This window comes from Peromyscus maniculatus, chromosome 1 (assembly GCF_049852395.1).
Source record: "Peromyscus maniculatus bairdii isolate BWxNUB_F1_BW_parent chromosome 1, HU_Pman_BW_mat_3.1, whole genome shotgun sequence".
Classification (NCBI taxonomy): Eukaryota; Metazoa; Chordata; class Mammalia; order Rodentia; family Cricetidae; genus Peromyscus; species Peromyscus maniculatus.
Window position 1 is genome coordinate 118,668,886 of NC_134852.1, and position 60,954 is coordinate 118,729,839.

A 60,954-nucleotide genomic window follows, 5' to 3' on the forward strand; every position below is an offset into this window, starting at 1 on the left:
CCAGTTTATCAACTCATGTCCAGAAAGTCCAGAAAGCACATCTACACAAGCCTTGTGTTAAACCAATTCACTCTTTCTCTTGTACTGGATTTTTTCACAAGGACTTCAAACACACTGCAGTCTCTCCAATTCAAAAAGACCTCCTTCCATTCAATGCAGCCTATGCATAAATTTAGTCTAACACAAAGGACTCTATTTTTAACATTTCCATTACTTAAAAGTACACACAAAAAAGTAAGAAAGAAACCTGTATGCTTACAGTGTACCTACAGCTTTTATAATAACCTCTTTCTTATACTAATAGCTTTTATGTATATTCCCTATGTTGTGGGAACTAACAGGGAAACTTTCCTTCTAACTTCTAGTTTACACTTTATGGTAAGTAGCATAGAGAACATGCATTTGTGGATCATTTCTAGGCAAATTGTGAACCTAATGGCCAGTCTCTTTCTACCAGTAGTCAGTTTCTTTATTTTGCTATAAATAGGACTAATGACCTCTTAAAGAGAGAAAGAAAAAAACAGTCACCATTCTGCATTTAGGTCTATCCATCTTGTTTTCATTGTAAAAAAAAATCACATAATGAACAATATTGTTGTATTTTTCAAAATACTTTTCTAGAGCCAGCATCCCTTCCCAGATTTTGCCCTATAATTCTGTCCCCTAGAATTCAGATCACCACTCTGAGCCTGGTTTATAAATGTCAGGTGTCTTGCTTGACTGGTTTCATGCAGGCTTCTTAAATATTACTCGCTCAAAACTGGATCCCAATTCCCTACAAATAGTCTTTCCTGCTAGTGTTTCATATCTCAATAATTAGAGCCTCTCTACCTGTGCTCCAACCTAAAATATAGAGTGGTCCCTGACACTGTTTTCTCTTCTATCTGTCCCCATTATACAATCTGTAACCAAGTCCAGTCAATTTGATTTCTTAAATATGCACAGAAACATTCTCATTTCTGTTTCCTCGGCCACTGTCTTAGCCTGAGCCAACATCACTCTTGCCCGGGTGGCAAACATTGCTCTTCCCTGTCTATTCCCACCTCTTCATTCTTCCTATCAGTTACTCAGCAGCCAGAACGATATTCCAAAAGTGCAAATATAGTCATGTCTCTCCTTAGCATGAAGTCTTCCACTATCCAACTACAGCTACTAGGTGAAATGCAGACGTCTCGCTGTGCCTGAGACTTCATATGTTCTCTTCTGCTCAGGACTCCATCCCACTCGTTCCTACGCCCTCTACAGATCTTCCTTTTCTGGAATGGTTCACATCAAGACCTTTTGTAGGACGAATCTTAAGTGGTCTTATTAATAAAATCAAACCTGAGCCAGGTATTGGGTTAAAACTGGAAGATCAGAGAGGCAGAACAAGCCACAGCTACCTCACCTTGCCAGTTCCTCAGCTGATTCTGTTTCCTCAGACTGGAAGCCTCTGAGTCCTCATCCAAATGGATCTCAGCTGAACTACTGCTCCAAAGCCTGAAGCTTAACCAGCTAAAAGCTTCTAGTTTCTGGTCTTCATGCCTTATATATCTTTCTGCCTTCTACCATCACTCCCTGGAATTAAAGGCTCACTTCTTGGGATTAAAGGTATGTGTCACCATGTCTGGCTGTTTCCAATGTGGCAGTGAACTCACAGAGATCCAGAGGATTTCTGCCTCTGGAATGGAATGCTAGGATTAAAGGTGTGTGCTACCACTGCCTAACCTCTATGTTTAATATTTTGGCTGTTCTGTCTCTGACCCCAGATAAGTTTATTAGGGTGCACAATATTTTGGGGAACACAATACCACCACGACCTTTAAATGCTCTGTCCCTTCCTCTTGGATTGTTCTGCTGTCTATATATGCTAGTCATCTTTCTAGCTTTTCCATCAGCCTTTAAGGCCCTATGCAAAGGTTTAAAATCTCACTTTCTCAATGAATCTTTCCCTTTTCTTGTTAGTCTCTCTTCTGTCCTCCCTATGCCTTCCCAGGAGCAGAGTAGACAAGACCTTCTTGTTACTGCATCATGGTATTCTCTGTTTCCTTTATAACAGTTATCATAGTTGTGAAAATGTTTAAACACATGTTTAATTTGCCTAAAACAAGTTTCTCTCATTAGACTATCTTTCTTTTCTTGCTGTTCCCATGCCTAGCAAAATGCCTGTCCACAGGCATTATTTTACAAACACTAAAATCTTCCCTTCACAGGACAGCCCCATTGTGCTTAATTTGTTAAACCCAGTGAGTTAATTAACAGTGACTACAACTCAACAGATGTCTAGAGATGTAACATTTAGCAGGATAACTTTGTGGATGTTATTTATGGAACACCAACAAAAATGCTTCAGGCCTCTACTACTGGGTTAATAAGCTGTAATGGCATAAAAGTGAGATAAGATCAGTGGCAAAACCAGCTCACAGTGTATGAGGGATCCTCCCCGAGAATGGCACTGATAAGATGGGAACCTTGTCACCATTCTAGAGCAGGAAGGAAGCCACATTTTTAAGAGGCATTCCATTATGTCAGAATAGTCAGAACAGAAAGAATGACAGATACATTCAAAGAAACTTTTTGGAGGGGAGTCTTTGTTCTCCTACCCGATCAACCTAGCCTCTAGGCTTTGGGCCCAGGGACACAACCCCATACCCCCACACACCACCCATTGCAGTCCCAGTTTCAGGTCAGCAAGCAGGTCTCCTGCAGGCAGGCTGGACTACCACCATCCCCACTCCACCCCCCAAACCCACCCACCCTCTGAGATCGCACTGCTCCCTGAGACACCACCGATTGGACTAAGAGGACCAAGAGTGTCAATTGGACCAAGAAAGGCCCCCTCAGACACAAACACCACTTGCACTGAGTGGAGGAAGAGATGGGTAGATGCCAGTGCAAAAATAAAGTCAGCAACATAGAGACCAATATGGCACCACTAGAACCTAGTGGTTCTTCATCAGCAAGACCTGAACATACCAATGCAGAAGAAGCAGAAGAATTTGACCTTAAAAATGACTTTAAGAAGATGATAGAGGCCTTCAAAGAGGAAATGAAACTTTCTCTTACAGAAATAGAGGAAAAGACAAACAAAAAATTGGAAGGAATCAATAAATCCCTTAAAGAAAGCCAAGAAAAAGCAATTAAACAGGTTAAAGAAACAGTTCAAGATTTGAAAACTGAAATAGAGACAATAAAGAAGACACAAACTGAGGGAATGCTGGAAATGGAAAATCTGAGTAAAAGAACAGGAACTACAGATACAAGCATAACCAACAGAATCCAAGAGATGGAAGAGAGAATCTCTGGCATTGAAGATATGATAGAGGAAATAGAATCGTCAGTCAAAGAAAACATTAAAGCCAACAAAGTTATAACACAAAACGTCCAAGAAACTTGGGACACCATGTAAAGACCAAATCTAAGAATAATGGGGATAGAAGAAGGAGAATACCAGTTCAAAGGCACAGAAAATATATTCCACAAAATTATAGAAGAAAACTTTCCCAACCTAAAGAATAAATGACTATGAAGATACAAGAAACTTGCAAACACTAAGTAGACTAGATGAAAAAAATATATTCACCATATATTCAAATCACTAAATATATAGAATAAAGAAAAATATTAAGAGCTGCAAAGGAAAAAGGCCAAGTAATATACAAAGGCAGGCTTGTCAGAATAATACCTGACTTCTCAATGGAGACTCTGAAAGCCAAAAGGTCCTGGACAGACATTATGCAGACGCTAAGAAACCATGGATGCCAACCTAGATTATTATACCCAGCAAAACTCTCAATTATCATAGACAGAGTAAACAAAATATTCCAAGATAAAACCATACTTAAATAATATGTATCCACAAATCCAGCCCTACAGAAAGTACTAGAAGGAAAAATCCAACCTGAGGAAGCTAGATGCACCCACAAAAACACAGGTCATAGATAATCCCACACCAACAAATACCAAAGAAGGGAAACACACAACACTACCACCAGAAATTAACAGAAACTAACAATCACTCATCATTAATATCCCTTAATACCAATGAACTCAATTCGCCTATAAAAAAGACACAGGCTAAGAGAGTGAATACAAAAACAGAATCTTTCCTTCTGCCACATACAAGAAACACACCTCAACTTCAAAGACAGACACTACCTCAGAGTAAAAGGCTGGGAAAAGACTTTTCAGTCGAATGGACTCAAGAAGCAGGCTGGTGTAGTTATCCTAATATCTAACAAAATGGACTTCAAACTAAAATCAATTGAAAGAGATCAGGAAGGACATTAAATATTCATCACAGGAAAAATCCACCAAGATGAAGTCTCAATTCTGAAAATGTATGTCCCAAATACAAGGGCACCTACATTTATAAAAGAAACATTACTAAAACTGAAACTGCACATCAAACCCTACATGCTAGTAGTGGGAGACTTCAACACCCCACTCTCACCAATGGACAGGTCTGCCAGACAGAAAATTAACAGAGAAATAAGGGATCTAACAGATGTTATAACTCAAATGCACTTAATAGATATCTACAAAACATTCCACCCTAACACAAAAGAATACATATTCTTCTCAGCACCCCATGGAACCATCTCTGAAATTGATCTCACCAAACAAATCTCAACAAATACATAAAAGTTGAAATAACTTCCTGTATTCTATCAGACCACCATGGCTTAAAGCTAGATTTCAACAACAACAAAAATTACAGAAAACCTACAATCTCATGGAAACTTGCCACACCAACTCCAGTGTCGTCCGTGTGACATGAACAATTATGTCAATAATAGCGGACGGGAGATACGTGTCCCACGGGACTAAGCTCCCTGGAGGTCCCTGGCAGAGTACCTGTGTTATTCCTCCTTCTCGAAGGAGACGTGTTTCACAGATCATGAGCTCTCTGGGCTATGGGTTCTGTATAACTGCTTTTCTGATAATGTTCTAATTAATCTATAAAACACAGCAAAAATTAATGAATGCTTGGGTTGTGAACTGTGGAGGAAAGGGGAAGCTGGACATGGACCTTATTTAGATATAGCAGAATGAACTATTCCTTAAAGACCTCAAGCCTCAAGTCACTAGATAATAGAAAGTATAATAGTTCAGGCACTTCTAGGGAATGAACACTCACCCACTAGGAATCCCAACTAAAGAGATTTATGGCAGAAAACATTATCTCATAGGAGGCAGATGGTGGGCCCCTCTGTTGAGGAAGTTCAGCATGGAAAACTTAAGGACTACAACAAAAACCCTTCCCCTTACAGGTGTAAAAGTACAAGTGTCCATATTCCAACAGGTAAAAAGGTTTTATATTAGAAGAGATATATGGTAAAGAACTAAAGAAAGACTTAGGGAGGATCTGCAGCATCCAAATTGGCTAAATGGGTCATGAGAACCAAAAAAGTAAAAATAAATAATAAACTAGCGAGCGGCTGAGATAAAGATGAAGGACACAGCTGCAAGAAGCCTACACAAGTCTAGGAACTGTACTAAGTTTAAAAAACACAGACTGCTCTTTGGGTCATAAAGTTCTTGTGAGTGAAAGGATATGTCTAGCGCCGATTAATAACTGTGTGCTTGATGTTTTTTAAAGATGATGTAATTGAATTATTGCCAAGCTCTTGTTCCTTATATGACTTGATAGTTTTCTTTTCTGTATATAAACTACTGATTTGCAGAAGTAAAGTGGCAGCAGATTCAAACCACTTTTGAGTGTGTTTGTTGTCTGTCTGTCAGTCGCCGAATCCTTGCCTTCCTGACTACCCAAGCCCTGATTCTCCTATGGTCATGGTACTCCCGGTGGGCCAGTCCGTGGCAGATGGCGCCCGAACAGGGACTTGGGACAGGTAATTCTTTCTCTCTTCTTTTTCTTTCTTTTAAGGTTTAGGATCGGCTCTTGCCAGGAAGCTGCAGTTCCGCCGATAAAGGATGATCGGTTAAGGGCAAGTAATCTTAAGGTAGCATGGGGCAACATGAGTCAAAACAGGAAAGGTTGTTTATTATATTAAGGCTTGCATGGATGCCTCACCAGCATTTGTCCAAGGTATGGCATATGCTGTAGTTATGAAAGGACAGAGATTTAGCGCCTATGTAAAGAAAACATATGGGGACAGCAATAATCTATCCCCAAAACCCACCTGTTTCAAGTGTGGACAAGCAGGCCACATGCAAAATGCATGTAGAGTAAGGCAACAAGGACCATAAAAGTACGGCTCCTGGATTATGTTCACGGTGTCAAAAAGGAAGACACTTGAGGAATGTATGCAAATCTAAGTTCCACAAAGATGGAACTTCTTTAACAGGAGAAAAAGGGTTTTAAGAGCTCCCTTGATAAAAAGTAGATGAAGAACTAGAATGGGATAAAAAGATAATAATTATAAATAAGTCATGGGCCATAAAGAGTTTAAGAAAAAAGACTCTTTATAGATATAAAACAGAACTTTATAAAAGCTATGGGCCATAATGAGTCTAAATAAAAAAGATTCATTAGAGATATAATAAAACAGATTTAAAAAAAACAAACTACAAAATATCATAATAAAGATTGACTTCCACCTTATGCCATCTGCTCTGTTTCTTAGGAATAATAACAACAACAACAAAAATAATAATAATAATAATAATAATAATAATAATAATAATAACAATAAATAGGGAGAGACTTAAACATTATAATTTATGACTCTTAGGCATATCTGGTACTGCCTGTGAAACAGTTTTATCTGGAGACCCTCTTTTAAGATGGTTCCCTGTTAAATTCTAAAAGGTGATTCCCTCACCCATCCTTACCTTAATCCTAATACTGGGGGTAATTCTACCTTCTCATTTCTCCAGCTGTTTTCTCCCTTTTCTGCTCTGAGCATATGTCTCACCTCTTCCTCTGGGTAAGTGTCACTATGGAGCTCCCTGTTTTATTTACTTCTACTAGAAAAATCACACCGGTGTGTCAGGAAGCCTCCTTTAGCCCTACCTGGGCCCCCATCACATGGAGAGGGACGCCTCTCCTCTGTGATTTGGGATATTTCTATCTGACAAGTCTTTCAGTCTGTTTGGAGACATCCTGGATTGAAACTCTTGTTACCAGGACATTTACCCTCTCAGCTCCCTCCTCTAACTTCCTTACCTCTCCCTAAAAACTGCCTGCATTCTCCAATTCTCATTTAACTCTGAGAATCATTCCCCTTGACTGTTTAGAATAAACTTTTTTCTCCTATTACCCGTGAAACAGCTATTTTGATTCCCTTATTGTATCTGTTTTCATTCATAGTACGCTATAAAAGAGTTAATAAAATTTTCAATATCCCTATATATAATACTTACAATTCAAAGGTTTTATTTCAATGCTAAAATAACTTCAATTCAAAATAATTACTTTAAAGCTAAATCTAATAGAGTTAAATCAAAGTTCCAAAAGATAACTAACTTATACTATAAACTGTTAAGAAAAAATTCACTAAAATTGTGAATTATTGAAGATAATTAAAAATACAAATGACTAATCATCCAGCTACTACAAGTTACTAGTTTAAACTACAAACTGTTACAAATAACTTTTACTCAAATTATGAGCTATTAAAGATAATTATAAGGATATAAATTAATGCTTGATTATCATATAAATGATCAACTTCTCTAATGTACTCAAAACTAAATTTATAAACATACTAAATATGATAAATAACTTAAAAAATTCCTGACTCAGCCCCCTGGCATTTAAAATGTTTAAGTTTCCCACTATACATAAAACTATACTATGCCTCTTACTTACCACCAGGGCTTTGTTCAAATTACACTTTTGGGTCATTTAGATTACATTTTAAATTTCCAGGTCTAAAAATAATTTGTCTTGTTATCAAATTCCAAATAGAAGATAGCTTACCAAACAAGTTTCAAAGTAACTTTTTATTATTCCTTTGTTTAAAGGAACCCACTGTACAATAACTACTTTAATAATCAACCATCTATGTTTCTTGCTAAATAATTAAACAGAAAGATATAAAAATTAAGCTTAAACTATAAGGATAAAAATACCTTAAGACATAAAAAAGGTGTTTTTTTATAATATAAATACACAAGTTCATATAAGGACTGAGATATAAAAGCTTAAGTTATAACATAGGTCAGGAAAAATAAATGATACAAGGTATACAGGCCATTGAGCAGTTAGTACAAGAACAATTAAAAAAAGGACATATTAAAGAGAGCAATAGTCCTTGGAATACTCCCATCTTCGTAATAAAAAAAAAAGTCAGAAAAATGGAGATTAATACAAGATCTTAGAGCTGTCAATGCTACAATGGTAGACACAGGGGCCCTGCAGCCAGGGTTACCTTCTCCTGTGGCAGTGCCCAAAGGATGACATATTATAATTACTGATCTTCAAGATTGTTTTTTTTTTTTTTACAATTAAACTACATCCAGGTAATTGTAAAAGAATTGCCTTTAGCATTCAATTAGTAAATTTAAAGAGACCCTATCGAAGATTTCAATAGTGGGTCTTGCCACAAGGAATGAAGAACAGTCCTTCTTTATGCCAGAAATTTATAGATCAGGCTCTTTTGAAGGCTAGGGATCAATTTTCAGATGCTTACATCATTCATTATATGGATAATATCCTATTGGCTCATCATACTATGTCAGTACTGGAGAAATTGTTACAGTGTGCTATAGAACAACTGACCTATTTTGGATTAGTTATTGCCCCTGATAAAATTCAGAGAGATAAGCCATTAAGTTATTTAGGAAAATGGATACATAATGATTATATATGTTCTCAAAAAATAAATCTCAGGTTGGATAAGTTACAGACATTGAATGATTTTCAAAAATTGTTAGGAAATATCAACTGGATTAGACCCTGTTTGAAAATTACTACAGGAGAATTAAGTCCATTGTATTCTTTATTACAAGGAGATGCTGACCCAAGATCTCCTCATGTCCTTACTTTTGAGGCTTTATGAGCCTTAAAATTGGTAAAAAGACAGTTAGATAGAACAAAGTTAAAACAATTTACATATGAAAAGGAATGGTCTTTTATTATTTTCAGGACACCCTATACTCCTATGGGGTGTTTATGGCAAGAAGGAATTTTAGAGTGGATACATCTTCCTCATGTACAGTCAAAAATGTTGGCCTCCTATCCTTATCTCTGCTTCCTGTTAATTATTAAAGCTAAACAAAGAGCTAAAGAATTATTTGATAAGGAGATGGATGATATTATTATCGCTTATAATAAGCTACAATTTGAAAGTCTCTTAAAGAAAGATAAAAACTTGGATATAGCCTTACAAGGATTTACAGGACAAATTAAATATCTTTATCTAAGCATCCCCTTATAGAATTTTTTAAGGAAGCTAAAGTTATTTTTCCTACAAAAACCTCCTCTCAGCCTTTGGAAGCTGCTGTCTGTATTTTTACAGATGGTTCCTCTAATGGAAGGTCTATGGTTTACATCTTTAACAGATCTCCGTTACTTAAGGAACTCAGATATCTGCACAGCCGTCAGAAATAAAAGCTGTCTTGCTTGTGTTTAGATCTGTTTCAGAAAAATTTAACCTTTATACAGACTCAAAATATGTGGGTAAACTTTTTCCAGCTATTGAGACTGCTCTATTATCAGGACATTCTCATATCTTGTCATTATTGCAGGGACTGCAAAATTTAATCAGGCAACAAAAAGAGAGGTTTTACATAAGACATATTAGGGGACATACTGCCCTGTCAGGACCTCTGAGTGAGGGCAATCATTTAACAGATGCATTAACCAAGGGATGCATTATAAATATAACTAAAACTAAGGAGAGTCATAAACTACATCACCAGAATGCTTTGGTTTTAAAAAGAATGTTTAATTACTAGAGAACAAGCTCGACAAATTGTTAAGAATTGTGGGAATTGCCCTCAAGTATATCATCCATTAAAGTGGGGGTCAATCCTCATGGGTTGAAGCCTCTGTCTTTATGGCAGATGGATGTCACCCACATTCCTGAATTTGAAAAATTGGCTTATGTTCACGTCACAGTGGATACTTATTCTCATATGTTGTTTGCATCAGCAAGAACAGGTGAGGCAGTAAAAGATGTCATTCAACACATGATACAAAGTTTTTCAGTTATGGGACTCCCCCACAGGTTAAAAACTGACAATGCCTCTGCTTATGTCTCTAAAGCTTTTAATCAATTTTTATAAAAATGGAATATCTTGCATACTACAGGAATCCCCTATAACCTACAAGGGCAAGCAGTAATTGAACATTCACATCAAATATTAAAGAATCAAATAACTCGTTTAAAGGCAGCTAATGTGTATTTCTTTCCACATCATTTGTTATCTCATTCTCTCTTCGTTATCAATCATTTAAATGTTAATAAACAGGGAGATTCCCCAGCTATGATTCATTGGGGAGGACCGAAAAATACGGCCCTCCCGAAAATAATGTAGAAAAGACCTGTTAACCCGGCACCTGGAAAGGTACGGATATATTAATTTCCTCTGGGAGAGGATATGCATGTGTTTTTCCTCAGGATGCCAACTCTCCAGTCTGGATCCAAGATCGGCTTGTCCAACTGGCTCCTCTTGAAAAGGCAACAGAAAAAGGAAAAACAAGAACGGAGAAAGACGGAAGCGAAACTACAACACCTTTCGCTGACTCCTCGGAGCCTACCAACTTGGACACAATTGAAGAATCTGACTCAACAGGCCACGGAACTTATGACCACACAAAATAAGCCACAGACCCCTAAATTTATTTTTCTTGCTCTTTTATCTATCCTTGCAGCTCAGGCGCACTCCGTCAATGGAGACAGTTTTTGGTCTTATACCCCTCATTTATTTAGATTGGCTGCCAGTGCTAATGTTTCTTCAGAAAAGGCCTAATGAAACAGTTTCTATTCCTTATGCTGTTCGCTCATGTGTAAGCTATCCCTTTGCTATATTACTTGGTCATCCTATGCATGTAGATATTACTGTTGTAGGTGGTTCTTATAGGATTTTTTGTCATACATGTCGCTTGACTAATTGCATTGATTCAACTTTAGATAAGGAATTATCAGTTATGATTTTGGTTAAGAGACCACCTTATGTTATGTTGCCTGTTGATCTGATGGAGGAGGATTGGTATGAAAATTCTGCTTTACAGATATTAAAAAGATTACATACACTTATTAGACCTAAGAGATTTGTTGCTGCATTAATTTTAGGCATATCTGCCTTAATAGCTATTATTACCACCTTTGCTGTAGCTACCACAGCCTTAGTGCAAAAAATCCATACTGCTCATTTTGTTAATAAATTGAATAAGAATGTTATTATGACTTTGTCAGAACAGTCCCTTATAGATAAAAAATTAGAAACAAAGATTAATGTATTAAAAAAAATGGTACTGGCTCTTGGACAGGATTTGACTAATATTCAAAATAGATTAAAGACTAGGTGTCATGCTACATATTAATATATTTATGTCACTCCCCTGCCTTATAACGCTAGTCAAAGTTGGAAAAAGGTAAAGAGTCATCTACAAGGAGACTAAAAAGATTCAGATACCACTCATAACATGAAAGCTTTACAAAAAGATATCACGACTATAAGTAAAGCTCATTTGGAGAGTGGCTCTTTGGATGCCTTAGCTCATGATCTTGAGTCAGATGTCCGCTCTCTTAAATCCTCTAGATTGGACACAATACTTTACATTCATTGGGGTATTGATTCTTATTTTCTTTTGGTTGTGTTATTATTTCCTTGTCTTTTTAAAATTATCCTACGTTCCCTACACACAGTGAGGCATGATCTGCTAGAGCTGCGTCTTAAAAACAAAAAAACCGGGAAATGCCACACCAACTCCAGTGTCGTCCGTGTGACATGAACAATTATGTCAATAATAGCGGACGGGAGATACGTGTCCCACGGGACTAAGCTCCCTGGAGGTCCCTGACAGAGTGCCTGTGTTATTCCTCCTCTGGAGGTCCCTGACAGAGTGCCTGTGTTATTCCTCCTTCTCGAAGGAGACGTGTTTCACAGATCATGAGCTCTCTGGGCAATGGGTTCTGTATAACTGCTTTTCAGATAATGTTCTAATTAATCTATAAAACACAGCAAAAATTAATGAATGCTTGGGTTGTGAACTGTGGAGGAAAGGGGAAGCTGGACATGGACCTTATTTAGATATAGCAGAATAAACTATTCCTTAAAGACCTCAAGCCTCAAGTCACTAGATAATAGAAAGTATAATAGTTCAGGCACTTCTAGGGAATGAACACTCACCCACTAGGAATCCCAACTAAAGAGATTTATGGCAGAAAACATTATCTCATAGGAGGCAGATAGTGGGCCCCTCTGTTGAGGAAGTTCAGCATGGAAAACTTAAAGACTACAACAAAAACCCTTCCCCTTACAGGTGTAAAAGTACAAGTGTCCATATTCCAACAGGTAAAAAGGTTTTATATTAGAAGAGATATATGGTAAAGAACTAAAGAAAGACTTAGGGAGGATCTGCAGCATCCAAATTGGCTAAATGGGTCATGAGAACCAAAAAAATAAAAATAAATAATAAACTAGCGAGCGGCTGAGATAAAGATGAAGGACACAGCTACAAGAAGCCTACACAAATCTAGGAACTGTACTAAGTTTAAAAAACACAGACTGCTCTTTGGGTCATAAAGTTCTTGTGAGTGAAAGGATATGTCTAGCGCCGATTAATAACTGTGTGCTTGATGTTTTTTAAAGATGATGTAATTGAATTATTGCCAAGCTCTTGTTCCTTGTATGACTTGATAGTTTTCTTTTCTGTATATAAACTACTGATTTACAGAAGTAAAGTGGCAGCAGATTCAAACCACTTTTGAGTGTGTTTGTTGTCTGTCTGTCAGTCGCCGAATCCTTGCCTTCCTGACTACCCAAGCCCTGATTCTCCTATGGTCATGGTACTCCCGGTGGGCCAGTCCATGACAGAAACTGAATACTACTAAACTAAATCACCAATAGATCAAGGAAGAAATAAAGAAAAAAATTAAAAACTTTCTAGAATTCAGTGAGAATGAATGTACAACATACCCAAACTTATGGGACACCATGAAAGCAGTGCTAAGAGGAAAATTCATAGCACTAAATGCCCACATAAAGAAGTTGGAGAAATTTCACACTAGCAACTTAACAGCACACCTAAAAACTCTAGAAGAAAAAGAAGCAAACTCACCCAGGAGGAACAGATGCCAGGAAATAATCAAACTGAGGGCTGAAATCAATAAAATAGAAACAAAGAGAACAATACAAAGAATCACAAAAAGTTGGATCTTTGAGAAAATCAACAAAATAAACAATCCCTTAGTCAAACTAACCAAAAGGCAGAGAGAGAGTAAATCCATATCTATCTCCATGCACAAAACTGAAGTCCAAATAGATCAAAGACCTCAACACAAATCCAGTTACACTGAACTTGATAGAAGAGAAAGTAGGAAGTAGTCTTGAACACATCGGCACATGGGACCACTTCCTAAATATAACACCAGTAGCACAGACATTGAGATAAACAATTAATAAATGGGACCTCCTGAAACTGAGAAGCTTCTGTAAGGCAAAGGACATGGTCAATAAGACAAAACGGCAGCCTACAGAATGGGAAAAGACCTCCACCAACCCCACATCTGACAGAGGGCTGATCTCCAAAACATATAAAGAACTTGAGAAACTAAACTTCAAAATAACTGAACAATCCAATTAAAAAACGGGCTACAGAGCTAAACAGAGAATTTTCAACAGAGAAATCTCAAATAGCCGAAAGACATTTAAGAATTGCTCAACATCCTTAACCATCAGGGAAATATAAATTAAAACAACACTGAGATACCATCTTACAGCTGTCAGAATGGCTATGATCAAAAACACTGATAATAGCTTTTGTTGGAGAGGATGTGGAGCAAAGGGAACACTCCTCCACTCTTGGTGGGAGTACAAACTTGTACAGCCATTTTGGAAATCAGTGTGGTGGTTTCTCAAAAAATTGGGAGTCAATCTACCTCAGGACCCAGCAATACCACTCTTGGGCATATATCCAGGGAACACTCAATTATACCACAAGAACACATGCTCAACTATGTTCATAGCAGCATTGTTCATGATAGCCAGAACCAGGAAACAACCTAGATGCCCTTCAACCAAAAAAATGGATAAAGAAAATGTGGTACATGTACACAATGGAATACTCCTCATACATAAAAAAACAATGACATCGCGAAATTTGCAAGCAAATAGATGGAACTAGAAAATATCATCCTGAATGAGGTAATCCAGACTCAGAAGGATAAACATGGCATGTACTCACTCATAAGTAGATGAAAGGCAAAAGGTAACCAGACTGCAACCCACAGTTCCAGAGAGGCTAGCTAACAAGGAAAACCCCAAGAGGGACACATGGATCACCCTGTGAGAAGGGGAAATAAATGAGATCTCCATGAGTAAACTGGGGGTGAAAGGAGCAATGGAGAGTAGGGGATGGGGCATGAGAACATAAGGGAACAGAATGGTCGAACTGGAACGGGGACAGAATGGTAGAGCAATGCAAGAGATACCATGATAGAGGGAGACACCATGGGGAGAAACCAGGTGCTAGGCAAGTTCTCAGAAAACCACAGGATGATCCCACTTTAGACTACTAGCTACAGTGGACAGGGTGCCTGAACTAGCCTACCACAGTAATCAGATTAATGAATACCCTAACTGTCAGTCATCATAGAGACTTCACTCAATAACTGATGGAAGCAGATGCAGAGATCCACAGCCAAGCACCAGGCCAAGCTCCAGAAGTCCAGTTGAAAAGAGAGAAGAGGAATTCTGTCAGCAAGGGGCATCAAGATCATGATGGGGAAACATAAAGAGACAACCAAACCAAACTAGTGGGAACTCATGATTTGTGGACCAATAGCTGTGGAGCCTCCATGGGACTGGACAAGGCTCTCTGCACAGGTAAGGCAGTTATGTAGCTTGTTCTGCTTAAGGGTCCCCCTGGCAGTGGGATTAGGATCCAACCCTAGGGCATGAGGGGGCTTTTTGGAGCCCAGTGCCTATGGTGGGACACCTTACACAGCCTTAGTCCTGGGGTGGGGGGCTTGGACCTGCCTCAACTGAGTGTATCAGGCTCTGCTGACTCCCCACAGGAGGCCTTGCCTTGGAGGAGGTGGGATGGAAGTTGGGACGAGGGGAAAGGCAGGGGGTCTGTGATTGGTATGTAAAATGAATAAAAAAAATTCTAATAATAAAGAAAAAAAGAAACTTTTCACCTAACAGAAAAAGATCAAAATTTCAAATTGTAAGAGCTTGTATTCTCAGGGAACTCTCTAGAAATTAAAACATAGGCAGATCATACTTTCAATATATATATTTACAGGTACAAAATAGCAGGTATTCAGTTGACTTTAAGTAATAGGTTTTCAATAAGTCTTCTTTAACAAACATTATATATCATGAGGAATAGAACTAAATACCTCTAAAAATATCTGCACTCTGGTTTCCATGGGCTAATGAATTGCAGACTGGATGACTTAAACAAAAGAAGTTTTTGCTTTCTTTTTATTGGGGCTAGAAATTCAAACGTTGTTCATTTTGGGAAAGGTATGCAGCCATGGTTCAAGAATAAAAGAAAACAGAAATAAATAAATAATCATATTTGTATCCCACAGTGGGGGTTGGGGACCTACACATTCTTTGACCACTACAGGGATATATTTTCTTTATAAGAAAAATTTCACCAGGTTCCAAAAACAAAAGTCAGAGGGTCAGAGACTTTTGCTGTGAGAGTGTCTCCTCATAATATCAGAAGCCACACTCATAACCCCAATGGCCTGATAATACAGCGATCGGGACATTTAGATGCCTTTATTCAAAATACTAGTTACATTCAAAATGAATAGAGTGGTATGTGACAATTAAAGGGGACAACAATGACTCTAGAATTGGGCTTTTTCTTAAATCCCTGTAGTCATAGTCACAAGAAATTAAAAAACATAAAACCAGGAGAACTCGGCCCACAGGATCAGCTAAGCAGGGCCCACAAGGGCTCACAGAGACTGAAACAGCAACCGTGGAGCCTTCATGGGTCTGTACCAGGCCCTTTGCATACATGCTTAGCTTAGGAGTTTTGCTGGACTCTATCAATGGGAGTGGGGTTATCTCTGACTCTTTTGCCTGCTCATAGGATCTATTTCCTCCTACTGAGTTGCCTCATTCAGCCTTGATATGGGGGTACATGCCTAGTCTTATTGCATTTGTTATGCCAAGTTCAATTGATACTACTGGGAGACCTGCTCCTTTCTAAAGGGAAACAGAGGAGCAGTGAATCTGGGGATGAGGGTGGGAGGAGGGGAGGGAGGGGAGGCTACAGTTGGGATATAATGTATAAAAGAAGAATAAATAAATAAAAATTTAAAAGAGAAAATCATGACACCAAATAGTTTACTGATTTAAATGTTTCTGGTGTTCTCTTGTATAGAATCCTGGTCATCACTAAAGGTTGGAGAAGGAAAATAGATGTGCTCGTCAGAAGGTGACTCTTGACATCATGGGACTAGAATGGAGTCTACTAGTCTTTGTCTGATGTTCAGAGAGGCAGAAGAAATTGACCAGAGAAGATGAGGGAGCCAAGTAGACACATAAACATAGCAAACTGAAGATGTATATTATGTATGGTGCAGATCTGTAAAAATTAACAAACAGCAGACAGAGTTGAATTGTTCTTATGGACCATAGTCCATTGGCTTTGTCTATTCTAATGAATATATATATATATGATGCAAAATTATTCCCAAAATAGGTTAAAATACACACACACACACACACACACACACACACACACACACACACACACACACACTATTGGACCAAATATTCAAATTAGCTTCTAATCAGAAGAAAAAGAAACATCTACTCCATTCTAAATGTTGTGTCCAGAGTTCCCCAAGGACTACCAAGAGACCAAATATGATGCAAAAGCAAATAGTTTTTTTATTGTTTCAAGTTAACTCAAGCCTTCCCATCTGTCTGACACAGCAGCAGAGCAGAAGAGACCCCAAGTAGCAATGGGGCAGGGTTTTTATAGGGGGTAAAGCAAGGCAGGGGGGTGTCTTAGGGTCTAGAGACTACATAGGAATAGGCTCAGGATTGGTTTATGCAAGTGGCAATCATGTTAGTAACTTTTAATTGGCTAGGGTTAATTGGAGGTTTGTCAGGGCCGACATAATCCATTTTGGGACAGGCCTGGACAAGTCCCAGGCTTTGTCCTTGAGCTGCTGTGGAGGCTGGCTGGCCTAGTGCATACTGACTGTGGAGGCTGGCTCAGTGGCCCAGGCTTGGTGTATTCTATCTCCTGTCCCTGCTGAGAGGGGCATCAGTGATTGTCTTTTGTTCATGGTTCCTCCTCAGAAACTGCCTACCCAGTCTCAGGAAACTGAAATTGAGGCCTGATCTCTTAGAGAAAATTAGGCAGCCTGTTACTGTGTCTGTATGGCTCTTTTACTAAATATATGAACATGACCAGATTGCATATGTATGAGTATTTTGCCTGCATGGCTGTCTGTGCACATGTGTGTGGCCACAGAGGCCAAAAGAGGGTGGCAGATCCCCTAGAACTGTATTTACAGATGGTTGTGAGCTGCCATGTGGGTGCTGAGAATTGAAGGCAGGTTCTCTGGAAGAACAAGTTTTCTTAACCACTAAGATATCTCCTTAGCCTCTTTGCACATTTTTGTTGTTACTTTAGCAATATATACATAAATATATTGGCATGCATTATTAGCCTGTGATTATGTAGTACATGATATTTCCTATTGTGCATATATTGTTAATGACCATAACAAGACAATTAGCATCTTTGCTACCTTAAACATTTGTTATTTCAGGTTCGGGGCATTAAAAATCTTATCTACTACTTATTTTGCAGGGTACAATAAGTTGTCAGCAATGGTATTCTACTGTGCTATTAAAATCTACTTTGATGACATTCACAAGTCAGTAGCAACCAACAGCTGTCTAATTGGACTTAAGGCCCAATCAACAACATAGAAATCGTGCCTGGTAATGGAAACCTAGCCAACTTCCTGGGACTAGAGAGGTCATGGACCTTAGAAGAGAATCTACTTAGACACTTTGCTAGAGCAGCATAATCTCTTTCTACATTCTAATACCCCTTATCTTATACCCCTTAGAAACCCTCATCAAAGAAGTCTCTCTTTAAGTAAATAGAGACCATCACAGAAATGAGGACCAGTCTGGGCCTCCCAAATAAATTTGTGAGTTTTTATCTCATACACTTTCATTCCAGAAACAACGAATGTCATCAATACATCTGATATTTTCTTGACATTCTGAGTGTTAGTGAGTCACAATGGACCTTCTGGTCAGTCTAAAGCATTTGTAATCATTTTAAAAAGTAAATCTGCAATAGTTATTCCAATTGATGAATACTGGCTGGGGTAGTAGCACAAAGATTGAGAAACTGCGTAACCAGAGTATGTCTGTGAGTTGAATTCATAGAAATGGACAGACAAGCAAACACAGAAACACATACCAGATCGAACTACATGAAATGGTAAGTAATAGATGATAGGTAGATAGATTAGATAGATAGATAGATAGATAGATAGATAGATAGATAGATAGATAGATAGATGATAGATAGATAGATAGATAGATAGATAGATAGATAGATAGATAGATAGATAGATAGATAGATATAGATAGTAGAAGTGATACATAGAAAGACACCATTCATCCCATCAGATGCACAGAAAATAAAGCATCAAACATGAATATGTGAAATTAGATTTTATTGAAGCATCATCTCAATGACAAGACTGTAAAAACAGCCTGGATATCTAAAATTCACAAATATATGGAGACTGTTAATAAAATGTATATATTTTGTAAAAACAAATAATTAAAGTATTAAGAGAGGGATCCCTTTTTCCAAGAATTACTAATCTAAGGTAGAGTTTCTTTGGGTGATTTCCAATACCACATGGTTTCTCAGCAACTCAGATGGTATGTAAAACCACTTTTCTTTCCCATAATTTCACCACAGCCCTTTTCATCTCCTTGTTTCTCAGACTGTAGATAAGTGGATTCAGCAGAGGGGTAAGCAGAGAGTAAGCCAATGACATCAGTTTCTTGGTGTCTGGTGAGTACCCAGATTTGGGCTGTAGATAAGTCATGCAGGCTGTGCCATAGAAGAGGGTAACAGATGTGAGATGAGAGGCACATGTAGAAAAGGCCTTCTGCCTCCCTGTAGAGGCTGGCATCTTCAGGATGGTGAAGAGAATTCGGATGTAAGACAAGAGTATCAACAAGAAGGGGACCATGACAATCAAAATGGTGCCTGTGAAGGCATAGACTTCAAACAGGAAAGTGTCTGCACATGCAAGCTCCAGCACTGCTGGGGTTTCACAAGATATATGATTAATTTTACTAGGACCACAAAAGGGGAAGCTAAACACCCATGTAGTCTGCACAGTAGCCACCATGAAGCCCAAGACCCATGAGCATATCACCAGTTTCACAAAGACCCTTTTGTTCACAATCACTGGGTAGGACAAAGGATGGCAAATTGCAGCAAATCGGTCATAAGCCATCGCCCCCAGGAGAAAACACTCAGTCCCACCAAAGAGAAGAATGAAATACATCTGTGCAAAACAGCCCCCAAAGGAAATGGTGGCTTTCTCCGTGATCAGGACCACCAGCATTTCAGGCATGATGGCTGTGCTGAAGCTCGCTTCCACCACAGACAAGTTCTGCAGGAACAGGTACATGGGGATGTGCAGGCTCTGGTCCAGGAAGATGACAGTGACAATGGTCACATTTCCTGTCAGAGTCATCAGATAAATGACCAAGAAAGCTCCAAAGATGTGTGCTTGGAGTTCAGGAAGGTGAGAAAAGCCCAAGAGGATGAACTCAACCACAGAGCTGTCATTCTGCCTCCTCATTGCAGGAGTGGAGTCCTATATTTTCTCAGGAACATAGTGTACAACAAATGAAGACCCAGTCAAATAGCTCCAGCCTGCCTTGTCCCCAGCACAGAGCTGAAAAGAGGAGACCAACATCACAATTAGCTACTTGAAGGATAGCTAACCACTTTAATGAATGAGTCCTTGGAATATAAATGGAGAATTCTTGCTAAGAAATCTGAAACATAAAATACTGTCCATTTTCTATTGCAGGTTGTATGCTGTGTGGTTTGAAAATTAAAGAGCTTTAAAGTTAATAAAAATGTTTTCTAAAGCCTATTCTAACTCTATACCATCATTATAGGCATCACTTGCTTTATGCAGTATTAGGTAAATATAAAATTTAAGAACATAAAAATAAAGTACATAAATAAATATTTATGAACCTAACAAAAAATTTCATAATAACCTAATAATTCAGTTATAGAAATTTTATATACCTTTTAATTAGCTCATGGCCTCTTTTTTATTGATAAACATTACATACATGTGTATATGCATACACATATTATTCCTAAATAACACCTGCTCAGTCTGTATAATGTTGCTTGCATCGATGTTAGATATATTTTTAAAGTCCATTGCATTCAAGATTGACAGAATTGGATGTAGCTGTTAAAAGTAACAACACTGTATATGAACACATAGAAGAGGTTTATTTTAAATGTGCTTATATTTGGGTGATACTTAGTTTGTGTGAATTGGCTTCAAGCTTACTAAATTCTTTGTAGACTGGAACTAGCTGTGGGAGGCCAGCTGGGAGACCGGCTCCCACATTTTACTCCAGGGTACTCTTGAAGAGTGAGGGATAAGAAATTTAGATAGAAGGATAGAGGGGAGAGAAACAGATAAAAACACAGGATAGCCTTGGGAAGGCCTGGATCCTAATCCACCGGCCCCTCTTGTCTCTTCTAAAGGGCTATTTACAGAAATGCCAAAGGGTAGAGCAAAAGACCTCCCCCTAGCTCAGCCAAGTGCAGACCCTTCCAATCACCTAGAAACCATGCACATGGGTCAAGCAGTCCTCTAACACAGCTCTGCTGGGTCAAGCAAGCTCAGATCTCACTAGGAAACCTTTGTGGGCCTCCACAACTAGCCACTTCTATTAGAATTTACCCAGATGTAACATTTTTGAGGAGTAAATGGCAATGTCCATCCTTGTAACCATGATGGCTTAAGAAGAAGCCCACTGAGGGTCATCATCACAGAGCTGTGGTTTGAGAATTTCCATCTTCCCTCTTTGTCTCTCTCCACTTTCTCCAGTCCCCTCCTATTCCAAAAATTCATGAAAATCATTAATTACACAACAAGTTCTAATAGCAACCAACAATTTTCTAGGCTCTGTATGGTCCCAAACACATTGGAGTCCTGAAACCAATAAAAACTTAGCATGCTACAAGAGGCAAGCATGGCTTTTTAACAGGATGCTACTCCAACATACTTCAAAACTCTGGCTTTCATACCTTCTTTTCTTATTACAAAATGTATTTCCATATACAAAAATGTAACCCATCATAAGAACATAACTATGAAAAACAAAGTTTTTGTTTGCTTCTTGGAAATATACACAGCGCCTACAACAGTCCTTGGACTGTAAGCCATATTAAGACAATATTCCTAGCACAATAGGAGGGCTGTCACTCACAACAACCTGCTGTTCATTCCAAAACAGGGTAGCAAAAGTTTAGAATATTTCTAACACAAGGAAATGAACACCTCAAGTAACAGAAATGCTAGTTGTTTTTATCTGACCGTTGTACACGTTATAAATCAATTGAAGTGTAGCACTATAAATACATGTAATTATTATGTGTGAATATACATAGAGAAAGAACGTATACAGGTATGTATGTATGTATGTATGTATGTATTTAAAACCTAAAGAAAAATTAGAAGAATACTACCATGAGTGATAAAGAACAATGGAGCAACTGTTCTCTCAATAACTTAAAGATGCTAATACCTTAGATAGTTCAGACAAATATAGTGGGCACTTCATCCCTTAGACTTCAGAAAATGATAAGTGCTGAACTCAGTGACCAAGTGTTCTAGTCAGAAATACTAAGCTATGATTAGTGCACCGAAGTGTTAAGCCTTGAAATTATGTCTGTTCTTCTTTCTAAAAAAAAAAAATGAAATTTTCAGACACAAATCTAAAGAGTCAAATGATTCAGCTGTGCCTAATGATCCCTGAGCACTGAGGTGTCTCTTGCAGACAGTCTCCAGCAGTCAGTGAGGAGAGCTTGAAAGGGAAAATCGAGTGACAAGCACAGAACACAGAGGCTGCACGTCCTCACCTCGTGGCTCTGTCTCGGTAATTCCCATGCCCCAAAGCCACCTGTTCACAAATATGACTTAGGGCACTGATTTTGTAAAGCTACATGACTGTCGTGTGCCTTAGTTATTCTCTCTGTAAAGAACTTGAATTGCTGCATGTGGATATTCATCTACTCTGTGAAAACTAAACAGCCTTGCACTTGGTCCCTCAGGTGAGACAGCTTGGGGGAAGAAGCTCAGAGCATCACTCCTCCCTGTGCCCACTGGGGCTAAACCTCTCTTACACAAGAGACCTCACCATAACATCTCCCTATAGAATTAAAACAGAAGCAGAATGAACATTGTAAGGGGAGATGTATGGGATGAGAATGTGATGTACAGGATTTCATTAGACAGTATACAGTCTGTGCAATGATGGGAAACAATGTTAATGCAAATAGGTCCAAGCCTGTGCAGTAGAAAGCCTTGGCACACCTGACCCAAGAGATTCTACATTTTCCAAAATAAAAATGGAGATGCAAAAAGTTTTGAGGAAAAAAATACCCTTCTGGTTGATCTGGTGTATAGAGGCTGGAGTCAGAAGTCTAAACCAGCTGGCTTGACTTTGAGATGCTCACTGAGCAATGCTTCCTTTACTTTCTCTATAAAATAGAAATAATCACCATATTCTATTTAATCTGCATCCAACATGAATTATACCCCATAACTTCAAGGAAGAGATTTTCAGTCTCAGAACTCAATCAAAACACCCATTCTAAATCACTCATTTTAATGGGATGGCATACCCAGGCATGCAGTAGTAGCATGCTTCAGAGATGGAATGTGCTGCCACACATGAATTCTCATTTCCTACAACAAACAAGGGCTTGTCTTCATACCATTATAATCTGTGTCACCATGTCACTGATGATGTTTGCTAAGTATAAACTTATTTGTGAGAAGTCATCAAAATGTAAAGTGATTTATTCCCTTTCTATGTGTATATATTAGATTTCAGGAAAGGGTGCATATGTTGAACACATGCAATAGCAGATAAAAGGAAACAGCAACAATATTGAGACCAAAATATCATTTATTTAGCAGTAGTTTTGAAACGTGCTATGTAATATTCTAAGTTATGTTGTTACTGTTAGAACATGGGCTTGTACCTTTAGACCATATCAGGTCTAGTCCCCCTGCAGCTCTCTCTGGGACAGAGTTAAGGAGCAGTCAGTAATGTGACTTGACACCTCTTGGTATATGGTCCCTGGCTCCTCAATGCTCTTTGTCATATAAGCTATGTTGAACTAAATCACATGATGTGAAACTTCCCACCACCCCTAAAGCATTACATAAGGCAGATTTTTCCTTTTTTCTGAAGATTGGTCTAGAGCAATGGCTGTCAGCCTTCCTGTCTGTGACCCTTTAATACAGTTCCTCATATTGTGGGGACTCAAAATCATAGTTTTGTTGCTACTTCATAAATGTAATTTGCTACTGTTGTGAATCATAATATAAATGTCTGATATGCAGGATATCTAATATACAACCCCTGTGAAAGGATCATTTGGCCCCAAAGGGTCATGACCCACAGATTGAGAAACACTGGCCTAGAGACTCCTTGGGGTGGGGTGGGGGGTTGTTTGGGGAAGTGCTCTGAACACTTCTTTCTATAGAGACCAGATGAGCATATCTACCTATCATCTATCTTTCTCTATATCTCTTATTTTCACTCTTCATAAATTTCCTTTCAAGGTTTTCAAAGCTAAGCCTCTCTTTCCATTTAAGACCCCATCATGTTTACGTCTCCATACAGTGTACCACTTCCATCTAATGCGCTTCTCCCCCACCCCAAACCTCCAACCCCCAATCACGGTCTTGAGGCCTGTTGATTCCAATAACCCTCGTTCCTGCAGGGAATTATGTGTTAGCTTCCTTTCCAGAGGAACAGCTCTACTGCTTCTTTATATGTAACTGTTACCAGAGTTGTTGGAATCAGGATCCTGGCAAACCTAACAAACTGGGCTCCATGCACTCACCCTCAACAGGCCAATTAAATGATGAAAAACGGAGAAAGGAAACGTACTCAACATAGCGGCACGGGGAAGAAGAAAAAGAAGTCAAAAGAATCCTCAAGTCCACCACTGGGGTCTTCGCCTGAAGTTTAGAGTTAAATAGAGAGCAAGAGGTATGTATAACTAATCTGTCCTGGCCAGGACATGACCATACTCATCATTATTGTCCAGGCTGCAGTCTATTCTGCAAGATGAATTGAAAAAGTCTAAGAATTAGTAGAATTTCTTTCTGCCAGACAAGCTTCCTCTCTGGCTACCACTACCCTTTTTATTCCTCCAGAATGAGATTTTTGGGGGGAAATTCGAGTTTCTTGGAATCCATTGTTTTGATAGTCTTGAGAACTAGAAAGAGGAGCAACATGCCTCTCTTTAAAATAATCTTAACTCTTGTCAGGACAGTTGCAAGTTCACATTATATAAAATAGGGTTTTTCAGACTGTGCCTGGCCTTTGCTGAAACAGCATTTGACTGCATTTTGAGTGCAAGCAAGGCCCTCTTAGCCCATCGACAGGGAATGATGGGCTCTAGGTTGGTATTGGAAGAGGAAGTAAAATAGCTCATAGAAAATGACTGTAGATGCTAAAGAGCTGAATAACTCCATGTTCTTCATCCACACCTCTGTATCTATCTTCTGTTAACTTTTCTTGGTGAGACATGAACAAATTTCTCTTCACCATAGATAGGGAACTGACAATAAGCCAAAATAATGATTCTACCAAAGTCCAACTTAGTAAACCAATGAGTTTCTTAAGGTTTCTTCCTGGTAAGGGGTTGCTTACAGGAGCAGGAATAACTCAAAGGCAGATGCAGCAAACTGGATAACAACAATGAAAACTGTGGTGATATTATGTTCCCCAAAATATTGTGCACCCTAAAAAATTATCTGGGGTCAGAGAACAGAACAGCCACTAGATAGACATAGAGGCCAGAAAATGGTGGCACACACACACTACATCTGGTGCCCAACATTCGTGGTACAAATTCATGAAAAAGCTGCTTGCCTGTGGCCTTGCGGAGCCCAGGTCAGATCTGAGCTACCCTCAGCTGGTTGTGGTGGAGCATGATGGTAGGATTTGCAGAAGGAGGGAGAGGCAGTAAGATCCCAAGTTTGAGGCCAGTCTGGGAGCTTTAGTAAGGAGAAGCTGTGGTTGGGGCTGAGCCACAAACGGTGGCGGTGGGACCATGGAGGCAGTGGCTGCTGCTCTGAGTTTCTGGCTGCTTCTCATCCTGTTGGTGACTGTGATGATGCCGGGTTTACTGCTGCTTGTTCGGAGAATTGCCAGGACCATTGTGTTACAAGAAAGCATGGGCAAAGGTCAGTTTGGAAAAGTTTGGCAAGACAAATGGTGGGGAGAAATTGCTGTGAAGATATTCTATTCTAGGGAAGAACATTCGTGGTTCCAAGAGACAGACATTAATCAGACTGTGACTGCTCCAAACCACAGACGAGGCACACACAAAAAAAAAAGTCTGCAGGGAACCATGACCATGACTAACAGCAAATTTAAAATCTTCAAAAGGATGATGGGACTCCACAATGATGATTCCACATGGACTATGGTAAAACCATAGCTGATTAATACCATGGAAAGATCGACTTTGGACTACTCAGGACAATTTCTAGATGGCTAGCTGAGATGATCCAGCCTGACAGACTACTTGAACAAGGACTTGAAACAAGCCCTGAACTTTCTCATTATGCAGCGACTGGACAAATGATACAGGACTTGACATTTACCCAAAAATTTTCTTTTCAATATTCCCTAAAGATGCCTTCACCCCCAGAAAGCAGGAAGTAATTTTAAGAAAACGATGCCCACATTCCCAAGATGTGGGATGGGAGGTTTTGATTGTTTAATGAGTTATGGATATTGTCATTAAGATGGTTGGTTACAAGTTGTTAATTGTTAATGGTCAGGAAAAAAAGCTGAACAAGAAGATTAGATTCAGAGTTTTTGCTTGAAAAAAAAGAAAAAGAAAAAAGAGAATATAGATAGGAGGTAGATCACTGAATCTACTCTGAGGAGAAAGATAAAGAAATAATAGGATAAATGAGTAGATAATTGAATCTACTCTAAAAAGAAAAAGGGAAAGATATAAAAATGACAAAGGTAGATTACTGAATCTATTATGAAAAGAAAAAAGAGATAATATGGATATGATAAGATAAAAAGGTCAATTATTGAATATACATTTTAAAAGGTACTAGTTTTAAATAGGATAAGTAATGAAAATTTCTTGTCTGAGTTTATCAAATGTTACTTGACTGTACATTGTTAATATATATAATGGAGTTTTTTGTCTGAATCTGTCAAATGTTAATGGAATAGACATTTTTAGAAAAGAAACTCACTAAAGAGGTGTAAGTGTAGAAATTTGAAAGATACTATAAGATAGTTCTGTTAGTAATATAAGTTAGGATAAAAAGTAAATCCCGTACATTTTGGACTTACCAGAATAGGATAGATAATGGAATTATTTTCTCTGAATTTGTCAAATGCAAATGGGCTAGACATTGTTTAAGTATTTATTGCTTGTATATATTGTATATAGTTACTATACTTATTGGATATAGTTTTTCATGTATTAGTTATAAGCTTTTTTAAATTTTAGACAAAAAAGGCGAAATGTGATGATATTATGCTCCCCAAAATATTGTGCACCCTAATAAACTTATCTGGGGTCAGAGAACAGAACAGCCACTAGATAAAATAGAGGCCAGAAAATGGTGGCACACACGACGTTAATCCTATCACTTGGGAGACAGAGATCCTGAGTTTAAAGCCACAATGGAAACAGCCAGGCATTGTGACTCATGCCTTTAATCCCAGGAAGTGATGGCAGAAAGCAGAAAGGTATATAAGGCGTGAGGACAAGGAACTAGAGCTGGTTAAGCTTTTAGGTTTTGAGCAGCACAGTTCAGCTGAGAGGCATCTAGTCTGAGGAAACAGGATCAGCTGATTGATGAATTGGCGAGGTGAGGTGGCTGTGACTTGTTCTGCTTCTCTGACCTTCCAGCATTCACCCCAATAACTGGCCTCAGGTTTGATTTTATTAATAAGTATCTTTAAGATTCATGCTACAGAAAACTGCAATCCTAGAGATTCCTGGAACAGTGGTGTACAGGCGACTAACCAGTCAGAGAGTCTCCCTCAGCAAGTGTTCCCGTTTATATAACCTTAGGGAGGGGTCTTGTGAATCTTGTAACTTCCGGAGATCAATGAGTTGTTGACTTTCCACAGAATTTTTTGTTAGTGTGCAACAGGGCCCTAGTTAATGCTTAAGATGTATAGCCTTGATTATAAGTATTTCATAGGGTGGGCAGCTTTGTCAAAATTTTATCAGTGTGACCATCCTAGAATGATCATTGTGTCCCTGCCCAGGATTTTTCTCTGGAGATAAGCAGATCTCACAGAAGCAGGGACTGTAGCTTCCAGTTACAACAGTTTTACCTTTAGCCCGTAGAATGCTCTGACTAAGCGGTTATCAGTGGCAGTCATTGCTCAAGGGAGCAGGAAGAGCAGACATTTGCTTCTTCAGGAGACAGGAAGGGGTCAAGCAAGCAGGCTTACAAAATCAGGGCTCAACAGTTAGTGTTTAAAGAACTTTATTTAAATATTTAAACCAATTACTTAACTATCTTAGAAGCAGCGCTTTGACTTATATTACTTCTATATAATTCTATATTCTCTAAGTGTAACTTACTAGTACCTTACCTTGTTTGTGTCTTATAGTAGAAGCAGAGTTACTTAATTTCTTATTCCTGTGTAACTTAATGTTTCCTAAGTAAGCTTGTTAATAAAAATCATTCTCCTTTTATTTTGACAATTGTTAAAAACTTAATTTCATAGTTAAAAAATTAATATTTCTTCCCCACATCAGTACCTGACAAGGGGGTTGAGAAAACACTAAAAGTCTGTGCCCATAAATATAGAGTTAAGGAGTCTACACACAGTAGACACCCTGCCTGAGTGACAAAAGGTACTCCCAGAAGCCATAGGTTGCTAAATGAGAAGTCTAGTACCAGGAGTGGGTTACCCCTCTGTGGAAATTGTGGCCAGGGAGGCCCTTAAAACCTTCTCACACAATATATATCTGAGCCAGGCCTACACGGTCCTCACAGGGCTCCTCCTGTCTAGTGCCCCGAGGGTGACACTATTTCCCCCTAGGTGTTTGCATGCCTCATTGTCCCTCTGTGTCTGCTTCCTGGAGACTCAGACTAGCACAGGTGGTGTTCAGAAGAGCTGATGGAAGTGAGCCTGAAATGTGGTTTGGAGCTGGGGTATTTACAGTCCTGCTGGTTACAAGGATTTCATCCCAGTGAGGTGTAAATTCAGCGCCTGGAAGGACAGAATAGTTAGTGAACAAAAACCCTTCAAGAATAGTAGTTGCCGGGCGGTGGTGGCACACGCCTTTAATCCCAGCACTCAGGAGGCAGAGCCAGGCGGATCTCTGTGAGTTCTAGGCTAGCCTGGGCTACTAAGTGAGTCCCAGGAAAGGCACAAAGCTACACAGAGAAACCCTGTCTCAAAAAACCAAAAAAAAACAAACAAACAAACAAACAAAAGAATAGTAGTTGTAGTGGATATCTGTGCTGTGACCCAGAAGTGCAGCCCTAGAGACACAGCAGGAAACTGCTCTACCTGCTTATGACCTGAAGTACGTGCCCCTGGGGTGTGACCCCTCAGCTACCCTTAAGACCTGAGATGCAGGCACACTGTTCTTCTTCCTTCTTTGCTCTCTCCTGGGACTTGGATGCTGGGACAGTCTTGAATGCAGAAGAACAGCATGGGACCATGCCTCACCTTTTCCAAGACCCTGCAACAATTCCTCTGTTCTGTCTTGTGAGTTTTCCTTTCTTAATAAATCCCTTTGCCCTTTTAGCAGACTCCATGGATTTCTCACATTAGGTAATTTTGAATTGTGTTCCACTGAGGAAAATTATTTGTGTCTGTCTATGAGGAAACACTACTTTGCTCCAGAAAAAAAAATGCTTATTTTTTTTAAATCTTTCAACTAAACAAATCATGTCTCTAGAAATAAAAATCACTCTGTTGTAAAAGGACCAAGCAGATGCCATAACAGGCTGCTCAGTCTTCTCTCAGAGATCAGGCCTCAATTTCAGTTTCCTGAGACTTGAACAAGCAGTTTCTGGGAGGGCCAGGAACAAAAGACATAGTCCTTGCAGTAGCTTCCTTTCTGCATGTACTCTGACCACTCAAGGTTCAGCCAATTGTTTGCTCTCTGGGACCCCTCATCAACTTAGAGCTATGTGCATGAGTCAGGGACAGAGCCTGGGCCACTGAGTCAGCCCCCTCAGTCAGTACCTGCTAGGCCATGCAGCAGCCTCCATGGCGGCTCAAGGACAGAGCCTGGGACTTGTTCAGGCCTGCCCAAAAATTCCTCTGGACCCCAAACAGTGAAATCAAAGGTTACACACCCTCACACAATCATATGACGCAAAGGTTTTACCACCCTGCTTGTGGTTTTTCCCTTTTAAAACCCCTCATTCTGACAGCTCAGGGCCATCCTCCTCCAGCCACTGTGTCAAAGTGTTGGACACAGACCAAGCCCGGGCTTGTTTGTAATTAATAAACCCCTGTGTGTTTTGTATCAGATATCAGCTCTGTGGTGGGCTTGCTGGGGAGTCTTGTGACTCAGGCACATTTGGTGTCCTGAAACTCTATCCAGGCATATGGCTTATCAAGGCTCTAGGACACTATAGTAACCTGCACAGAGCAACAGCTATTCTGAAATAGTTTTATTTGTTGTTTGAGCGCTTTGTGATGCTGGATATTAAACCCAGGACTTTGAGCATGCCAACGAGTTCTCCATATTTAAGCACCATGCTCTGCCTTGTGTTTTTGTTTTGTTTTGTTTTGGGGAAATCTTGTTTGAGCTAACAGTTGCAGAGGGATAAGTCTGTCATGGTGGGGAAGCATGGCAGCAAGCTGCTGGCATACTGGCAGGCACAGGAAGCTGAGCACTCACATCCTCAACTGCAAGCACAAAGCCAAGCTGGTGAACTGAATGTGATGGACAGGGGTTTCGTACTCTCAAAGCCTGCTCCCAGGAACACACCTCCTCAGCAATTCTGCATCTCCTGAACTTCCCCCAAAACAGTGTCACCAACTGGGGAAAGTATTCAAATAGGGGGAACGATGGGCAGTAATTCTCATTTAAACCACCACACTCTGCTCCCTGGGACCCATAGGCCTTAAGTCTATATCATAATGCAAAATGAATTTAGTCCAAATTCATAAGTCTCTGTAGTCTTTCACAGCCTCAGCATTGTTTAAAAGTCCAAAGTCTCTTCTAAGGTAACCAAAATCAAAAAGCATGTCACATACTTCCAACATACAATGACACAGAATATACATTTCCATTCCAAAATGGAATAATGAGTCATAGTAAGAAATACATAACTAAAGCAAGAACGGAACCCAGCAGGGAAAACAGCAACTCCTATAGCTCCATGTCCAATGTCAAGGGGCTTAGATGGCTCGCCCACTCCAGCTTTGCTGCCTGAGGCATACATCTCTCTCTTGAGCTGGTACCATTCTCTTTATTCTGGCTATAGCATCTCTGACATCTTGAAGTCCCCACTGCAGCTCAGGTTTCACTTTCAGAGCTTCACACAATGGCTTCTCCGGGCTTTCATGTAGGGACTCCCCTGACACATGCTGCCTGGCCTCAGTAGCTCTTGGAAACTATGGAAGGATAATTCACAACTGCTTCACCCCCTGAATCCTTCATGCCTATAAAGCCACCATCACGTGGATAAAACTATCAAGTTCCTCTATGAGCTTAGATGAACTCTAGTCCTTCATACCTCTAAAGCCAGCACCACATGGATAACACTATCAAGTTCCTCTGTGAGCTCAGATGGACCCCAGTCCTTGAACCACATTAGCAGCAGCTTTTGTTTTTGCTTCCTTGGAGCAGAAAACCCTTGGACTTTCTTTCACAAGTTAGAAGCTTAGTTGGATGGGGCCTTGCCCAGAGGGCATCCTCCTGTAGCCAGAGCCTTTTCTCTATCCCATCTGGTCCCGCAGCAACTTATAAAATAATCACTCAGAGGCTTAATATTAATTACAAACCATTTGGCCTATGGCTCAGGCTTATTAGTAGCTAGTTCTTACATCTTAAATTAACCCATTTCTATTAACTTATGTATCACCACGTGTCTCATGGCTTTACCTGCGATGTATTACATCTTGCTCCTCCAGCAGCTCCCAGCGGCTCCCCTAACTCCACCTTCTTCTCCCTGTATCTTTGCTTGGATTTCCTACCTGGCTATAACCTGTCTTGCCATAGGCCAGAGCAGCTTCGTTATTAACCAATGGTAGCAACACATATTCACAGCATACAAAAAGACCATCCCACAGCACCCTCCCTTTTATTTCAGTTCACAGAGGTCTCATGTTAATGGAACTAATCTTAACCATTACAACCTCTCTTCCAACACATGCCTTGACTGTAACATTAAGCTTCCTAGTGTCCTTTTTTTTCTTTCCAAGCTGTACATTTTGTATTTCCTTCTGCCCCCCCTTGTCCTTTATCATCATGGACCTAAATTATCATTATCAATAACAATCATACTAGAGACTCAGTGTTATACTGTCTTGATAGTTCCTCTGCCAAAGTAATCTATTACTTATTAATTTACCGTTTGGCAGGTTCTTAAGAAGGTGGCCAGATTCTTTGCCAAAATATCACAAGAATGGCTTCCCATAGCAGTTGCTATTACATTATTTGCTTCCCTTTGAAATCTACTGAGCCAAAAAAAAAATGTAGATATTTCTTGAAAACAAATGACTAAAGTATTAAGAGAGGCATGCCTTTTCCATGATTTACTAATCTAAGGTAGAGTTTCTTTGGGTGATTTCCAAATACCACATGGCTTCTCAGCAACTCAGATGGTATGTAAAACCACTTTTCTTTCCCATAATTTCACCACAGCCCTTTTCATCTCCTTGTTTCTCAAGCTGTAGATAAGTGGATTCAGCAGAGGGGTAAGCAGTGTGTATGCCAATGACATCAGTTTCTTGGTGTCTGGTGAATACCCGGATTTGGGCTATAGATAAGTTATACCGGCCGTGCCATAGAAGAAGGTGACAGATGTGAGATGAGAGGCACATGTGGAAAAGGCCTTCTGCCTCCCTGTAGAGGATGGCATCCTCAGGATGGCAAAGAGAATTCGGATGTAAGACAAGAGAATCAATAAGAAGGTGTTGCATTTATCTATTCATTTTTTATCAGTAAAAACTCAGGAGTCAGATATTGGGGTAAGAACTCGAATGATCAGAGAAGTGGCAGAGAAGTGATCAGTGAACTCCTATCTCTGTTGTTCCTCCACCCAAAAGGGGTGAGGCCCTGAGCCCTGCTCTACTACTTCCTGTCTCTCTATCTGTCCTCAGTCCTCCAAAACCTCTATAATTAATTTTGGTCTCAAAGCAAACTTTATTGTCAGAATGTAATCAAAATATCACACAACAAGAAGGGGACCATGACAATCAAAATGGTGCCTGTGAAGGCATAGACTTCAAACAGGAACGTGTCTGCACATGCAAGCTCCAGCACTGGAGGGTCTCACAGAAGAGATGGTTAATTTCCCTGTGGCCACAGTAGGAGAAAATAAACACCCACGTGGTGTGCACAGTAGCCACCATGATCCCCAATATCCATGAGAACGTCACTAGTTTCACGAAGACCCTTTTGTTTCTGATCACCAGGTAGGACAGAGAATGACAAATTACAGCATATCAGTCATAAACCATTGTCTCCAGAAGATGGCCCCTTAAGCTCTGCTGACAGCAGAATTCAACCACTTTTCTAGCCCAAAGTTCCAAAGTCTTCTACATTCTCCATCAAAAAGCAATATGGTCAGGTTCTTCATAGCAACACCCCACTCTCTGGCACCAACTTCTATATTAGTTACTTTTCTGTGGCTATGACAAAACACAATGCCAAGGCAACTTACAGAAGAGTTTATTTGGGCTTATGGATCCAGAGGGATAACAGTCCATCATGGCAAGTAAGCATGGTGGTACACATGTCAGGACAACAGGAAGTTGAGAACTCACATCCTCAACCACATGCACAAAGCAGAGAATGCTCTTGTTTTATTGAGGCAGAGTTTCACTCTAAAATTCAAGGTGCCCTTGAAATTATGAAAGTAAGCTGGCCTTGAACTCCATAGCTTCCTGCCATAAATTTCCATGTACTGGGATTACAAGTATATATCTCACAATGATGGTTAAAATATATAACCATAGCAGGCCTCATTCTATCAGTTGTCATTTCAGGAATCTGCCATAGAATAAATAGTAAGATCACCAAACATATGAACATTTGGAACTACATGTTTATTGATGTATTATTAATGGCAACACTCTACAATGACCTGTCTATATTAACAGTACAGAAATAAATCAATAAACTGTTGCTATATCATGTGTTATGAAAACATGTATATCTTTAAAGCAATAGACTACAGAGTTAAAAGAGAGGGATAACCTGATATGTATTAAAATATGTTATAAAGAATTTTAAAATATATTTAAAGAATTTTTAATTTTTAAAAATAATTATTTTATAAAGAATTAAATTTTTGTATAAAATTTTCAGACTAAATTATAAAAATGCTATATTAAAAATGAAATAGATGTTTAAAAATTAAAAAATAAAGAGTTGTTTTAGAAAGAAAAAATTAAACATATTCTCATCAAGGAATTTAGTGTTTTCATCTTCTTAATCCATACTCAGCTCAATTGTGATCTATCTGAATATCACATGACTTCCCAACAAGTCAGGTTGTGTTGAAAACCACTTTTCTTTCCCATAATTTCACCACAGCCCTTTTCATCTCCTTGTTTCTCAGACTGTAGATAAGTGGATTCAGCAGAGGGGTAAGCAGAGAGTAAGCCAATGACATCAGTTTCTTGGTGTCTGGTGAGTACCTGGATTTAGGCTGTAAATAGGTCATACTAGCTGTGCCATAGAAAAGGGTGACAGATGTGAGATGAGAGGCACACGTAGAAAAGGCCTTCTGCCTCCCTGTAGAGGCTGGCATCCTCAGGATGGTGAAGAGAATTCGGATGTAAGACAAAAGAATCAACAGGAAGGGAGTCAAAATGATCAGAATAGTACCTGTGAAGGCATAGATTTCAAAGAAAAAAATGTCAGCACATGCAAGCTCCAGCACTGCTGGGGTTTCACAGGAGATGTGATTGATTTCATTAGGACCACAGTAGGGGAAACTAAACACCCATGTGGTCTGCAGAGTAGTCATCATGGTACCCAAGACCCAGGAGCACATCACCAGTTTCACGAAGACCCTCTTGTTCATAATCACCGGGTAGGACAGAGGATGGCAGATTGCAGCAAATCGGTCATAAGCCATCGCCCCCAGGAGAAAACACTCAGTCCCACCAAAGAGAAGAATGAAATACATCTGTGCAAAACAGCCCCCAAAGGAAATGGTGGCTTTCTGGGTGGTCAGGACCACCAGCATTTCAGGCATGATGGTTGTGCTGAATCCAGTTTCCACTACGGACAAGTTCTGCAGGAACAGGTACATGGGGATGTGCAAGCTCTGGTCCAGGAAGATGACAGACATAATGAGGGCATTTCCCATCAAAGTCACCATATAAATAACCAAGAAAGCCCCAAACATCTGTCCTTGGAGTTCAGGATAGTTAGAAAATCCCAAAAGGATGAACTCAGCCGCAAAGCTGTCATTCTGCCCCCTCATTGCTGTAGTGGAGTCCTGGGTCATTTTAGAAACATAGTGTGTAAAAATGAAATCACAGTTCTGGCTCCAGCTTCCATTCACCAGAGGAATTCTGTCCTAGCACTACAGGAGAAGACCATCCTCACAAAATTATCCATTTCAACTCTAGAGAATGGCTAAACATTTGGATTAATGGATCTTTTATACATAAGAAGGGAAAATAAAGATTCTGGCTTAGAAATCTAGTCTGAAAATCATAAAATGTCAAATTCTTTCGAAAGTTGTACACTATATACTTTGTATTAAATCATACCCCAAAAGTAAACACAAATAATTTATAATTCTATTTCTGGCCTCATACTGTTATTAAAGATATATCTTTTACTTAACTATATTAAATATAAAATTTTAAAACATGGAGGACAACATGTAGAAAAGATATGTTAATCATTTAGTTATAACAGTGTTATGCACATCTATTTGAGATATTCACTACATTTAAAATTAGGGCATTTTTGACAGATTGTGGTCAACATTCCATAGCAACTCATTGAAGCATTGTATACTAAATTTATCTATATTAGGTGACACCAACATGTTTGAATAAGTTTCAATCTTAGTAGTTTTAGCCTAGAATGGATGTAGTCAATTCTCTTGGAGTTTACCTAAGTGTGTGTGTGTGTGTGTGTGTGTGTGTGTGTGTGTGTGTGTGTGTTTGTGTGTGTGTGTTTAGGACCAAATGCTAGGGTCCCTCCTTGTGACCATAATAACAAGAGGAAATGTCCATCTAGGGGTCATTACAAAACTTTCATCTAAAAGTTTTCACTCTACTACTCTTGTCCCTCTCCCAACTTCCTCTACATCAGAAAGTTCATGAAATCATTAAGGACTTACTCAGCAAGTCCTGATCAAGAAGCTACCATTTTCCAGGCACAGTACAGTCACATCTGTTCTGTTAGCTTCTAAAATTCAGTAAGATTTAAGGGCACTGCATAAAACAGGCATGAGTTTCTAGACGCATGGCATGTGTCTCTGACACACCTCAGGTCTCTATCTCTTATCTCTACCTCTACCTTTCCTCTTATTGCCAACTGACATAGTATTTTCATATATAGAAATCCTACCCCATGCAAGAGCACAACTATGAAGAACAAAGTTTTTGTTGGCTTTTTGTATATATACACAATGCCTGCAACAGTCCCAGGATCATAAGGAACATTAAGACAATATTTCTAGAATAAAAGAAATGGGGAAAAATCTAGGCTCTATCTTTAATGAAAAGGGTATCTAAAAGAAAGAAAAAAAACAGACTGGGGAAGAATTGAGAAGTAATAAGATGTGGCTTGGGAAATTGAATGAGGGAACCTTTGTGTATAGATGGCAAGAAGAGATAACAATAGTAACTACAGGTTGTCATGGTAGAAGGATGAGAGAAGAAAGACAGAAGGATGAAGACTGATGTACTCAACTCAGAAGGTCCTGGGGTGGTGCCACAGGGTTAGAATGGAGCCTTCTGGCCTCTGTGTGATGTTCTGAAACACATAGGAACTTAACCAAGGGAGATGAGGAAGCCAGGGTCACAAAGAGACACAGCCATTTGAAGATATATAACATGACCTTCAGTGCAGGTCTTTAGGACATTAGTAGAGTAGAAGATAAGTTCGTTTATTCTTGAGTTGACCTGTGGTCATAGATTCAAACCAATTGCCTGTATCAAAATCAATATTTATGCATTTTTGACTGTCAGAAAAAAACTCTTAAAATTGGAGCTGGGGTGATAGCTCCGTTGGTAATGTGCTTGCTCTGAAAGCATGCGGACCTGAGATTCACTCACTAGAATCCACACAAAAAGCCTGGCATTGTGGTGTATGCTTCTAATCCCAATTCTGAGCAAATAGAAACAGGAAGTTCCCTGGGACTGACTGGCTAATCAGAGGATTCTAATCTGCAAGCCCCAAGACTCAGTGGGAGGCCCTGTATCAAAAAACAAGCTCCTGGGGAACATATAACGTTGAACTCTGGCCTCCACATGCATGCAAGCACACTGGCACACACACACACCACACCACCTCATACACCTCATACAACACACACACACACACACACACACACACACACACACACACACACACCACCTCATACAACAGGTAGTATAGTTTCTGGGAAAATCCAAAATTCATGTGTACTAAATTCTAAATGTATAAAAGTGATTGGTTATGAGTTTTTTAAATATTTTATTTTTAAAACCTTCATTGGACCAACTAACAATGTACAATAGAATAAAACTATCTTTAGCAGCACGGTAGAATGGCTACAGCAGACAATTCATTGTGTGTTCCCATACAGCTAGTAAAGATTTGAATGTCCCCAGCAAAAAGGAAAGATAAATGTCTAAGATGACATAAACACCAACTGTCCTGATGTGATCATTGTACATTGTACACAAGTACTGACATGTGACTCTGTTCTTCATAAGTGTGTGAAATGACTATGAGAAAATGAAAAACAAACGTATTTAAAAGCCACAAGCAAAAGAACTATCATGAGAGTTAAGATGAACTGATCATAAATGCTTTCTCAATTATTAAAACACTCTTACATTTTTCTAAATAACTCTAATAGGTAGTATTAGGCATGCTTTCTTTTCTTTAAGCTTTACCTTGTACATGAAGAAAGGTAAGAGTTGGACTCACTGACCTAATACACTAGTCAGAACCTTCTAGGATTTGATGGTTAATACATACAAAGCACTTATTCCTGAAATCATTGTCTGCTCTCCTCTCAAAAAAGAAACAAGAAAAAATTAGCAGGCATCAAACCAAAATGTCTCTTGATCCAGATTCCTCGGCCACACCTAGTGACCCCTGAGCACTGAGGTATCTCTCTTCCACAGCATCTCCAGTGAAGAATTGTGAAGGAAATCCTTTAATAGGTACAGCAAGGCAAGTAGAGGCTGTGGTCTCTTATTTCATAACTGTCTCTAAGATTTTCATACTACATAATCAGTAGTTTTAACACTGATCAAAAATCACTTACGCATATGATTTAGTGGGCTATTTTATAACATTATGTAACGTGGAGTCATGTGCTTTGGTGAATCTCTTCTTGAACTTGGAATCACTGTGCATAGATCTTCTCATATTTGATATTGTGACTCAAGAGACTATAACTTGGCCTCTCAGGTGAGAAAGCTCAAGAGAACAAGCTTAGTACTTACTCTTGAAATGTCCATGGGGAATAAATAACTCTTATGCAGGAGACTTGACTTCATCATCACATCTCCCAATAGGATTTGATAATCAAAGCCTAAATGAATACTGCATAACATGGAAGAAGGGAGGGGGGTTAAAGTGTGGCCTAGAGAGAGAGGATTTGGTTAGACAGAATGCACAGTCTATACAATGGTGGGAAGCAAGGCAGATGGATGGAAGACTCTTGGTAGGAAGACTGCATGTCCCCACAACCAGAACTTTCACCCGGTCTAGAAGATAATGGAATCACTGAAATGCTTTAGGGGAAAAAAATCATTACAATTGACCTCAGACAAACTCTTAACTGACTTGGCTGGCTTTGAGCTGAACTTCTCTTGTTCTGTCACTTTCTCTGTAAAAGAAAAATACTGTTATTAATCTCATAGGGCATGTATAAACCAGGAACTCAGGATTCAGTCCATGCTGGCTAGAGGAGTGGAAGACCATTCACTCCTCCCCAGGAGAGCACAGAATTAGTTGCATAGGCCTGCAAGTGGGTCCTTGCCGGAATTCAAGGGATGTACACCAAGGTTCTCTTTTTCTATTTAAACCTCTGATTTGGGGGAGGAATTTTCTTTCCAAGAAAGCCTTCCCTTCCTGCATCAGTGAAACTCTGGATAAAACTCAGAGATGAGTTCTTTCTGATGTGTGTCATGTGAAATGGACCACTTGCAGGATGATGTTTTCATCCTCAGAATCCACTCCAAGGATGGACGAGGACACACACACACACACACACACACACACACTCCTAAGTCAATCTCTGTAGTGGGATGACATGTCTAAGCATACATCAGTTACATGCCTCAGGAACAGGAAGTAGCCAAACATAGACTTCCATTATTTCTACCACAGAATATCTGTTGAAATCAAGCTAATCTGCTCTAAGTTGCTCCATATTGTACAAAGCAATAGATTCTCAGACTGTGCCTTGCCTTTAGAGACTTTTATCCCAATGAGTTCTGGCCAAGATTCCATTTTACAAGCAGCATTTGATTCCATTTTGAGGATGGGGCATGACTATTCACCTGAGTTCATATGCAAATGGCACCATCTGTCCAGTACCAGCCACACAGCACAGACTGATAAATGACATTCCTAGGAGTAGAAAAGATGCCAATCTATAAATTTATCTAGGGGAATTGCTATTGTAGAACTATGTGAATGTATTAAGATCATATAAGGAAATTAGTCCCAATAGATATCAGAGATATAAGACCAAGAAATAATTTCCTCACCTGGACCCCACAATGATATGAGCAATTAAAACTGCAGTGGAGGTGTTCATCTGACAGAACCCACTGGTAGAGAACTCACAACTTTCCCAGGGGGCTGTTCAGCTCAGCTTGTGCTGTGGCAGGAATCTATTCAACTGCTATATGCTAGTCATCCTGTTTACTTCTGTGGACCCACCATCCACCCGCCTACCCATTCTTCTTCTGATCCCTCTCTTCCCCTTCACCCACTGTAGCTGAACTCAACTCCCTAAGTCCTGTGCTAAACCTGTGATACTCATGACCTCTGCTTCTTTCTCAAGTTCTTATCTGCAGCTGTTTTAGTCTTTATCTTATCAGCACAGGCTCTACTTACATTTCTATCTGCCTACTTATGAAACTTTTTGAACTCTACTATGGCCTTGTAACCCGTTGAAGCTGTTCTATAACCTATCTATATACAAAGACATAAATATATTTACTGTGTGGTATGTGCTGTGTGATCACAGTACATTCCAAAATCTTGGGAATTATATGAGAACATTATGCCATGAAAACTGTACCAAGTCAAAACTCAAAGTAGAAAAACTAAAGTTGTAAGGGAAAAAGAAAAAAGCTAAGCATAGGATGTGAATACTTACCCTAATTTTATTTTAAAAAAAACTATTAACATGTACATATATCAGTGTTTTCAGACCACAGAAAATGTCAGAGGGAACATTCATGAATAAGTTTAGAAGGACTGTTCCTAGGAATGATAGTGGGGAGAGTTTTGGGAAGTGGTTTGTATTTACTTAATGCATTTCCTGCTAGAATTCATTTTGTGATAAATAAAAACAAGGTTCAGTTTCGTGAGCGAGAAAATGAAGTTTAGATGTTTTTCATGGAAAGGGCAAGGAGGAACACACCTGTAATTCTAGCCTTCTAGAGGCAGAAGGATCCCAAGTCCTAGGTCAGCCTGGGCTACACAAAAAAAAAATTTGAAAAATACACAAGAAATAAAAAGGAGAGAGAGAGAGAAAGATGGAGAGAGATTTGTCCTCCTGGATACAACACAAAAAAATGAATGAGAAACTAGAATCTAAACTTCATATTTTAAAACCAGGTCTTAGTTTACAATATGGGAGAGATATGGTGAGGTCAAAGAGAATGGTGGAGGGAGTCAGAAGAGATGCATGATAGCCACCTGAGACCAAGACAAGAGACTTGCTCTCTAATATGGGTTCTCAAAGTGTCATTCCTCTGTCATCAGCATCAGAAACTCAGAGGGCATGTACAGGAAGACATTACTAGACCCCACAACAGATCTACCACATCCACACCTTCAAGGTGTGACACAAATATGTGTTACTATTAGTCTATGCAATTCTGAAAAGGGTTAAAAATAAGCTGTTCTCCATGCAGAATATTGAAATTAAAGGCACTGGAAAAACAGCAGACACAGGTCACTCTGACCTTTCTGTTGACCCTCAAATCAGGAGATGGAGTCCTCATGGGAAATAAGCAGCATTTTTGTTCTCAAGCATGAGACACTGACACTATGAGGATTCCACATACATCCTGTTAAAAATCACTCATTCTGTAAGCTTTCCACATAACCCATTTGCTTCTTCAGAACTCACCATCACCAGAGCAAACCAGTATGTAAGTGACTGGCTGTGTTTCCTATTTCCTTAGTCTTATCCCTGAAATCCATCTTGTGTCAATTCTCAGGTCTGGGAAGTCCCTGTGAGTGTGCCAGCAGAGCCTTGCACTCCTACATCTCATACACACTAAACCATCACAGTGCCATGCCCTGGAGCACAAAAGCCACGGTCCTCTTGTTTCAGCAAGAACAGCTGCATGGGAAGATGATAATAAAGCTTTCTCTGGGCCTGTTTTGACAGGAGAGAGAAAGTGGGTGTGGATGACCACAGATCACTCAACTCCACTTAGTTTCAGAAAACCCTGGGTGAGACCTTTTGATCCATGAGCTCCAGTGTTCCAACAGCAGGACAGCAGAGAAGGAAAACCTCATCCTCAGCCTGAAGATGTAATCTGTATCACAGAGCAGCAGATTTGAAGCTTCAAAGCGTGTGCACATCACCTGAGTGCTTAGTGAAATGCAGATTAAAATCATGAAATCTGCCTGGCTCAACACGGAGTGGTGAGTTTGTGGGGAATGTTTCTGCATATCCTGAGTCATTCCTGCAGACAGGGACTATGTGGGGCCCTTCCTCCAAACAAACACCACAGATGAATGGTCAAGAGAAAAGATGGGAGCTGGCCCGAAGAAATTGCACATTGCAGTAATTTGAACACTAGATGATGAATAGCATGAGAAAAGTAATGGATGTTCAAAGAGTATTTAGGAAAGAACAGGGAGCAGATATAGCTGTCACCAAAAAATAGAGCTAAGAATATGTCTTTATGTGTGTGTGCACATACAAGCCTATGCATGCATGCAAGTGTGTCTGTATGTGAGTGTGTGTGTGTGTGTGTGTGTGTGTGTGTGTGTGTGCGCGCGCGCACGCGCGCGCGCGCACATAGTACCACTTTGCGCATATGGAAGCTGAGAGACCACTTGCTAGAATAACTTCTTTCCTGGGTCCTGGTGATCAAACTTGGGTTATCAGGCTTAGTGGCCAGTGCCTTTTACACATTGAACATTCTTGCTGGCCCAAGAGCTAAGAATTTCTAAAAATAGAATTCATGAAATAAAATCACAAAACCAAACATGATAAATGCTCAAAGACAATATTACAGAACATAAAAATGGATAAAACAACAATTAATGGGGAGATTAACTTTTAAAAATCAAAATACAGTATCCAGAGTACAGATTAGGAGCATAGATGTGGAAAGTTGGAGCTACAGTGAGAACAGAACAGTCAGGCAAATTAAAATGAAAATCAAAAGAACCTAAAATCAGCCAAGTGAAAAATGCACTCAGCCAAGAGTGATAAAGATGAAGGAGGGGGGGGTCAGAACCAGCTACTGATCACATTTGAGGCCAGCCAGGGCTACAGGAGACCCCACGAGAAAATACAGACTTCAGAGAATAGAAGTTCTAGTTATAACTCTGCCATGGATTTTTCATGTTGGGTGGTGGGTAATATATAAATATAATATATTTGATACTAAAAGTGTACAATTCCATGTGCAGCTAGCTCTGCAGCTGCAGGTGGCTGTTCTAACCATGCAGAACTTCATTGACCTGTATAGATGTTGGGTCTTGTGAATTTCACCAAGTAATATTATTTGCAAAGTCTTTATAATAAAGTTGCAATTATAAACTACAGACTTACTGAACTAGAAAAGGATCCAGTACACACCTAGGAACGGGGAAAATATCAAAGGACTGACACATACTGGGGTCTGAGCAGTGTCTCCCATAGTACAGGGAGTGCAAAAGAGAAAGTGGAGATGCTGAAAGAGTGCCGGGCTCAGAGGGGTTCCTAACAGTCATACATCTTTTTATTAAGCACGCTGTGATAGCTGAGCTATAACTTTTTTCTTTTCCTTTTTCTTTTTCTCTTTCCAGAACAGTGTCTCCTTATGTCTCTCATCACACCCTCCCCAACTCCTGAGCTCAAGGAGCCCTCCTTCTTTATCTGTACTAACCCACTAATACAGTCATTATCAGTGATCCTCACTGTATCTCTAAAGGAAGTAACATCTCCACCACCACTACCACCATCATCATCCTATTGTTTTTACAGAACAATCTCATTCTTACTAAGGACAAGTAAAATCCAAAGAACTTGATCAGTTTGGGAGGCAACTAGGCAGTGGGACCAAGCCCTGTGCTCATTGCATGAGTTGGCTGTTTGAAACCTGGAACTTATGCAGGGACACTTGGCTCAGTCTGGGAGGAAGGGACTGGACCTCCCTGGACTGAATCTACCAAGTTGATCGCAGTCCTCGGGGGAGGACTTGTCCTGGAGGAGGTGGGAATGGAGGGTGGGCTGATATGTAGAACTGAATGGTATTGTAAAATAAAATATATATATATATATATTAAAAATAAATAAATAAATAAATAAAAATCCAAAGAACACATAGACATCAGAACCAGCATTGAAATTAGGGTTTTCTTGTTTATATTTTCTTTTGTCTTGTTTTTACATTGTGTGTGTTTGGTTGTATCTGTTTTGGGGCATTTGGGGGTCTGAGCATTTGGTTTTGAGAAAGATCTTGAGAAAGGTGTTTGGTATTTATGTAGTCCATGTTAGCCTAGAACTTATGGTTCTCCTATTTTTGGCCTTCCAAGTGATAGGATTATTAGCTTCCACAGTAGCCAGCTTGTTTTATTTCATTCATTTGTTTAATTTATTTTAGTGTATTTTTATATATTTTTTCAAGTTAGAAATTTCAATTTATTCCCTTTCTTAAAATCTACAAATTGTGCTTCTGTATTAGAAATCTAATAGTTATCACCTTTTTCCCACTGGGAAAGGGAACCCATGCTCACACAAAGAAAATAAGACATGGCAGTTTTGAGAGAAGGCAGGGATGAACAGATAACACATCAGAAAAAGAGGAAAAGAGGGCAAGAGGTCTAACTTGGTGGTCCTGATTTCTCCCAGGATGATAAAACATGTAAAATGGTAAATGACTTAAGAGTTGTCCATGCTTCCTGTATGGCATTATAGGAGACACCCCACAGTATCACCACAACCCAGGCCAGGATACAGCAAACAGAACCAGCATAGAAGTCAGCCAAGGAAAGTTAATCATGGCAGGCCTCCAGCTTCCTTGGCTGCTTCACAACAGGTGCTATGTTTGAGTTTGCTTTTGTGATCATGGTAGGTCATGGGAAAGGTGGCTCTTAAGAGTGAAAGCCATTCCTGTCATTAGGAGATGACCTCAGGACAGATACTGCAAGGCAGACAGTCAGGAGCCTGAATGTAAATATGACCAAAACCTCTGGTGCTCAAGCAGGCTCTAGGAAGTTGAATCTGGATCCTGTGTACTGTCCTGGACATCGTGCTGCCCTTGCTGCCCCTGCCACTGTCCTGCAACCAGATTCTCCTGCAGACAAGCTCTTCAGAACCAAGAAATGTGTTGCCCTGACCTTCCAGTTCTCCTTGAAGCTCAGAACCACAGAACCACATATCTACTCTTCCTCGCATCAGCTGCCATCTTGGCTCATTCACCTTTTGAGAGACATGCCACTTCACAGCGTGTGCATCTTTCCATCTGCATAATTAGCTGAGTTCTACCTCACCAACCTAGAAGCTAGGGGTGTCAGAATAAAGGTGCAAGGTGACCTGGTTGATCTTTCTGCCATGCAGGGTTATACACTTGACACTGAAGTTCTCAATTAATGACCCATTAAGCCTGGTCAACCTGGTTAAGCTGAGGTCTTGGTATGAGCATTTCACAATCAGTCTGTTCGTGGAGTATATCACCAGGGTCCTCCTCCATTTCAGTGAGGATGTGACCCACAATCTCCCCTTCCTTGCCCTTAGGGGTGTAAGAGAGCTAGGACCAAGAAAGGCTCTGATAGGAGTAGTATTTTATCTGGTAATTCTCTGGAATGCAGAGGAGGTTGCAGTCTTGCATGATCTTCAGGTCATCTGGACTAGTATGGCAGATGTCCATATTAATGGTATATAGGAAGCCCATCAGGCTGAGGAAAAACAGACAGGATGCCATGGAGCACAAGCCAAACAAAACCAACACCAACACCACTCGCTTTCAAACAACTAGACCTCCAAATAGAACTCTTGCAAGATGAGAAAGATTTCCCACTATGTTCCATTTATGATCATATGTAAAGTCTGCTTCCTAGATAAGAACCTGTGGCCTTCACATGTACCATGGCATGCCCACAAGCCTTCATGCACACAAATAATAAATAACTACAACTTTAAAACTTTAAATATGTAAGAACAATGTAATTCATACCATCAGCCACTTTTTGAAGAATCTAGCACATAAAAATAAAATCACCAAGCATATGAACACAAAGAACTAGATGTTTATTGGAGAATTGTCTTAATAGCAACACTCTAGCAATGATCTGTGTGTCAATATAGAAAGTGAATCAATAAACTGTGTATCATGTGTTAGAGAAGAATATACTTATTAAAAACAATTGACTACAGTATTAAAACAGAAGGTTAATGTGCCATGTTTTCAAACATGGAGATATCAAGAAAGAAAACACTCTCTAACCAAAAAATGTACTCTCTTTTCACCACCTCCAGAATCCATACAGAGTTTAATAGCATGATAGAAAAACACCAAGGTCCTCCAGAAATCAAACTGCGTGTAAAGATACTTTTCTTTCCCATAATTTCACCACAGCCCTTTTCATCTCCTTGTTTCTCAGGCTGTAGATAAGTGGATTCAGCAGAGGGGTAAGCAGTGTGTATGCCAATGACATCAGTTTCTTGGTGTCTGGTGAATACCCGGATTTGGGCTGTAGATAAGTTATACTGGCCGTGCCATAGAAGAGGGTGACAGATGTGAGATGAGAGGCACATGTGGAAAAGGCCTTCTGCCTCCCCTCCCTGTGGTTGATGGCATCCTCAAGATGGCAAAGAGAATTCGAGTATAAGACAAGAGAATCAACAGGAAGGGGACCATGACAATCAAAATGGTGCCTGTGAAGGCATAGACTTCAAACAGGAACGTGTCTGCACATGCAAGCTCCAGCACTGGAGGAGTCTCACAGAAGAGATGGTTAATGTCCCTGTGGCCACAGTAGGGGAAACTAAACACCCACGTGGTCTGCACAGTAGCCACCATGATCCCCAATATCCATGAGAAGAACATCACTAATTTTATAAAGACCCTTTTGTTCATAATTACCGGGTAGGACAGAGGATGGCAGATTGCAGCAAACCGGTCATAAGCCATCGCCCCCCAAGGAGAAAACACTCAGTCCCACCAAAGAGAATGAAATACATCTGTGCAAAACAGCTCCCAAAGGAAATGGTGGCTTTCTCAGTGATCAGGACCACCAGCATTTCAGGTATGATGGCTGCACTGAAACTCATTTCTACCACAGATAAATTCTGCAAGAACAGGTACAAACAGTTCCTGTCTCATAAAAGACAAGAATATAATATTTTGAGAAGAAAAAACTTAGAAACATCTGGACTTTATCTTTGCCTACAGTGTGTATTAAAGAGAAGCAAGATCATATTACAATGGGAAAACAACTGGGAAGTTTTAAGGTATGAAATGGGGGATGCTGCAGGGGAAGAATCCCTAATTCAGGAAGAGAAGATGCAAGAAGACTGCCTTACCTGGTTCAGAAGAAGGTCCTGGATCATACCATAGGACTAGACTGGAGCCTACTGGCCTGTATGTGATGTTCTGAAATCCAGAGCAAATTCACCAAGAGAGATGAGGAAGCCAGGAGCACAGATAGGCACAGCCAGCAGCAGACATACAATGTTATTATCTTCACTGAAGATCTAGAGAGCATGAGCAAAGTGGAGAGTAAGTTCATTATTCTTGATTTGGACCATGTTCACATATCTAAGCCAAATGCCTGAGGCAACCCCAAATCTCACACATACTTGGCTTCAAAGTCTCCCCAAATGGGAAAAGTAGATTCTGCTGACCTCAAAGTCCTTTCCAACAGTGTAAATATAACAATGTGTACTCAGCTCTAAGTGTATGAAACTGACTACGTTGTAACATTATACAGATTGAGCGATTGTATTTAGTGTATTTAGGAACACACATGTATGTGAACGTGTGTAACAGCAATTTGAAAAAAAAGAGGCCAGGCTTTAAAAAGAAAAAGAAGATGGGGAGGAAGGGGGAAAAGAAATTATGTGATCATATTATAATTTCAAAAAGTAAAAAAAAAAATTAATAGAAAACCTTTATTGTATCAGTAAAAACACTTTATGGAATAAAATAATCTTTAATAACAGTAGGAAGCTTATAACTGACAACTCACTGTACATTTCAAAACAACTACTAAGATTTGAAATGTTCCCAGAGCAAAGCAAAAATAAGTGTTGGAGGGTTGGAGAGATGGCTCAGTGGTTAAGAGTACTTGCTACTCTTACAGAAGACCTGAGTTTAGTTTCCAGCATCCACATCAAGACTCCCAGCCACCTATAACTCAACTCCCAGGAATCAAAAGGCTTCTGGCCTCCATGGGTACCTGCACTCATGTGCATGCGCGTGCACACACACTAATTAAAAATAAATCTTTTTCTGAAAAGAGATAAATATCTGAGGCAACATAAATGCCAACTGTCCTAACCTGATCCTTATGCATTGTATACAACTACAGAAATGTGACTCTGGACCTCATAAGTGTCAAATTACTATGACAAATGAAAAACAAACATACATACTAAAAACCTAAAATTTCACAAGGAAAAAAAAACCTGTCATGAATGGGGAAAAATATCACGAATGGTCATTCAATGACTAAAAGACCCTAATGTCTTAAACAACTCTCCAACAGGTAGTATGAGGCAGACAGTCCTTTCCTTAAACTTCAGCCCACCCATTGAGAAAAGTAAGTGTTGGGACTGACCAAGTGACCCAGTCAGAGCTCACAGAGACTGAACTGACAAGCAGGAAGCCTGCATGGGACTGACCTAGGCACTCTGAACATATGTAACTGTGTGGCTTGGTCCTCTTATGGGACTCCTAACAGCAGGAACGGGAGCTGTCTCCAACTCTTTTACTGGTTTTGGGGACCCTACTCAGCATGCTGGGTTGCTTTGTCCAGCCTTAATATATGGGGAGGTGCTTAGTCTTACTGCAACTTGATATGCCATCTTTTGTTAATATTCATGGGATACTTGCCCTTTCCTAAACAGAAACGGAGGAGGAATGGATTGGGAGGTAGTAACAGAGGGAGGTGGGTGGGGGTGGACCAGGAGGAGAGCAGGGAGGGAAAACTGAGGCTGGGATGTAAAATAAATAAATTGATTTAAAAAAAAAAGAATTGTCTAGGATTTGATGGTTAATGTATGCAAAGTACTTATTCCTGAAATCATTGTCTACTTACTGCTGTGGATATCCCTCTGTATATATACAATGCTGATTGGCCAGTAGCCAGGCAGGAAGTATAGGCAGGACAAGCAGAGAAGAGAATTCTGGAAACAGGAAGGCTGAGTCAGGAGACACTGCCAGCCGCTGCCATGAGTACCAACATGTAATACACTGGTAAGCCATGAGCCATGTGGCAAGGTATAGATTTATGGAAATGGGTTAATTTAAGATATAAGAACTAGATAACAAGAAGCCTGCCATGGTCATACAGTTTGTAAGCAATATAAGTCTCTGTGTGTTTACTCGGTTGGGTCTGAGCAGCTGCGGGACTGGTGGGTGAGAGAGATGTCCTGACCATGGGCCAGGGTGGACTGGAGAAAACTTCAGCTATAACTTATCTCTCAGAAAAGAAACAAAAAGACATGAACAGACAACAAAACAAAATTCTACTGATGATTTAAACAACTGAGCATTCCATTGTAACCCGTGAGCACTGGGGTGTCTCTTCCACGGCATCTCCGGCCATCGGTGATCAGAACTGTGAAGGAAACCCCCTTACGGACACACAACAGAAGCAGAGGCTTCATTTTCTTACCTCGTGACTGTCTCTATGATTTTCATACATTATCAGCAGTTTTCACACTAATCAAACCCACTTACTCACAGTTTGACTTAGTGATTCCTTGCTGACTTTATAGCATTAGATGGCATCAGCTATATGCCCTAGAGAATCGCTCCCTGAAAAACTTGGAATCAACCTCGTATTTGATATGATGACTCAAGGGGCTATAACCTGGCCCCTAGGAGAACATTTTAGAGAACAAACTTGGAGCATCACTCCTTTGAATGTCCATGAAGGATAACCTTCCCTTACACAAGAGATTTGACTTCATGGTAGCACTCTCAGAAAGAAATAAAAGCAAAGACTGACTGATAATGTAAACAGGAAGAAGGGAGCAGTGGATGAGAGTGCATTCTAGAGGAAGAGGGTTTGATCAGATGAAAGAACTGTTTGGGCAATGGTAGGAAACAAGGCAGGTAAATTCAAGACTCTGGATAGAAAGCTATCAGCCTCCCTTGCCCAGAACTTCCCTTTTTCTAGAAGGAAAATAGAATTATTGAAATTAAAACAGGAGCATCATTACAGTTGATCTCAGTCACAGAAATTCTTATCCTGGGAGCGCAAAGGTTTGAAGGGTTTGCCTGACATTGAGCTAACTTTGTTGTTTCATTCACTTTCTCTGTAAACAGAAAACAGTGTTATTAATCTCATAGAACATGTGTGTGATTCAGAGACTCAGAGTTTGGCCTATACTGCCTAGAACAGTGAGAGATCATTTGCTCTGCCCAGGAAAGCTCAGGTTCCATGGGCCTGCTGATATGGTCTTTACGGATATCTACTGATGTCCTCACCAAGGCTACCCCTTTCTACAGATTTCTAAGAGAAAACTCCTCCTACATAAAGTTCTTCATAGGCTGGAGATGGCACTTAGAGGTATATTCTCCCTGATCTATGTCCAGTGTGAAGCAGACCATGTGTCCTAAAGGAAGAGGTTTTCATTTTCAGAGTCCAATCCAGGCCCCTTCCTAAATCACTCACTATGGTAGGATGGCATGCCCAGGCATGTAGCATGCCTACATGATTTTTAGAACTTTTGTTATTCCTACACCATATTTGCCATGGGAACTTCTCTTCCCCAGTACACTCTATGTCTGGAGGTCATGAATCTGCAGAACTGTGGTGTGTGTGCCCTTTCCACAAGTATGTTATACCTCAGTGAAAATGAGCTAATTCTAGGCACACAATAAAGCACATACAGTGGGTAATGATATCAATTGTTAAACAAAAATATCATTGGTATGACAATAGCCAAAGTGTGAAGAAATCACACATCTTCTTCAAGGAGAGCACATAAGCATCATGAAATACATGCAGAGAGACTTAAATAATAATATTTAAATTAATATTTAATTAATATTTAAATAATATTTAAATTTAAATAATATATAAATTTAAATAATATTTAATATATTATATTTTATTATAATATATTATATTTAATGTATATTTATTATAATATATTATATTTAATATATATATTTAAATAATATTTTAATTAAATTAATATATGGCGAAGAAAATAAATAGGAAATGAAAAGAACACATTGTACATCCCTAACTATATATTTTCAGCCCAAAAATGTTTCTACAATATCTATAAAAATTGATTCCTCCCACAGAAAGGAAAACCCAGTAAGTTTCAAAATCACTGAAATTATGCAAGAAATATTATTTCACTAAATCTGCACAAAAGTGAAAAATCAAAAAGGCAAACTGGGAGCAAGGAAAGCAAGCCAAGTGCAGGATGTAAATGCCCATCCTCGATTCATGGAAATGCTCTATGTTATACACAGTGTGTTTTTAGACCACAGGAAATGTCAGAGGGAATGGACGTCATGAATAAACTTAGAATGACTTTTTTTAGGAATGATATTAGAAATGAGAATGGACAGAATTTTGAGAGACAGTCAGTATTTATTTGATATACCTCCTGCTAATTTTTTTTTATTTTTGGAATAAATCCATGGAAAGTTTTTAAAAGCTAAAAAGTGAAATCCAGACTTATTTAATGAAAAAGGAACCCTAGCGTAAAGGAACAAACCTATAATCTCAGCACTTCCAAGACTGAGATAGTAGAATACCAAGTTCAGGTCCAGCCTACACAGCCTACACAGTGAAACCTTATCTGAAAAATGCCACCCTGGTCTATACCTCATCTGAAAAACACAAACAAAAAGGCATGGGGAAATGGCACTGGACTACTAGACACTACTTCAAGTGATGAGGAACAAGAATCTAAACTTCATATTTTAAAATCCCAGGGCATAACCTACATTATAGGAGAGATACAGTGAGGTCCAAGAAAGTGGTGAGGAGAGGGGAGGGAAGTTAGAAGGAACACACCAAGGGCAGTTGAGACCAAGACAAGAGCCTTGGTCTCCAATATGGGTTCTCAAAGTGTCATTCCTCTGTCATCAGCATCAAAGACTCAGAGGGCATGCACAGGAGGACATTACTAGACCCCACAACAGATCTACCACATCCACACCTTCAAGGAGTGGCACAAATATGTGTTACTGTTAGTCTAGGCAATTCTCAAAAGGCTTAAAATAAGCTGTTCTCACAAGTAGAATATTGAGATTAAAGGCACTGGAAAGACAGCAGGTACAAGGTCACTCTGAACTTTCTGTTGACCCTCAGATCAGGAGATGGAGTCCTCATGGGAAATAAGCAGCATCCTTGTTCTCAACCATGCAACATTGACACTGTGAGGATCCCACACACATCCTGTTAAAAATCACTCATTCTGATATCTTGATAGAGGGAACCATTTATAGGATTAGGGAGAAACCTGGTGCCAGGGAAACTCCCAGGAATCCACAAGGATGACCCCAGCTAAGACTTCTAGCAATAGTAGAGAGAATGTCTGAACTGGCCTTCTCTTGTAATCAGATTGGTGACTACCCTAATTGTTATCATAGAATCTTCATCCAGTAACTGATGGAAGCAGATGCAGAGGTCCACAGCCAAGCAATGGACCAAGCTCCAGGAGTCCAGTATAAGAGAGGGAGGAGGGATTATATAAGTAAGAGAGTTCAGATTATGACAGGGAAACCCACAGAGACAGCTGACCCGAGCTCGTGGGAGTTTACTGACTCTAGACTGACAGCTAGGGAGCCTGCATGGGACTGACCTAGGCCCTCAACACATGGGTGACAGTTGTATAGCTAGGTCTGTTTGTGGGACCCGTGGCACTGGCTTTTTGGAACCTATTCCCTGTGGTGGGATGCCTCACTCAGCCTTGATGCAGTTGGTCCTGCCTCAACTTGGTATGACATGCTTTGTTGACTCCCATGGAAGGCCTTACCCTTTCTGAGGAGTGAATGGGGGTGAGGGGGAGAGTAAAAAGGAAGTGGGGGAGGGAACAGGAGGAGAGGAGGGAGGGGAAAATGTGGTTGGTATGTAAAATTAATTTAAAAAGTAACAAAAAAATCACTCATTTTGTAAGCTTTCCACATAACCCATTTGCTTCTTCAGAACTCACCATCACCAGTCCAAACCAGTATGTAAGGGACTGGCTGTGTTTCCTATTTCCTTAGTCTTATCCCTGAAATCCATCTTGTGTCAATTCTCAGGTCTGGGAAATCCCTGTGAGTGTGCCAGCAGAGCCTTGCACTCCTACATCTCATACACACTAAACCATTACAGTGCCATGCCCTGGAGCACAAAAGCCACGGTCCTCTTGTTTCAGCAAGAACAGCTGCATGGGAAGATGATAATAAATAAGATTTCTCTGGGCCTGTTTTGACAGGAGAGAGAAAGTGGGTGTGGATGACCACAGATCACTCAACTCCACTTAGTTTCAGAAAACCCTGGGTGAGACCTTTTGATCCATGAGCTCCAGTGTTCCAACAGCAGGACAGCAGAGAAGGAAAACCTCATCTTCAGCCTGAAGATGTAATCTGTATCACAGAGCAGCAGATTTCAAGCTTCAAAGCGTGTGCACATCACCTGAGCACTTAGTGAAATGCAGATTAAAATCATGAAATCTGCCTGGCTCAACACGGAGTGGTGAGTTTGTGAGGAATGTTTCTGCATATCCTGAGTCATTCCTGCAGACAGGGACTATGTGGGGGCCTTCCTCCAAACAAACACCACAGATGAATGGTCAAGAGAAAAGGTGGGAGCTGACCCAAAGAGATCATACACTGTATTAACATTCTAAAATCAAACAGGAGGACAAAAGAGATGAGAAAAGCATAGGATGTATAAAGAATATCCAAGAAAGAAACATGGAACAGGAATAAATTGTTAGCAGAAAAAAAAACTAAGAATTTTTAAAGTCACAAGAAACTAAATTCATTAGAGAAAAGCTCAAAACAAAAACAGGAATGCTGAGGGTAGAGCTTTGGAACAACAAAATTGGTAAAACCTGATCTGCAGTGTTCACAGGAGATGGACGTAAGGAAATCACAAGTCTGTATTGAAAGCACAAAGAGAGTGGGCACATGAAAAGACAGTCCTAAAGGAAGGACAGAATCAACAAGCAATATGAAATCAGAATGAACACAACTTAAAACAAAGTGGGAAATACTCAGTTAAGTGAAGATGGGAGAGGAGAGGAGAGGAGAGGAGAGGAGAGGAGAGGAGAGGAGAGGAGAGGAGAGGAGAGGAGAGGAGAGGAGAGGAGAGGAGAGGAGAGGAGAGGAGAGGAGAGGAGAGGAGAGGAGAGGAGAGGAGAGGAGAGGAGACTACATAAGAACATTGAAGCCAATCAGATCTATGTGAGACTCTGGATTGGGGGAGAAAAAGGAAGATAATGAAAAAGGGAGACTCAGACTTAAAGAACGTACAAAAAGATCCGGTATGTGTGCAGCTGATGTACCTGTGAAATGGAAAAAAAGATTCAATATTGGAGTGTGAGTAGCATCTCTCGTGGGGTTTTGGGGAAGATGAGAGAGAAAGGTGAAGACTTTGAAACAATGTCTAGCATAGAAGAATTTCAACCTGTGATGTTTTCTGTCATTACATTGTGTTTTCTGTTTTCTTTCTCCTTTTTTTTCAGGCACAGTGGCTCAGAATATCCCCAATTCTGGGCCTCAAGGAAGGCTCCTCCCCCTTTTTTGAGACAGGGTTTCTCTGTGTAGCTTTGGAGCCTTTCCTGGAACTCACTCTGTAGCCCGGGCTGGCCTCAAACTCACAGAGATCCACCTACCTCTGCCCAAGTGCTGGAATTAAAGGCATGCACCACCACCCAGCGAAGCCTCCCTTTTTAGCTTGAGGAAGCCTAAACTAAGAGGTTTAGAGTATCGTGCTGACCCTCTTGAACTGTTACAGCTGATCCTCATGGTGTCTCTTAAAGACGAGTAAGGTTGCCATCACCGGCACTCTGTCCTTTGTATGCAAAGAAACTGAAGTCCACCAAGGAGACGTAAACGGCAAAGAACTTGAAGATGGTATAACCAGCATTTAAAATTATTGTTTCCTTGCTTCTTTTGATATTTTTAAACCTTTATATGTTTGTTTGTGAGTTTTTGTTTGTTTGTTCATTGATTTTATTTTGCTTTATGTAGCCCAGGCTGACCTGGAACTTATGATCCTACTTCAGCCTCTCAAATGCTGGAATAATAAGGGATGGATGTACCACCAGAGCCAATTAGGATGTTTTCATTTTTACTGTAGGTTCCTGAATTTCTCACTAAACTGTGCCATAATGGTACTTTATCTATGTTCAATTAATAATGTTGAATAGTATGAATAATGAATAATGTAAGTAAGTTCACAGTTATAACACATGAAATTCCTACTACTTCCCATGTAAATGATATTTACAATCATACAATTCTAGAAGAAGCTGTTTTATTTATAATGTCTAGCTGGAGTTCAAAGACACATTATATGACATTTTGCATCTAGCTGATAGAGCGTCAACATGTCGTCGTTCCAAACACACCATTTCTCTCTCCCAATTTAAAGCATCTAAACACAAAATACAATAAGCCTATGCAGCACTGAGATTCTTCTGCAAGAGAAGACTCACTGCATAATTACAAAGACCTGGCAAGCAGGGGCCAAAGAGATGGCCCAATCAGTAAAGTGCTTACTGTACAAGCATTTCTATCACCAGCATACAAGTAATGACTGTGAACAGGGGCACATATCTATACTCCCAGTGCTGGGGAGGGGGAGGGGGCTACTAGAGATCACTGGACAACTAGTCTAACCAAATTATTGAGCTCCAAGCTCCAAGGGAGACCCTATTTCAAAATCAATCAATAAATAGTGTGAGGCTGAAGAGATGGCTCAGCATCTGGAGAGATGCTCTTATCTAAGACCACATACTGCCTCTTCAGAACACCTGATTTTCCTAGCACCTGAAACTGGGCAGGTCACAACTCCCTGCAACTACATTTCCAGAGGATCTGATGCCTCAGACCTCCTTGGGCACCAGCACTATCTACACAAAGACACACACACATACATACATACACACACACAGCCGTCATCTCTAGCCATTGGAATATGAGTAGAAGATCAGTTTTAGGGTTCAATGGTCATAGTATTTAACTTGGAAACAAAACAACACTTTACCCCTTAATGCCATCCATGGAGAAGAATATAAGAGCATAAGCATTCATGTGGTGCAGATTCAATAGACACACATCTCATATTCTCTAAGTGCAACAAGGAAATGAGAGATAGGGCTATAAACAGAAAATATTACAAATTTCATAACCTGTGGAGGTATTCAGTCTGAAAAGGCCACACAGTGGGTAACCTGACTCAATGAACAATTCATTATTCATGTGTGAGGTATTTTGTCCTACCAGTGAACATGTAATAAAAGTCTTTTAAAACAGTATTTTGTAAGTGGAAACTGCACCAACACTGACTGCCAAGTGAGAATTCAGGAACTTCCCGCATACCTTTTGACCATTAATATTTTATAAATATTTGTAAGAGTACAAAAGTAGGCAGTTTATTTATTTAATGAACAAATAGAAGTATAATGTCTCCTAGAGCCTAGATTTTTAGACAGATTTAAAGAACCAGGCATGAATTTCCTTCTGTACCACAGGTCTTAAATCCAATCAGGAAGGGCTTGGCTGCCCCCATAACCTTTGGGACACTATTGCACCCATGAGCATATGTTGCCAGGCCAACCATTATTATGTCTCGTAAGGTTCACAGCTGGGTGGAAAAGATGATTTTTATCCTCCAGCAGCCCATGGAGCTTCTTCTGGTACTATGAACACAAGCTAGAAAAAAGAAAGCTTCTAGATCACTAAGAGCTTGACTTTCCCATGTATGGTGACCAAAGTATATGGTGTCTCCAGTAATAAGGACTTCAACTCTTATTCCTCATCAGATAAGCTTCTTTTTCCGTGAACCTTAGTTAATACAGAGACTCACAACTGGCCAAAGTACAGAAAATAAATGTCTGTGGAGTATCCATTCATAAATGGGGTATTTATATGACATCCCCCATAAGGCTTAAGAAACATCACAGAAGAAGAGGCAGAAAGACTGTAAGAGACAGGAGTCAGGAGGGTTAGAAAAAATAGTTATCTTCTGGACATAAAAGAACTGCTGCAAGCATGAACTCACCACAGTGATGATTACCTGTACACGGTCAAGCCAGTCAGCATACTTGCATGGACAGGGGAAGGGCACAAGAGCCCTACTCAAACCTTAGCTAAGTAATTATTGACATTTGATGGATGCTAAGGAAGACAGAGTCATTTTCTTCAGAAGTGTGGCCATGCTTCTCCTACAGTAGATGGCCCTATACCCACCTGGACACAGGCAGCAGTAATTAGACTCAGTAAAGTCTTAAAAAAATAAATAAGTAAAAGGTCATGAAATTGAAAAGAGGACATAGGAGAATCTGAGAGGACTTGGAAGAGGGATTGGGGGGTAAATGCATTCAAAATGCATTTCATAAATGTATTAAATCTCAAAGAACAAATTTAAGATATATATATTAACATATATTTATTATATTTGTCATTCTACATATCCTTTAGAATTCTTGTCAGCACATATCCCCATAGACAGAGGGATTCCTCCTCTTGTTTTTAAAAAGATAATGTTCTTCTGAAACAGTAGGGGATTTCTACATAGCTTGACATAACTTTACACTATCAGAAAGAAATGGAGCTGTTAATATTTTTATTAGCATAATATTTTTATTGATTATTTTGTAATTTCACATCATGCACCCTGATCATACTCACTTCCCAGGCCTTCCATGTCTGCCCCCTTTGTAACCTTCCACCCCAAAATTTTTTGTAGATAGAAAAATAATGAAAAAAACAAGTCCAATTTGTGTTATCTATATACTCACTGGAGAATGGTCAAACTCTCAGTGGCTTGCTCCTTAAATAGAAATGAGTTGTTCTCCTCTCGCACTCCCACCAGAAGCCATCAATTACAGATAACTTCATTTCAGCATCTTTATCATGCTTTTTAAGAGTTCTCTTCAATACTTCTTGCTCAGGATGTTACTTTTGAGGGAAATGTTGGGGTGGGGGTAGGAGTTGTCACAGAGGCCTTCCATGTCCCTCTTTCTCAACTATGCATCTGCAGTCATCAGTATCACTGCAAAAGTGGGTTCCTTGCTCTTCAGTCAATGGGAGCACAGATCATGGGCTTCCACATGGTTTCTAGTGACAGCACAGACCACAAACATGGCCCCAGCTGCAGTAGAACCATGAATCCAGACTAGGCCCTCCAAGGCAGCCTGAACCACATACATCAACATGGCCTTTGGTGATAACATGGGCCATGAGCATCAACACATCTAGAACCTGGCCACAGTAGTATCATGGACCTACACATGGCCCTCAGTGGCAGCAAGGACCATCACCATTGTCTCAGGTGACAGCAAGGCCTACTCAAATCAGTATGGCCTCCAGAAGCAGCATGACCCATGAACATCAACATGGGTTCAGTCAGCGGCACAGACCTTGAACATCCACATGGATCTCAAGCTTCATCTCGGCTTGGGTCATCAGCATGGACCACCAACACTAACATGGCCTGTGACAGCATCTAGGGCCATGGTGGTTCTTCAAGGAGGTCCAATCCAGAAAGTGAAACTTTCCTCATCTTGGTCTTCCATCGCTGCCCAGGGATATCCCATGGTTGGTCTGTGTGTTCAGGGGCTGAATCTGTATCTGCATAAGTTCCAGGCTGCTGCACACTACCCTGCTGGCCCTACTGGGCAATGACATGTTTCAAAATCAACCCCAGCACTCTCTCTCCACTGTCACTACCATCCCCTCTCCAGTCCCACCTCTATCCACAGTGCTCATGCCTAACACTCCATCTTTCCACCATTTCCACCTCTCCGTCACATATTTGTTCATCGAAGTGGCAGCTGCTGCTGCCCACTTGGCAAGGCGGGCAGCCTGGGTGGCTTCCGTGGGGCAGCCTATACATACATACATATATAAATATATATATATATATATATGTGTGTGTGTGTGTGTGTGTGTGTGTGTGTGTGTATAATACATATATATATATATATTTCCAAAAGTAACCCAGTTTTTTATTATAATCTGAGAACATATGAATTCAAATGAGTTTGGGAACCCCAAAATAAATGCATTCTTTACTCTTTCTTGGAATGGATTTTCTCCTGAGAAAAACCATGTCATGTCATTGGTCTCCTGTTGCTCCAGACCGGAGTGGTGCTCAGTGGAGTTCAACATCAGCCTGAAGTAAGCAGATACATGTGAATAGCAATTCTGCTACTTTTCTTGCTTGGTTTGTGGTGCTGGGATTAAACCTAGGGCCTAGTGCATGTTAGGCAAGCATTCTATCATTGAGTGACATCCTCAGCCCGCAGCCTTTGTATTCTCAAGATGAGTCTCACTGTCTATATAGCTCACAGTACTCAGGAACACATGTACCCCGGGCTGATCTTGAATTCTGGGTTTTCCTGCATTGACCTTCCAAATACTGGGATTAAAAGCATGTATCACTTCAGTGGGCATCTGTAACACCTATTCAAGTATGTAAATACAAAATAATTAATCTCCTCGGTCATCCTTGAATCTATCACATAAAAATAAAATCAACAAGCACATGAATGTAAGGAATTAGATGTTTACTGAAGCATTGTCTTAATGGCAGCACTCTAGCAATGATCTGTACATCGATAGCAGAAGGTGGATCAATAAACTGTGAATAGTGTGTTATGGAACATATACCTCTTAAAAACTATTGGCTACACAATTAAAAGAGGATAACATGATAGGTTTTCAAACATGGAGATGTCAAGAAAGAAAACATTCTCTAACCAAAAAAATGTACTCTCTTTTCACCACCTCCAGAATCCATACAGAGTTTAATAGCATGATAGAAAAACAACAAAGTCCTCCAGAAATCAAGCTGTGTGTAAAGCCACTTTTCTTTCCCATAATTTCACCACAGCCCTTTTCATCTCCTTGTTTCTCAGGCTGTAGATAAGTGGATTCAGCAGAGGGGTAAGCAGTGTGTATGCCAATGACATCAGTTTCTTGGTGTCTGGTGAGTACCTGGATTTGGGCTGTAGATAAGTTATACTGGCCGTGCCATAGAAGAGGGTGACAGATGTGAGATGAGAGGCACATGTGGAAAAGGCCTTCTGCCTCCCTGTGTTTGATGGCATCCTCAGGATGGCAAAGAGAATTCGAGTATAAGACAAGAGTATCAATAGGAAGGGGACCATGACAATCAAAATGGTGCCTGTGAAGGCATAGACTTCAAACAGGAACGTGTCTGCACATGCAAGCTCCAGCACTGGAGGGGTCTCACAGAAGAGATGGTTAATTTCTCTACGGCCACAGTAGGGGAAACTAAACACCCACGTGGTCTGCAGAGTAGTCATCATAGTACCCGAGACCCATGAGAATATAGCCAGTTTCACGAAGACCCTCTTGTTCATAATCACCGGGTAGGACAGAGGATGGCAGATTGCAGCAAATCGGTCATAAGCCATCGCCCCCAGGAGAAAACACTCAGTCCCACCAAAGAGAAGAATGAAATACATCTGTGCAAAACAGCCCCCAAAGGAAATGGTGGCTTTCTGGGTGGTCAGGACCACCAGCATTTCAGGTGTGATGACTGTGCTGAAACAGAGGTCCACTAAAGATAGATTCTGCAGGAACAGGTACATGGGGATGTGCAGGCTCTGGTCCAGGAAGATGATGGCGATAATGAGGGCGTTTCCCATTAGAGTCACCAGATAAATAACCAAGAAAGCCCCAAACATCTGTCCTTGGAGTTCAGGATAGTTAGAAAATCCCAAGAGGATAAATTCAACGGCAGAGCTGTGATTTTGCCTCCTCATTACAATAGTAAAGCCCTGTGTTGGTCTTAAGGACACAGCACATAAATGATGATGTCACAAAACAGGCGCTGAGCTCAAATTTGAACTTCTTGGCAGGAGTAAAGACATGCTCATTTTGACAGAGGTTCAGACTGGCAGTTTTAAAGAATGGCCAATAAGTTATAACAATGAATCTTTAAAATGAAAATAAACAAGTTACAAAACTGTGGCTCAGAAATCATTTAGCAAATGTAGCACAGCTGGAGAAATGGTTACACTGGTAAAAGCACTTGCCACACAGCCTGACTTCAGTCCCATCTCTGGAACCCACATTTGTAAGAAAAAACGCTTGATATAGTAGCACTCTGTAATCCCAGGATTCCTATGACAAGATGGAAGGCAAAGCCAAGTAAAATACCCAGAATCCTGCGGGCCAGCTAGCCTGCAGTGCACAGTGCAACAGAAACCAAATAAACTTTCCATAACAGGGTGGAAAGAGGAAAAGTCCTAAAAGTCCTGTGACCTCCACAAGCTCTCCATGGCATATGTTCATTCATATTTACACACACATACATACACAGACATAATAATAATAACAAACTTGAAAACT

The 60,954-nt window shown here is 40.0% G+C and overlaps 3 protein-coding genes and 2 pseudogenes across 3 annotated transcripts; all 5 read right to left on the minus strand.

Moving 5' to 3' along the window:
- Positions 1-19,004: 19,004 nt before the first annotated feature.
- On the minus strand, positions 19,005-19,949 carry LOC102914326 (olfactory receptor 10A3-like). The gene has a single exon (XM_006978641.4). It carries the CDS (start codon positions 19,947-19,949, stop codon positions 19,005-19,007), a length of 945 nt encoding a protein of 314 aa, XP_006978703.3.
- Positions 19,950-32,216: 12,267 nt separating this feature from the next.
- LOC102914633 (olfactory receptor 10A3-like) lies at positions 32,217-33,081 on the minus strand (annotated as a pseudogene).
- A 1,031-nt stretch (positions 33,082-34,112) lies between these two features.
- On the minus strand, positions 34,113-35,057 carry LOC102916817 (olfactory receptor 10A6-like). Its single transcript, XM_006978555.2, has one exon. It carries the CDS (start codon positions 35,055-35,057, stop codon positions 34,113-34,115), a length of 945 nt encoding a protein of 314 aa, XP_006978617.1.
- Positions 35,058-45,695: 10,638 nt separating this feature from the next.
- On the minus strand, positions 45,696-48,988 carry LOC102914945 (olfactory receptor 10A3-like; annotated as a pseudogene).
- A 10,432-nt stretch (positions 48,989-59,420) lies between these two features.
- Positions 59,421-60,395, minus strand: LOC102917123 (olfactory receptor 10A3-like). Its single transcript, XM_006978556.2, has one exon. The coding sequence runs from the start codon at positions 60,363-60,365 to the stop codon at positions 59,421-59,423; it is 945 nt and encodes a 314-aa protein (XP_006978618.1). The 5' UTR covers positions 60,366-60,395.
- Positions 60,396-60,954: the final 559 nt, after the last annotated feature.

What these genes read in the sequence shown, in the direction of transcription:
- LOC102917123 (XM_006978556.2), bottom strand. Translation starts at nt 60,365, where the DNA reads ATGAGGAGGCAAAATCACAGCTCTGCCGTTGAATTTATCCTCTTGGGA.
- LOC102916817 (XM_006978555.2), bottom strand. Translation starts at nt 35,057, where the DNA reads ATGAGGGGGCAGAATGACAGCTTTGCGGCTGAGTTCATCCTTTTGGGA.
- LOC102914326 (XM_006978641.4), bottom strand. Translation starts at nt 19,949, where the DNA reads ATGAGGAGGCAGAATGACAGCTCTGTGGTTGAGTTCATCCTCTTGGGC.